Genomic DNA, 72089 nt, shown 5'->3' on the forward strand with positions numbered 1-72089 from the left:
TAGATAAACCATATCTGCAACTGAAATATTTTGGGTTGCAAGGATATATAATGATGATATTTCGCATTTTATCTGATCGTGGAGAGCTAGCTTACGTACGTTTAATTAGCAGCTAAATTGGTTGACAATGACAAACTAGTTGGGTTTGACCAACCACAACCAGAGTCGATTGGTCTATATGCACACACAGTACTCAGCTGGTCCAGCCCATCCAGACCTAAGCTCAGCCCTAAGCCCACTGATGTGGGCCCATCACTGGATTTCATTTTAGATAGGTATTGAGAATGTCATACATAATACCATATTACAATAACCTTATAAATGATGAGCATATATATGCATGTTTTTTCTACGATTATGCAAAAGAGACTTGTGAATTACTAGTTTACTAGGTTAGTGAATAGTGTGTTCCTCCTAAAATAAGGTTGAAAAAAAAGAGACCGACAGAGAAATCTTGATGCTGTCACTAAATCCTATTTAAAGTGTATTTCATGTGTAATATTTATAGGCATTAGGATTCACAAATCTAGATCCGGGTTATGTGTAGTAAGTTATCACCACGACCCATAGTGTATTAGTGTTTTTTCTTTTATTCAGTAACGACTTCAACACCGCGGCACCACATCATTGGTGCATCTCGTCACTAACTTTTCGCTTATGTTTATTCTTATAAGTCAAAATTTAAATTTTTTATCTTAAATTTAGAGTTGATTTTGAAGTTTTTTTTATCGTAGTTTACTTCCCAACCTTGATATTTTACATTGCTAAGAATACGTATATAAAAATTTTACTCACAAATCATTTTTCGTTTGTAAATATGTCGTTTTTATTAATTTTCAAATAAGGCAAAAGATGTGCACGTCGAGCTCGTGGCGATGAAAAAGTTGTCTCATAATTAGAACATTAGTGGTCATGTAGCTCTTGGATATTTGCTGGATAGCAAGCAGGGGGGCCTTGATCGTAGAAGCACAAAAATAGGAAATTAGTGCTTTTGCAGTGGTAAACTCATGCATAATTTACTAATTAGAACCAAAACTAGAACCAAGGGCATCTTAAGAAAAAAAAAACCTAAAATTAAGAGAGGGGGGAGGGGGGGGGGGGGTAGAGCCTACCTAGAGATCGAGTACGCAAGGGCATGTGGGGCCCGGCCGGTCAAAAGCCAGCCTTGTCTGAAAACAACAAGACAATGAAGCCATGCAGGTTTCAGTTTCACAGCAGCAAAACAAGATACAGAGAAGAGGCTACGAAGAGGTTATCAATCACCATGCATATATAAACCCTACTAAGCTATATAGAGATTCATGGCTTGTTTAGTTTGTAAAATTTTTTAAAAAAAAAATTCAGAGAAGGGATCAGATGAATTAGCCTGTCACATTTCTCAGGCTATTAGACAACGTATATTTTTAAAATGTTTATATATATAATTTGATAAATTTTCTCATATTTCTGGGTTAGACTAACAAGTTAATTCATCTTTTATATTATAAAATAAATATCATAAAAACAAGATGATCTTTTATATATAGTTAGATGCACGATAGATTGGCCATTGCAAAAGCTGAAACAACCGCCCTCTCATGCATGCATGCATCGATCGTCGTCTACCTCTGGCCTCTGCAGGCTGGCAAACACTACCCACTACTATACATTGTGTCATCGCCATGGCATCAACTCATCGATGTATGCTAGCTGGACCACTTCTGCAAAGGGTCGGTCGTTTCACGTCCGCTCGATCTTTTCGTTTCTGATTATGTTTATACGTTAAAATATAAATTTTTAACTTTATATTTAAAATTAATTTTAAAAACATGTATATAAAAATTTTATTTATAAATTATTTTTTATGTATGTACACGCAGTTTGGCTCGATTACCCACGTCGTGGGCAGCCAGCCGAGAACCGGTTCATCCAAACCCCCATCCATTTCTCTGGACTCTCTGGTCGAGTACTTGTATACTAGCACGATTCGCCATTAATTAGCTGGAAGAAAACTGATGGATGGATCGACGGCCATCCATCGCTACGTGCTCGATCGATTGATCGGTGGCGTTGTGCGGGGCCACTCCGGCCGGGGATATCGCGGAGGATGCGCGTGCTGCCCTAGTGGCTACCCCGTGGGCCCAGGGATGACCCTGCACCGGACCCACCTACGGCTGATCATATCAAAATCGGAAGATTTTATTTGGTTTGTTTTCACTCCAACAGATTTACGCAACTTGGATTCCTCTCTCTGAATCTGTTGCCATGGACAGCCAGAGGATTGAGAGCTCGCTCACAATCGTTTCGGTATTGAAATGAGTTTTAGTTCCATCATTTCTTTTATACCTCGAGATATCGGTATCTCGAGGTACCAAATTATTTTGATCGTAGGATCTAACAGTGCATATCCTACTTAGCTAGATCCAATAGTGAGAAATGATCTGGTATCTCGAGATAGCGGTCCCTCGAGGTACAGAAGGAAGGACGAGAGTAAAACTCTATTGAAATACTTCCTAGTGACATAGGGATCTAATGACATATGAGATTTACATGTTAATTAGCAGTGTTGTAAAAGTAGCACCATAGAGAGGATCTCAATCCATTGTCTCGTGAATCTTGATTAGAGGTTTGCCTCCTAAAATTTTCGTTGTTTCTCTCTGTTTTGCATAACAGGTCGAATATAATCTACTATTTAAGAAGCGGAGGCGGACACACAATCACCTTCTTTAGAGAACTAAGAACTACCGTCCTTAAAAAAATGGAGAACCTGTGGTTAATGAAAAACGATCAGATCCCGTGCTTTGTACCTAATGTGCACACTTAACTTATACTCAATCTCACATGTTGATCTGCTGCAATACACAACTAAAATTAAACATGACAAAATTTTATAGTTTATCTTTATCATAAACTTAAAAGCCCAACAAAATAGTACAAAGAAGTCTCACACCTACGTGAGGGTAACTGGGTAAGTATGCTAACTAGAAGGATGCCACTTAGAATTAAATGTCTAAGTGAAGGAGAGAAGTGAGAAGAAAAAGAGTTGAGTGGGCTACTAAATATTAGCCGGTTTCACTTGACCTGTAAGAAAATAAGATCCACCACCAACGCATGTGACAGTTTTTTCAATATGTGCTATTAAAAATATATTCTTAAAATATGTCTATTGTCTATTATACCAATAGCTAACTATTATACTGGTATAGTATACATCTAGCTAGTAGTTAACTATACTATTAAACTTGTTATAGGCAAACAAAGTAGAATGGTTACAAATCCAACCGACAGTACTATAGACACTATAGATGAGTTTCGGCTACCACCTTTCAGCACTATCTTTTCACTTTTACTTGCTTATAAGTTAAATTTAAATTTTTATCTTAAATTTAAGAATAGATTTTGAGGGTTTTTTATCGTATTTTATTTTTAACCTTAAATTTTATGTTACTAAGAACATGTATATAAAAATATTTATAAATTATTATTTATTTATAAATATATTGTATGACATCACACCCATCGTTCCTTTGGACAAACCGACTATAATCCGATGCCACCAAACATGTCAATGACCCTATCCCTAAAACCTGCGTTGTCGATTAGATCATTCGGCAACCCTCCAGATAAGCCCATTTAGGCCAAATTCATCTATCACCTCATAAACACAATATTGAAGCAGAGACACAAGTTAACAAATAAACAGAACAAGCAAGACCAAGACCAAGTGGCATCATAAATTCCGACCGTTTTTCTGGTAAATTAATTTTGACTACAATGTGATCAAATTTACTGTTTCAATTTTGAATTTGTGAAAAGGAACATTTGAAATGCTACTACATCTTGCAAATCGATTTTGAGTCGCGTCAAGACGTCAAAGTTCATCAGTAAAGTACTGATGAGGCTACATGTGCATCGGAATTAATGCCGATGATCCAATCGGTGATGACGTAACTTTACAGTTTTGTCGGGTCTTTCTAGTCACCATCTTGTTTCGGTGCCATGACCGGCTTGCAAAACCTGCAAAGGTAATTGATGGACTGATCGATTGATCGATTTTGTTTGTATGGATTTTCACACTGACGCTATTGATTTTAAGAAGCATGCGCAATGTTTACTAGTGTACTCCCTCTGTCAAAAAAAACTAATTCTTCGGTTTTTGTGCCCAGCGTTTGACCATCCGTCTTATTTGAAATTTTTTTAAAAAATTAGAAAAAAAATTAGTCACACGTAGAGTACTATTTATAATTTATCATCTAATAAAAAATATCAATCGCAAAATTTTTTTAAATAAGACAAAGAGTCAAAGATTATAGGTAAAAAGTAAATTGGTTTATTTTGGAACGGAGGGAGTATATTCATAGGGGAGGCTGTATTCATCTTTTGCTGAGTATTCAATCCGTTTCATATTATAAGAATCTTTAGTATTATCTAGATTTATTTATGTTAAATTATTAATATATATATATAATTATATATATAATATACATGGATGAATCTAGACAAATCAAAAAATTTATAATATCTAATTAAAAATAAAAAAATTTTATTTTTGTAACTATTTAATGTTATAATACTCACTCCGTTACAAAATAACTTTATTTTTTACTCATCACACACCTAATAATATAAAAGCTAAAAAACATGTATTTCACTTTATCAAATATCAATAGATTATCCCTTACTTTATGCATTTCTGATATATTTATTCCCGCATTCACAAACTCCAATGTAATGATTACTCAAAATATATTTATTTTGAGACAAACTGACTAAAAATAACCGTATTTTGAGACGAATGCAGTAGTATATTAACCACCACAAAGGATAAGATCTACTTCCAACAAAAATATGAGATGATAAATTTTTATATAAAAATATTTTAGAACAACACACTAAAAACTAATAAAATTACTCACCCTAAATTAAAAAAAAAATCGTTCTTGCATGCATTGGGCACCGAGATGCCTGAGCCGAACGACGACCAGGTCAGAGGGATATAATAGAGCCTCTCCATGGGGGCCCCGGACAGTTGTGACGTGTCACGCCTCAGCGCCGTCTGATCAGGTCACACGATCAACAGATGCATGCTCAGCCGTACGTACAAACAAACAAGCCAGAGAATATATGTACGGATCGTGCTGTCTCTTCAGCTGCCCGGATCGTTTTCTCATTTTCTCATCGATCGATGGACAAGCTAGCACAGCTAGTATTCGTACTACACCATTTTACTCCAAATAATCTACCCCAGTTAAGCTATATACTACAGTTGTATGAATTTTTTGTTGTCATGTAATAAGTGGAATTAATCTGGAGCGTTTGTACTTTTACCATTGGCTCGATCTATAATCTATTTTGCATAATGTCGTTCGAATGATATTCTGGTGCTACTTTTATATTTTTATAGTGGTTTGTAATAATAATTTAAACCAGTAACAATTTTGCTCGAATTAACTTAGCCCTTGCAAAAGATGAATTCATATGTATTCCAAGCATGTGAAATTTGGATCTCTGTTTGACCCAACCAAAATATAGACAAGGGTTATTTGGTTGGGCGGCCAGAAACTTATCTTAGCATTTGGCTATGTACATCCTTTTCGGATGTAGAGGCTAGGTGTTTAATCCATTATTAAAAAAATGATCTTAGTATGCCACAACTTAAGTTAGAAAGTTTGACGAGTTAGATGTACATTTGATTATCTATATACTTATCATTGAGGTAGCCTGGTTGACAAGAGTGAGAGATGTTGAGGAGAACTAATTAACATGGTGCAATATGGTACTAGAGACATCAAAGTCGATTATTAACTAGGAGTAATGCACAAGTATGTGAATACACACACACAACTCGGTCCCTACCATTATAGTTAAATGTCTAATGTCGTTGACTTTTTTATTCACGTTTAACTATTCGTCTTATTAAAAAATTTACATAATCATTAATTATTTTTATATCATTTTATTCATTGTTAAATATACTTTTATGCACATATATAATTTTACATATTTTACAAAAAGAATTAAACAAGACAAATAGTTAAACGTGTATAAAAAGTCAACGACGTCAAACATAGAATGACGGAGATAAAAAATGTCGTGATTTGCGAACCAACATGTGGGGGAAGATCGAGCATGTGGTATAATTAATTACTAACATAATTTGACAGCTCATATATATTTAAGCATTGGTTGCTTCTTTTTAAGGGGAGCTAAGCTGGGGCCAATCACCTATGGTTTTTCTACGTGGAATATATGTCTCTCGATCCATGCATGCACGCAGTTCTTCGTCCTAACTCCTAGGCACGCATGCATGCCATATTTTTAATCACTTCCATCACCTCACATCAAGATCCAACAAAGAGGAGGCAATCATGCATGAGACTGTATATAATAGCCATGGATCATATATGGATGGACCATTTAGGCATTTAATTAATTAATGTGCTCATAATTCAGCACAGGTGTAGCAAATGGTAATTATATATGTGTAACCACTTTTTACAAATTTACATGTTGCCTTTCTGAAAGCATGCCATGATTCGAGCAGCAGTACATGATTATGTGTGCATCTGATTTGATTCATTACCACTGTAGATTCCCTTATCGGTGGCATGCAGAAACATATACTCCCTCCATATTTTTTTATATGACGCCGTTGACTTTTAGGTCCACGTTTGACCATTCGTTTTATTAAAAAAATTATATAATTATTAAGTATTTTTTATAATATAATTTATTATTATAAAAACTTTAATTATGTATTATAATTTTGTATATTTAGATATAAATTTTGAATAAGACGAATGGTCAAACATGATTCTAAAAACCAATCGTGTCATACATAAAAATACGGAGAGAGTATTTGTGCCTGACGACGGCCTGGACCGCCTGGTTAGTGATGAGAAACAACTATCGGCGACGGGCCTATGACCATAACCGATGGCAACAATCTTTGATGGACCCTCACAAAAACCCGTGAGAGATATCCATTTATTCCTCTTTCCATTTCAAAATATAAGCATATATATGTTGTCACGCAATAAAATAGTTGTACACTATAGGGGTGATTTGGAAATAAAATATAATATGTCAATAAAACTTTTATAAACATGTTCTTAGTGATCTAAAACAAAGGTTGAAAAATAAACTACAATAAAAAACTCCAAAATCAACCCTAATTTAAGGTTGAAAATTTAATTTTAGTATATAAGTATAAGCAAAAATGAAAAGATGAGGTTGTATATTATTGAGATTTCGCACTTGAAAGTAGTGCTAGGGCGGTTGAGGGTATAATAATGGAGATTTTTGAATGATGTGTGGTAGATGGAAGAAATTTTGTACCGTACAAATGCTTATATTTTTTTATACAAATTAAGAATGATATAAGTGTTTATATTAAAAGTGGAGGGAGTAATTAATTTGCTATTTCTATCACATAGTTTTAAGTATAATCCTCTAGGCAGGCCCATTTCGAAAAGAAAATCCTCAGCTAGTGGTCAATATAATTAAAACATGTCACAAAATAAAAACACACTAAAATATTGCATGCTCGAGTAAGATTAATTTAAAAAATGAATACAAATATCGCACGCACAGGAAAACACAGACACAGAGAGAATCTGTCCGTGAGCTCCCTGCAAGTTACTGCCCAATACGCTCGTTCACCGGGGCCAACTTCTCCACGTTCTTGTTCTCTTGTGCTGTTGCCTCTTGTTCTCTAGCCAAAGCCCCATGCATGCATGCATCCGTCCTGCTCACCTGTATGTAGTACGCAGTACGTGCAGCAATTGCTGCAGGCATGCAGCTGCTGGGTACGTGCAGCAGCTCACTGCAGCCAATGCATTACCATCACACAGACACACACACATAGCCTTGTGCAATGCAATGCATATATAGTAGAGCCTGTTTAGTTCCTATTTTTTTTTAAAAAAACATCATATCGAATTTTTGAACACATAAATAAAGCATTAAACATAAATGAACCAAAAAACTAATTACATAGTTATGAAAGAAATCCTAAGACGAATCTTTTGAGCCTAATTAGCCCATGATTAGCCATAAGAGCTACAGTAACCAACATGTGCTAATGATAAATTAATTAGGCTCAAAAGATTCGTCTCGCGGTTTCTAGGCTAGCCATGAAATTCGTTTTTCATTCTTGTCCGAAAACCCCTTCCGACATCCGGTCAAACATTTGATGTGACATTTCTTCCAAAAATTTTCTCAATCTAGGGGGTGTTTGTTTAGCCCCTATCACATCGGATGTTTGGATACTTATTATAAATAGTAAACGTAGTCTATTAATAAAACCCATCCATAATCTTGAACTAATTCACGAGACGAATCTAATAAGCTTAATTAATCCATGATTAGCCTATGTGATGCTACAGTAAATATTTGCTAATTATGGATTAATTAGAATAAAAAAATTTGTCTCATGGATTAACTCTTATTTATAAAATTAGTTATTTTATTAGTCTATGTTTAATACTTCAAATTAATATCGAAAGATCTGATGTGACGTAGGGCTAAATTTTTTAGCCCCATCTAAACAACCCCTAAACACCACCTAGGATTCTGTGTTGGATATCCATATCTAACTGCAGATATATCCACAGTACAGGGTAGCCCTGTACATACAATCTATCACTGCATGCATGGATGCATACACACATACATACATCATCATATATATATATATAATTTATAGAAAATAATTTATGAATAAAACTTTTATGTACGTGATTATTGCAAGCTAAAAGCCAATGCTGAAAATCAACTATGATAAAAAAAATTTTAAAATCAATCTTAAATCTAAAGTTAAAAATTTAAATTTTGGCTTATAAGCATGCAAAAACCAAAAGATGTGTGGTACGTATATACACCAAGCCAACTCCATCAGAATGCAAGCATATATGCAAATGCAAGTGCACGGCAGATCGACGAGCTAGGCATGGTATCTGTAGCAGCGTACTGCGGCAAGTGCATGCATGCAGATGCAACGCGATGGTCATATTGTGCAGAGGCCAGTATACTCCTACTACTAGATAGCTACCAGGTCAGCATATGCATATGCGCTGCACGATGATGCACAGAGTACACTGACGATCGAGACGCAGGCCGTGTAACGCACTGACAAGATTCCATGGGCTAGCTGCTGATGCTGATGCTACTAGTACTATCCACAGTGAGGCTGGCATTTCATGTGGCAATCTACTGTCCATGCTGGCAGGCAGACTAGCTGCTGCTGCTCCGTACTCTTGCTTTGCCGCAGCTACCGGCTCGATCAGTGGTCTACTAATGCCAACAGACGTGGTTTTGTAGTCTTGTGTGAAATTATAGAGGCTTCAGGTTATTTTTTACATTTTACTAGCACTTTTAGAAAAGTTATTTTATTAATAGATTGGTTTTTTATAAAAAAACTTCAATCAAAAATGAATATTTTTCTCACGCTTCGGCGCCATGGTAAATAGAAGAAAGTTTGTGTACATAGGTTTCCAAATTTTCTGGGTCTCTTGTTGGGCTAGATCGACGTTATTGTTACTACTTCCATAGCACAAAGGCTTATGAAAGTTCCACGGGCACGCGCGTACGTATATCCCCATTGCATGCATACACAAACTAATCAGGTTATCAGGTTTTGTTGCATTTGCATGCCCAAAACGGTCAAAAGTAGTGCGAAAAATCCACTCGCGTCTGATCGTTGCTGCGTGATCTGCAGTCCTGCATTTCTGCACGAACGTAAGAGCAAGCATGTTGTTGTGCGATCTCGTGACCTGTACAGGCTTTACTGTATATATACATAGGACTTCTCATATACTTCCTCCGTATCTAAATATTTGACGTCGTTAATTTTTTAAAACCTAAATATTTGACGCCGTTGATTTTTTAAACAAGTTTGACCGTTTGTCTTATTCAAAAAATTAAGTAATTATTAATTTTTTTCCTATCATCTGATTCATTGTTAAATATACCTTTATGTATACGTATAGTTTTACATATTTCCCAAAAGTTTTTGAGTAAGACGAATGGGTAAACTGTAACAGCCCGCCCTCTAGAACCGCGTAGCCCAGCCCAACCAACGGACAGGCCCACCTACATATACTACCCAGCTTACACTTTTATCCTCGTTTCGTGTAAGAGGGTTAACCCAGGAGTGATATGGTTGGTACTAAACATGTGCACATAGCTCGCATGAGCCTCATATGTCATATTGCGCTAGGATGTCACACAAACATATTTAAAAAAGTCAACGATGTCAAATACTTAGGGACGGAGAGGGTATAAATATCCGTTTTAGATATAATCTAATATTTAAATCTTATTTAAAATATAGGTACTTCTAACGGTATTCGTAATAGTAATTCTCTTGTTGCCAAGTACTTTCCGTTTGAAATTCTAACTATTTTAATTATTCCCAAATATCCTCCAACCCTGTATATTATTTATTAAGGGACACCATAGTTTGTTTTTAACCTTAATTTATACTAAACATAATCAAGAATACTCATATTTAGGGCTAATATCTGCATCGATCACCTCCTGCAGCTCATCACTGCATACAAAGGGATATGCAGGGTTTACAATCCTGCGGGTAACCGCGGTAACTGAAGGGTCCGCGGGGGCACGGCTTCGGTAAGCCACGGTAACCATATTTAAATTTGAGAAGAATTTAAAAATTTTAAGGAAATTTAATGGAAAAAATATACTACTATGTTGTATAGGTTGATATAGTGTGTAGTTTTGTCAAAGAAATTCATGAAAAAAATGTATTTTTGGCATAATTAAAAATTAAAAACGAGAATTTCGGGAAACAAAATTAAAAAATAGCCTATTGCAAATAATATATATTTTATAGAAAGATGGTTAAGAATATTTTGTTGTTGAGTCATTATTAATTTGCACTAGAGACTATGGTACATAATATTGAAATACAAATATACAACGATAGATATATGGAAAAATATGTATGGAGAAAAATTACATGTGCATGTTAGTAATAATGGGTAGTAGGTGTAGTTGTGACGCAACAATCAAAATGAAGTTGTTATTAGTTGTTATTGGTGTGAATTATTTTGTAAAGGGTGACATAACGGTGTATGTTTCTATGTTGCAATATCAAGAATTTAGAAAAAGGTCATGTAAAAATTTTCTTGTTTTCCCAAAAACATGTTCTATTTTCCTATTTTTCCTATGTCACAACTCACAAATATAGTCACAAAATATTTTTCTATTTTTCATGTATTTTAAAGATTTTTTAATGTTATTTTTGCATTTGACATCATACCCGCGGCCTCCTCGTGTTAACCATAGTTTCGGCTGTAAAAACCGCACGAAAACCACGGTTTCCGTTGTTCTCATCCGTTGTTTCAACAAGTACTTACTGCGGTTACCGCGTGAAACTGCGCGGTAACCGTGCAAAACCGTGTGGCAAACGCGTTTATCGTGCAGTTTTGAATTCAACTTTTTTGTTTTTAAATTCGGTGCGATTTTTGCCGTTACCTTACGGAATCCACGGGAGCGCGGCGCCGCGTTTTCCGCGGGAGGAACGGTGAGGGGAACCCTGGGTATATGTATAGCGTTGCTGCAGGAAGCTAGCTTGTCTTTATGCATGGCACGAGGGCCGAGGCGAATACACGAATACGTGCATTGAGATCGATCCATCTGGCAGAAAAAATGTCTTCGGTATAAAAAAAGGGGTGAATTAAACAAAATCCGATCATATATACCTGCCATGCATGAAAAACATCAAAGAAAGTTAGGGAGAAAAAAAAAGATTTGCTAAATCACATTAATATTCGACAAAAAAAACAATAGTAAGATGTTGTAGATTCCTAACCTTTGGATTTGCTTTTTGTGATCGTGCTCCAACAACCCTAGCTCATCCTTTTCTTAAGTCGGCGACAATATTGATATTGATAGTAGAGTTTAGCTAGATTTTAGATTAAAAGTGGTGTAAGTGAGAGTGCGAGTAAGTGGGAGTTTTTTGGGCTTAGAGGGATGGCTGTGGTAGGCGAGGGATGACCGTAGAAGCCGATAGCCCGATGGTGGGCAAATCGAGAGACATCCCAACGGATTGGAGGCCGTTGGGATCTATGGACTTTGTTAAGTTCTTATCACATCGGATGTTTGGACGTTAATTAGGAGTATTAAATATTAATCGATAACAAAACTAATTGTATAAATAAAGGCTATTTCATTAGACAAATTTTTAAGCCTAATTAATCCACGGTCAGCAAATGTTTATTGTAGCATCACATTCGCTAATTTAGACTAATTAAACTCAATAGATTGTCTCGCGAAATAGTCGAGAATATGTGATGAATTTTATTAATAGTCTATATTTAATATTTCTAATTAGTATCCAAATATGCGATGTGGCATGGACTTAAAAAATTAGAGGATCCAAACAGCCCCTCAGTCGCGACACCGCGACCGAAGCCGTGGGATCTATAGTGGACGGTGAGCCGGTGTAAACGTCATGGGCATTGAAACCCTAACCAAGCAACGGTTACGAGAGAAAAAGTCACCGGAGATGAAGAAGCAAACAAGACTAGACAGTAGAGAGACTAGAGAGGAGGAACAGGCCTACTGAGGGCTGGGGTGTAGCTGTGTAGGATTGAGGAGGAGGTCAAAAGCAGCGGCATCTAGGGGTGTTTGTTTTAAGGGTTAAAAGTCTCTAGTTATATCGGATGTTTCGACACTTGTATAATAGTAAACATATGTTATTAATAAAACTCATCTATAATTTTGGACTAATTTACGAGACGAATCTAATGAGCATAATTAATCTATGATTAGCATATGTGATGTTACTGTAAACATTTGCTAATTATGGATTAATTAAGCTCAAAAAATTCGTCTCGTGGATTAGCTCTCATTTATGAAATTAGTTTTTTTATTAGTCTGTATTTAATACTTCAAATTAATGTTCAAACATCCGATATGACATGAGACTAAAAAATTTAACCCCATCTAAACGATTCGTAGCTTACTAGCTAGGCGATGAGGAAGATAGAGAAGTGACGAGATCTAGTGGCTGTAGCAAACAAATCTTAAAATGATCCATCGGTTAATTGAGAATATATTATGTATTGCTTGGAGGGGCTTTTCTAGGTGAATTATTCTCTTCGTATCGTAATATAATGTGTTTTGTCATTCAAATTTGTTCTAGGATATAAGAAATTTTGTCATCCCGAGATAATACTCTACTTTATTTTTAATCGGTCAATTTTTACACAACATTATTCTTTATCTACTACCATTTTATCCCACATTAATCAGTTCTTATTTCTCCATCTGCCATCCTTTTTTGACATAATTTGTACTGTTGACATGTTCTTAATCGTTTTTTAAAAAATATATATAATTCCTTATATCATGGGTGGCAGGGAGTAATACTAGTCTTCACCGATGAATAGATCCGTACATGCAAGACTTTGGAATCTCTTCTTCTCATATACATATATATTTACCTTTTTGCATTTTAATTTGCAGACAAAGTGGCAGTACAAGCTCTCATCAGTCAGCAACTGCACTGTTAATCCTACTACTACTACTGGACGAGGCCTTCCAAAAAAAATTTCGCCCAAAAACATCACATCAAATCTTTAGACACATAAATAGAGTATTAAACATAGATTAATTGAAAAACTAATTGCACAGTTATGTAAAAAATCGTGGGACGAATCTTTTGAGCCTAATTATTATATGATTAGCCATAGGTGCTACAGTAATCAATATGCGTTAATGACGGATTAATTAGGCTCAGAAGATTCGTCTTGCAGTTTCCACGTCACCCGTGAAATTCATTTTTTCATTTTTGTCCAAAAACCCCTTTCAACATCCGGTCAAACGTCTGATATAATACGTAAAAATTTTCATGACAAGTGTACCAATACAAGCTGCTGTTAGGTACAGCAGCAGCAGGGCTTGGAATCCCAAGGAGATGAAAGCTACTCCAACGACGAGATGGCCCCCTTGTTCTTCACATGAATTATTGATTGGCCTCTCTCCCCCCGCCCCCCTCTCTCTCTCTCTCTCTCTCTCTCTCTATATATATATATATATATATATATATATATATATATATCTCCTTGGTTATTTGGGCAAACGCATTTTCTGCAATTGCATTGTCTCTTTCTGACATGCATGTGCAAGCAAAGCAAAGCTAGCAGCAGCTCTTGTGATAGAAAAAAAATGGATCGATGGACATGGACGGCACGTACGGTTTGATGCATAATGCATGGGTGTAAGTGTAACGGAAGCGATTGAGAGAGAGGACGATAGATGACAGCCTCAGCTGATGGAGAGATGTCCTCAGATGGGGGAACTGTTGGCGAAAGTGTCGCATAGTATGATGTGTGTATTGCAAAGAAAAAGTTGGGAGAGGATGGATCTTTGGAAGATTCATAACATCGATCTCTTTTTTTTTGTACTGTTCTCATGCTTGCTTTTGATTGAATTCCTTGGGCGAAAACAAGTGGAGAAAATTACATTCCTTGAGGAAATCTTGTATGTATTCATTATCCATCGTTTAGTTTAACCATGAATTTGATTTGGATCTCGGGGCCTGTTTGGAGAGCTTAAGATTACAAGAAACAACCCGTGAGAAGCAGGGGCAAATCCAACATAGGGCGGCAGGGCTCGAGCCACCGCTACCCTCGTTAAAGTCATTGAAACCCCCACGAAGACCTCTCTAAAATTTTATGACAAAGATTAATAGAAAAGAGGGCTGAAACTCTATCTAAAGTATTCAGACCCTCTAATCTCGTTGACTAGATCCGCCACTGGTGAGAAGCTAGCTTATCAGAATTTAGAAAAGTTAGATTTTTCAGCTCCTGGCTTCTATAATTCCATAATTTTATATTCTCAGAAGTTAAGTATTGTTTAAGAGAGTTTTTGTACTTCTAGAGATCCCATGAGAATCTGCAGCTGTCAGAAACTCTCTTGGACATGCTCTTGGTTGTCCACGAGCATGTTCGATTAGTTTGCCGCTCTCTCATTGTCTGTTTGTTGGCACGCTTAATAGCTGCAACCAAAAAAGTATGTTTAATTAAAACATAAATTATAATTTTAGAGTTGATTTTATTATTTTTTCATTAAATTTTATTTTACAGCATGAGCTAGTGTTTAATTTGTTAAGCCTAGAAACATGCTCCTCCATCCCCTAAAAGATATTACTTTTAGCCAACCTCACATATACCTAACCAATACTACAGATACTAGCACGTCTTTCAGTTTTTAAATCCTAATGCATTTTCTCCTATTTTACCAACTCAAATGCAATAATTAGTTCAAAAATATTTTTTAGACAAATAAGATAAACTAAACATAGAGTATTTTTGAGACAGACAGTAGAGTTTTACCTAAAATTTAAATTTTCTTACTTCATTTATTCTTTGTGCAAAATTTAGCCAATCGGAGTCCTCGACAACCTGGAGGTTATATGAAAACTGGAATACCACCGCTACAGCAAAAAAATCATCATTCTATTTCAAATCGCATTGATAAGCTGGGAAGGTGGGGGTACCAGAATGCTCCAGTATGTTGCAATCAGAGCTCACAATGCTGCTAGAATTCTTCTTTTATTAACGATATCATGCAACGAGCACCTGGCATTATAACGTTATTTAATTGGTCACCTGCTTAAAAGATTCAGATATTGAAATAAGTTGTTAGAGAGTTTGGTTTTAAAATTTAAAAACAAAAAAGTCAAATATGAAAACATCATCCTATTTAGTATATTATCACTCTAACGAATTTCTGACTCAATGTATGTGGATTTCGGAGCAAGTGCTCCAACCTTTTGAATATTTTTTTAGTCTATGTCACTCATTTTATTTTTCATATGGTTTATTCAAAACGATCATTTATGTATTTTTTATGTATTTTGTAACCCTATGTTTTGTATTCATATTGAAATCCTGTTTTTTTTTTGGGCCATGTTTCACGTTTTTAGGAAACCCACATGGAGTGTCTAAGAAACCCTCAAAGTTTTATGGATTACAAAGGTTCAGTAGCATATTTATACCCATATTTAAATCTGGTCCAGATCCACATTCTGAATAAAATTAACCCTATCCTTGCGATTACCAGTGTCCTTGTAGATTTGTCCTCTCTGATATTTCCAACCTTGTCCATTTACTTATTATCCATGCACAACTCTTAGATCATTTAAATTAATGAAAAACACATAAGCAAATCTACTTGACCATATGCCTACGGACCTAAAGCTGGGGTCTTTGCAAATTTGTCTCCATTTTTCTATATTACAATATGCCGCCAGAATGATAGTTACAATATTATTTTTGTATTTTTTAATAGTAGTTTTGCAATAATATTTTAAACAGTGTTAGGTTTACATTTATCCCAAACTTAAAAATATTGACCCATAAGGCCATAAAACCTATTACTGCACCCCTTAACGGCTTAACCAACCAACCAAACTACATTGTTCACAACTGAACTGAGAACAACACTAAAGGCAGTATATCCTCCTTTTGCAGGTACCCATGATCCAGGGTTTTAGCCAACCGCTTAATTGCCTGCAATGCATGGCTTGCATAAAGGCAAACCCTTTCACCTGCTTTTATCCAAAAGGTGATAAGAACAATTTGATCAATTATAGTAGTGCTAAGGATGGTTATGGGTCGACCTACGGGTAATTTAGGGTTATCTCTAGTTCAACAAAATAAACTAAGTTTCACCTCAAAATAAAATTTAGCTTATTTAGTTGAACTAAAGTCGACTCCAAAATATCCGCGGGTCGACCAATAGTCATCCCTGTAGTGCTATACGGAGCAGCAGAACAAACATCAAAATAACTTTCAGCAGATGAAATTTTGCAGGGAAGCATGTGGCCCGTGCATCCTCCTCCACACACACTCTATTCTCCAAGATACGGCAGCATAATTAAGTGTCATCTTTATAGAGCTTAGGCCCTCATCCTACCCTTCTCCCTTTTGTTAATTACTAGTCTAGTACTACTACTCTGTTGTTCTTCTAAAGCTATTAGAGGGGGAAAAATAGGGCAGGGGGAGGCATGGTGTATTAACTCAATAATTGCATGGGGTTGCCCTGTTTATTCTTTATATGAAAGCAAAAAACATTCATGTATCTCCCTGTTAGCTTTGCAGAGAAGTTTGTCCTGTCATGCCAGAGTAATCAGAGTATATCCTCTTTTATATTTCAAAACTATACTTGAAATATTCTTGATATTCAAATTATGCAAAATGTATCAAATTCAACACAAATAATTCAAATTTATTCATAACGTATCACTTATGTTTCAAATAATTTAATTTTGTACGCATATTTACAAACGGACAAATCCTAGCCTAATTTCACATAATAAAGCAAGATCAAATAAGAAAGAGGCTTTTGTCATATTTTTTGGATATGTTAATACCGTCAGCAAGGATTAACATAATAGGGTCAGATGTCCGGTTTGTCTTTGAAAACGATGGTCAAATGAGCAAAATGAAAAAAGTAGGGTGATATTGTTAGTTAAGCTTCCAAACAAGACCAATAGATCAATGCCCCTTTTGTGATATGATTTTGGTTAAAAGCTAAAACTGTTAATTTCTTTCTTTTTAATTCCTACTCCCTCCCGACATATTTTTTTATTTTTTAAACCTTTTTAATAAATAATTTTATTATTGAACCTTAAGAGAAAAATATTTTTACAATATGAACCTTTTGCCCATGTCAGTATTGATGGTGTGGTAAAACAATGTTGTCACGTAAGCTGGTTGGCGTGGCAAGACAAGCTGTCACGCTTGACAAGACTGCCACGCCAACTACTCTGCGTGGCGGCGTTATTTTGCCACCACAATATTGGTGCCATGGTCAAAATGTTCATACAACGAAAATATTTTCTCCCAAGGTTTAGTAATAAAATTATTTATTAAAAATGTTTTAAAAATATCTATCCTAATTTTGACCATGTTTATAAAAAATATGTACAATATAAAATAAGCATAATTATATCCATTATGATATACTTTTATGGTTTACTTAATTTGCGTGGTAAATTTTAATACTCTTTCCTATATTTCACAAATAAAAGTTGTTCTATGTAAACTTGATCAAACTCAATATAGTTTGAATTAAGAAATGGTGATAAATATTGTATTTTAGGAGAGGAAGTAATTGTTCGAAAATATGTACAAAGTACAAAAAGAGCAGCAAATAGTTAGTATACAAATATAAGGCTCATTTGGAATACATGAATTTTTCTTAATTTTCCTGGATTAGGTTATTACACATATAAAAATCTCTGAAATTTCTCCATTCAAAAAAAAAAACACTACTCTATCCACCAGTAAAGTGAATCTGCACTGTCAAGTGTATGTATGATCCAACCCTGAAGTATCCAACAGAAAGAAAATGGATGTAACCTGATACATTCCGGTCAGATCAAGATCAACAACAACCTGCAGAGCAAAAATGCTCCCTTTTCACAGTTCGGTTTACAATGCAGAACAGGGAAACGGAGGCAGGAATCTTGGAATATCTTGGTGTTTGCATTTGCAATAATAATGCTTTGCTGTTGCTCCTAAAAATAAGATTAGATGGTGGGTTGGTTTGGTTTTTGTGCCTAAAAGGCCATCTCTCTTCAGCAATCAATCAGTCACACACATACAGAGACACACCAACAGAGATCAGAGACAGGAAAGTGAGGCCTTGTTTAGTTCCCAAATTTTTTTTTCAAAAACATCACATTGAATTTTTGGATATCTAAATAAAGCATTAAATATAGATGAATCAAAAAACCAATTACATAGTTACGGAAGAAATCTTGAGACGGATCTTTTAAGCCTAATTAGTCCATGATTAGCCATAAGTGCTACAGTAAACAACATGTGCTAATGACGGATTAAGTAGGCTCAAAAGATTCGTCTCGTGGTTTCCAGGCTAGCCGTGAAATTCATTTTTTCATTCGTGTCCGAAAACCCCTTCCGACATCCGGTCAAACATTTAACATGATACTTATTTCAAAAATTTTCTCAATCTAAACACCCCTGAGAAGAAAATGAAGAGATAGAGATAGTGGAGGATGTCAATGAGAAAAAAACAAAGATGCAGGGGTTACTACTCCAGACAGCAGCTTCATGCCTCACCTGAATGTCTCTCCCAGGACAAAAACATCTGTATGCGTCCAATTGCAGGCCTTGGTTATCGCGTGATTAAGTTGAGTGAAATCGGTAATGACAGCTCCCACTGCAGTACATCACCTGTAATTAACAATTTTGGGCTATGCTTGAAGTTGTTAAACCAGAATGGAATGTTTGGATCAGAGTATCAGTTTTATAGACAAGTATTATTCAGTAAAGAAAGATGCTGCTTTCACAGCCCCAGTTTTGTGATTTGGTTTCAGTATTTGGGCTGAACTTGTCTAAGTAAAATACGTCCTGAGCATTCTGAAGAGAAAAAAAATATCATTATATTGCCCCTAAAATGCAAAGACAACCTTGTTTCAAAGGTTAGATATCAGTATCAATAACTTTCCAAGGAAACAAATCCATTATCCATACATGCTTGTTTTGTAATATTTCTCCCCATATTTACAGCCATGACTATAAAAAGTACAGCTATATGATATATACACAAGATATCAAATACTTCGTCGGTACCAAAATATGGGTGCCTATGTAGTTCAACAAATATACTCTGAAACAGAGGAAACATATACATTTTATTGCTATTATTGTAGCCACAATTTTTCTGTTTTTGAGTGGATATGTGTGGACTGTTGAACACTGTATTCTTTTTTTTTGATGAAATATGAACGATGAAAAATTATCTAATATTTTTTATAGCTATTTAATAGTAAAAACGATAAAATTAACTAATATAAAATTAAAAATATGCTATACAAAGATGAAATAATAAATTTCTATATAAACCATTTTATAAAAATATATACTGTTTAACAATTCATGAAGCGTATATGCAAAAGCCGAGGATTAATCTTGCTAAGGGCTTATTCGGCTAAGTGGATTTCAAAAGGAATGTTGCATGAATTGAAGCCTTAGGATTTTTTTTTTCTTGTCAATACCATTCGTTTAACAAGAATGGACCCTAACCAATTCCTTACGACTGTGTTGTGGTGAGTTAGGGGTTGTTTAGATGGGGCTAAACTTTTTAGCCCTATGTCACATCGGATGTTTGAACACTAATTTGAAGTATTAAACATAGACTAATAAAAAACTAATTTTATAAATGAGTGGTAATCAGTGTGACGAATTTTTTAAGCCTAATTTATCCATAATTAGAGCATGTTTACTGTAGAATCACATAGGCTAATCATGGATTAATTAGGCTCAATAGATTCGTTTCGCGAATTAGTCCAAGATTATGGATGAGTTTTATTAATATTCTACGTTTACTATTTATAATAAGCATCTAAACATTCGATGGGGACTGAAAATAAGTTACTCGTCCCAAACATCACCTTAATTCCAAATGATTCTTAGTATAGGATGAGACCTCATGAAAAAAATTTCTTTGGACTGAAATTGACATGACACACTAATCCTTTACTTTTCTTATTACTATAATTTAATTATATGATCCTATAGACCGAATAAGCCTATAAGAAAACGGCCCACGTCCTACATGAAAATTGTTTATGTGTGGAAGGAAGTGTGTTGACATGGGCAAAATAAAGTAGAGCATGCAAAAGTTGCAGTGCTTCACTACTTCAGTTCATGCCAATGTTTTGGTAGCAGCTACTCTAGTCTACTAACTAAAAAAATTGAATGTGTGTTGCAGGTAAATGGCACATTTCAAGTACCAATACACCCCGCATTGGACGGAGGCTAGAGATCACAAGTTCACAACAGCCAAAATACCACCTTCTTTTATCTTATTATATAAAACTGAATCAGTTTGAAACCTGTTCCTTGTTACTAGGTGTAACAGTATATCACAATATTATATACCAGTCTGCCTTAATTTTTTTTCAGAAAAAAAAATTTGTAAGATTAATCCTCTGCTTATGAGTTAACGGCTCTAACAGTCGCCACCATTTCTGCACAAGACAGCAGCATAAAAAAAAGAGTGACACTGTGGAAGCCCTAGCTAAAAAGCCTACTTTCTGTAATGCAGCAAAGGCTTTTGCCCCTTGGGTCCATCTTGTCCCCCTCTCTCTCTCTCTTTCTCTCTCATCATGTGACCCATTAAACTAAGCATTTCCAGTTTATTTTTCCAATGTGAATTAGTATAAAATTGCACAACTGAATGTGTACACAGACGTGAGAATGTTCATTGATTTCTACTAGCGCTGCATAGAAAAGTTACAAAATGAGGAGATTTTCATTTGTATATGGTTGACATGTAGCCTAATCTTTTCTCTTCTGCTTATGTTTATAAGCTAAAATTAAACTTTTAATCTAAAATTTAAAGTTTTTTTTATCATATTTATTTTTCAATCTTTGTTTTTGATAACAAGAACACATATATAAAAGTTTTATTTATAAATTATTTTTATTTGTAAATATGTTATTTGGTTTTTTCCTTTAAAAAGTAAAACGATGGACTTTGGTGATGTATCTACTAGCAGCATGTACTTTGGGAATTGCAAATTAGAAACAGCTAACTTTGAATCATATGTACTTAATTTAAGTGTGTCCACCTACTGTTTTGTCAGTGTCTTGTTTGTCCAAATTGTTCACATGTAAACTGCTATGTTGCTTTTACCTCAGTTCTAGATACCATCATTTCATAATACTCAGTTCAATGAGAGAAGCTCACAAGAAAATTCATTTTCTTATTACATTTTTCAACATATGTGCCCATGTACAATGTGACCTGAAATGCTAATGCTAATGCTCATCCAGATGTCATCTGAAAGTTTTCGTATTAAAGGCTGCCAAGTGCCAATGACCATCCTATGTTCTGAATCTTGCCATGCATGAGTGGCTGTAGGAACAAACTGACATTCATGAAAACAGTTAGGTTTTGTTTAGTTTCCAAATTTTTTTCTAAAAACATCACATCAAATTTTTGGACACCTACATAAAGCATTAAACATAGATGAACCAAAAAACTAATTGTACAGTTACGGAAGAAATGTTGAGACGAATCTTTTAAGCCTAATTAGTCCATGATTAGCCATAAGTGCTACAGTAACCAACATGTGCTAATGGCAAATTAATTAAACTCAAAAAATTCGTCTCGCGGTTTCCAAGCTGGCCGTAAAATTCTTTTATTCATTTGTGTCCGAAAACCCCTTCCAACATTCGGTCAAACATTTGACGTGACACTTCTCCGAAAATTTTTCTCAATCTAAACACCCCCTTCTTAACTACTGTGTTTATCTCAAACCTGATCCTGATAAGATGCATAATTAATGGAGCCTGTCAGACAAACCCAATAGTCCAACAAAATGTACCTTTTATTCTCTTTTCCTCTGCTATATATTCTAATGCAACCACATGCTCCAAGCAAAGAGAAGGCCTTGCCTTGCTGCATCTCCTACTGCTGCTGCCACTACTAGTGCCACTCTCGCCTCCTTCCACCCTCCAACAGTCCACTAAATCATTCATCTTTTGAAGTTTTTTTTTACTTCTGCTCTCCTCCTTTGCTCCACTCTCAATGCAAAAGAGCACACTTGACTCTTGCCTCCTCAGCACCCAATCTCTCTTGCTCTAAGTCCCTCTCCTATCTGAAGTTCTCAAAGCCTCTCTTTCTCTCTCACTTTCTTGAAGACAATGCAGGCTCTGGTGAGCTGCAACAGGCCATTGGCCATGGTGGTGGTGTCTTCACTCCAGCTGCTACTCATTGCTGCATTGTTCCATCTGGGCTCTTGCAATGGAGGAGACAGGATCACAAGGCTACCAGGCCAGCCTGAGGTGAGCTTTGGGCAGTATGCTGGCTACATTGGGGTGGATGACAAGGGCAAGAGGGCTCTCTTCTACTACTTTGTGGAGGCTGAGCTTGATCCTGCCACAAAGCCCCTTGTTCTCTGGCTCAATGGAGGTGGGTCTTGGCATTCTTGGTTTCCTGAGTCTGAATGCATAGTTTGCTCTTCTTGAGTGCAGTTTCTTGATTTTTTTCTCCTGTTTCTTGCTTTACTGAACTTGTTTGCTAAATTTGTTCCTTTTGATTTGTTTTCCCTTGTAATCCTTGACCCAAAATTTTCCCCTTTTGTCTGTACATTTTGATGGTTTCTTGAAATTGCTCTGGTCCAATGTTTGTTGCAGGTCCTGGCTGTTCTTCACTTGGCGTTGGAGCTTTCTCAGAGAATGGCCCTTTCAGGCCTAGTGGGCAGGTCTTGGTGAAGAATGAGTACAGTTGGAACAAAGGTGTGTATGAGACTATGATTACTACCAGCCTACCTTTTCTTTGTGGCTTTGCATGCCAATTCCAATTCTTGAACCTTTTGCTGGATCAAGAAAGATGCACATGTTTAACTGTTCTAGTGGTGTTGTAATTGTTGTTACTCTGCAGAGGCCAATGTGATATACCTGGAGACACCAGCTGGTGTTGGGTACTCCTATTCTTCTGATGCTGCATACTACCAGGGTGTGGATGATAAGATGACAGGTATTCTGATTTTTTTTAACCTCAAGGCTTATGTTCTCTGTTTTTGTTTTCCTTGCCTCTGTTTCTGATCCTGTTATTTTTCAGTACTGCATCCCTGTGCAGAAATTATTGTAGAAAAATTAAGTCTCACACTCTCACTGCTCTATCAGTAGCTGTATTCCTTTTTCTTTGCATTTACTCAGTTTCTAAGAATGATATTGTTTGCTTTGCACTATGCAATAAAGCATTTTTAAGGGCTCAGGTTTGTGACTGCAAGTGATAAGAGTTCTGACTTTGCTTTTTCTGAATGAATGAAGCAATGGACAATATGGTGTTCTTGCAAAGGTGGCTTGAAAAGTTCCCACAGTACAAAGGCAGAGAACTGTACATTTCTGGAGAAAGTTATGCAGGCATGTATATACAGTTTCATTTTACCATCTTTTTTCTGCATTTCATTTATGATTCTTTAATACCCAACAAGACAGATATGGACTTACCATGATTATTTTTCTTGGCATATATCAGGGCATTACATTCCACAACTTGCTGAAGTCATGGTGGAATTTAACAAGAAGAACAAGATCTTCAACCTCAAAGGGATTGCTGTAAGCAAACTGAAACTCTAAGACAACAGAAACAAATTGCATTCATTGCTCAGTGATGCTGCCTTGCTTACTAATTTCAAATTCTCTTTTTGGACAGCTTGGTAATCCTGTTCTTGAGTTCACCACTGACTTCAACTCTAGGGCAGAGTACTTCTGGTCCCATGGGCTGATTTCAGACTCAACATACAGAATTTTCACCTCGGTTTGCAACTACTCCCGCTATGTCACCGAGTACTACGGTGGATCGCTTACCCCGCTTTGCACAAGGGTGATGAACCAAGTGACAAGGGAGACTAGCCGATTCGTCGACAAATACGACGTCACACTGGATGTCTGCTTGTCATCAGTCCTCTCACAGTCCAAGATCCTCACTCCTCATGTATGCTCAATTGATCATTCGTCACAACCTGATCAAATCTAGCTATTGGGTTAGCCATCAGTTATCTGAAACTACATGGATGTGTTGTTTTTGTTGTTGTTGTGCAGCAACAAGCGGGACAGCGGATCGACGTTTGCGTCGAGGACGAGACGGTGAACTACCTGAACAGGAAGGATGTGCAGGAAGCACTCCATGCTAAGCTCATTGGTGTAAAGAATTGGGCGGTTTGCAGCAGGTAGTTTACTGAAATAGAACTGTATATGTTTGCTTATTCAGATACTTTGTGCCATGTGTTTTGATACACCTAACCCATGGTAGTTCTTGTCTATTTGCTACAGTGTTCTCGAGTATGAGCTACTCAACCTGCAGATTCCAACCATTAACATAGTGGGATCACTTGTAAAGTCTGGCATCCGTGTGCTAGTTTACAGGTATAAAAAGGATACAGATTCAAAGCATATCTCTTTTCTCGTATGAATCGCAAAGTTTAGGAATCTCTTGATAAAAATTAAGGCTTGACTATATCCAAGTACAAGGTCTAAGCCTCTGTACAATGTTACCTTTAGCGTGGTATAAAATTGTCTGAACTTTGTATGTGGGACCTCTGAAATTTGTGGAGACAAAAAAGCTTCAAGAACCCCGGCATTAACACTATTGGGTTACTTGACATATACCACTTTTCATGTGAAAAAGGAAGAGAAAAAAAAGGGGAGAAAGCTAATCTATGGAGTTAGCCCTTTACATGAGGCTTAGAACATTGTACTTTGCATCTTCAGCATGATGCATATTTGTACCTGAACCTTTTCCTTTTTGAGGGTCCTCTCAACTTTGGGGATACATGATGTATAAAGCTCAAGCATGGGTGATGTAACAATGTAGCATAACAGCATTGTTTCCTCACAAATTTTTGCAGTGGTGATCAAGACTCGGTCATCCCGCTAACGGGGAGCAGGACGCTTGTGCAGAACTTGGCGCGCAATTTAGGCCTCAAGACGACGGTCCCATACCGAGTTTGGTTCGAGGGGCAACAGGTTGAGAGAGCTCAAACATATTCTACATCTTGTTTGCAAACAAAACACCAAGACTGTATCTCATCTACTGAAATGTGGTTTTCAACAATGCAAGGTTGGTGGATGGACTCAGGTTTATGGAGACATGCTGTCCTTTGCCACCATCAGAGGGGCTTCGCACGAGGCGCCGTTCTCGCAGCCCGAACGGTCTCTGGTGCTCTTCAGGGCCTTCCTCCAGGGAAGGCCTCTGCCAGAAACGTTCTCATGATACTGGAGAAGAAGCTGTTTGGCAATGCAATGCTTCTGCTGCTGCTGCTGCTGCTGGGAGAATTGATTAGAGTCCCTTCTGTTCCTGCTTCTGCAAGTGGTCTATTGCTTTAGTTCTGTAAGAAAGTGTTTGCTGCATTCGCCTCCTGCTGCTAGCTTAAGCTGTTTCAATGCCGCGATAAGGGCATCATTTGTTCGATCTCAAGGTTTTGTTCCCCTCTTTTTTTCTTCTGTATTAGTTCCAGGCTTGGCAATTGTCTAAAGTAAGTTGAAAGGAAAAATTTTGTGCCTGCTCTTTGCATTGTAAATGATCTATGGTTTCTGCATAAAATGCAGCTGTCCTGTGCATGTTCTTGCACATTCAGGGTGAGGAAAATAAAATCGAAACAACTTGAAGATGTGTACACAATCTGACTGAACTTTCTGAAATAGCTAGATCTCAATGATGACGGCGATGTTTGTGGCTTGCCTCGCGCAGAAAGCGTGTCTGATCTTTCAGCATGAACTCAAAACTTGTGCCTGTGACCTGTGTGTGTGACAATTGCAACACAACTATTCAGGCAAACTCCTGGATGCTGGGTGAGAGACACCATGAGAGCTCCCATCGATTCATGTGAGTTCAACGCATTCGAATGGAATTAAGTGGCTTCCAATGCATCTGTTCATTCATGCATGATCCCTAGGCTCCATTCCTCCTCTACCTCCTCTCCATACTGAAAGATCAATTGCTCACCATGGAAGTGCCCAAAGCAGTAAGAGAAATGATACTGGAACTGAACCGAAAGCAAGCATGTGGATCGATGAACCGATGCTACTCCGTCCATTCTATATTATAAGATTTTTTGGATTCGTCTAGATTCATCTATTTTTTTTTTGTCTAGATCAATCCATGTATCAGTGTATGTGTTATGTATACGTGTCTAGATTCATTACCACACGTATGAATCTAAGGAATGCCAAAAAGTCCTATGGAATGAAGCGAATACTGACTTTCTACACGTCCCGTTTATTCATGGCGACTAGATTGCGTCGGAGAAATGATGGCAAATGGCGATGAAGTGCATGTCGAGAGAGAGAAAGAAAAGAAGGAAGAAAGTATGGGCCATCAATTTTTCTCCAGGAGTAAAGGTAACTTCAGCAGAGACGGGCAATGATGGCACGGCACGGCATCGGCACGACGCCACCTACCACAAGCATCAGCATGGCGTGCCGCGGCGAGCTCTGCAGCTCGTCTCCGTGGCCGCCGGCGCTCCGATCCAGCGCAGCCGTCGCCGCCGTGCCGCGAGGGTGCGGTACGGCGCGAACGCGCGTCTTGGGCATGGGCTTTTCCCTGATTGGGCCGGTGGGCCGTGTTAGGATGGGCCGGATTGTTGTTCTGGACCAAATAGAGATATATTACTGTGGTGATGGGCCTTGTTAGGATGGGCCGCGCTCGGCATGATGGTTAGTTATCCAGCGTGATAGATTAGTATATAATTAATTAATTATTAATTATATTTTTTTTAAAAAATAGATTAATATGATTTTTAAAGTAATTTTTTATTTTTCCGAAAATACACCGTTTAGCAATTAATTTGGAAAGCATGTACATCTATATTATTATAAAAAGCGGTAATGATTCTGGCAACAAATTTCGTCCGTCATCCGTATATATGTATTCGTTTTCGTAACGTATTTGTATTCCGCTGAGGACTTAGCGCAGCGATCGGTGGGCCGTGGTGCGATCAATGGGCCACGGCCGCTACGTTGCCAGGTCGCGGGCTGTGCCCCCACACCATGGCGGCGGCCCGTGTGCCGCGCGCTCGCCTGAGTGGGTTGCACCCGCGCTGTTGCCTACTTGCCTCCAGGCTGTCCGAGTCACATCCATGCTGAGCGTCACGTAGGCCGTTCTAGCAAAACAACTATAAATTGCTTTATTTATATTTATATTTAGCATTCGGTAAACCTCAGCTGAAACATATATGTATATGTGAGGTTGATTCATATAACATGGTTTATATAATCTTAGTCCACCTAGACTCCCAGAGCGTGGCGCTCACACAGTCTAGCACAGCTTTGATGGACAAAATCACCATGAATATCCTTTAATACCGAAAAAATAGTTATAAATACAATGATTTATGATTTAAATCCGATGGACAAATTTTTTCATCATAAAAATCATAACCAATTGGCATAGACCGTGTTCTATTTCTATCATTGTTGTTTGCATAGGTTAGGATTAGCTAGACAATTTCACATTCACATCCCATTATTGTTGAATCATGTATAGTGAAAACATGCAATGATTAATTGCTCTTTATGGGATTGATTGTTTGTTAAATTGTACTAACATGATATATAGTTATCATATGGTTCACATAATTAATTAATTATTACTGCATTTCATATATGTTTTAGTGGTTTCTTTAATATATAATGATTCATTTTACCCGTAGCGAAGCACGGTATCTTGCTAGTGAAGAAAAATAAGTGAATCTTAGGTTAGGAAGGGGAGCCGAACGTGGCCTTATTGGTGTTGGATATTCTGGATTCGGAAAACTTTTCAATAAAACTTTTAACACTAAAATGTTTTGATTGTCGCAAGCATTTGCATATGCTTTACAAACAGTGACCATGTTTCCAAGACAATAAAAAAAAGATCCAAGGCCTACTATAACCCAAGCTTATACGTCGTCCAAAACTGAAATCTCGATCGAAGTACATATAGGTCAGAATATTAATATAGAATAATGATGAATGGAGGAAAAAAAAGACGGATGTAGCCAAGTGATTAGGCAGTGGATTGTACGAAGTGGGCTGCTAAGGTACTCTAGACAAAATATATTTTTTTATCAGGCTATTATTATGTTTGCTTCTCTTCGGTTGGATTTCTCGTTATTAAAGGAAATTGTGCTTCTTCTGTTCTACCATAAAACTGAGTAAATTTTTTTTTAAGTTTTAAGTCGAGAAACTTGGTTTCCATAGCTTTGTGGGAGAGATAGAGCCATTTGGAGCGGAGGGTAATCGGTTTATGATAAAGACTCCAATCCACACGCGGTGTGTGAACAAAGAAAGTTATGTACTATAGTCAGTAGATAGGTATGGATAGGGGTATATAATTTATATGATGAGCTACAGAAATAGTTATACAACCTATCTCTCGCAGCCCAATACCTTCCCAAGCTTGCGAACAACCCTTTGTTTTTGTGGGCTTTGAAGGCGAATTATCCTACTAGTTAACAAGGCTAATATAGCATCAACTTCGTCATCCTGGTATCTAAGTATAATGACGTAGGTGGATGAGGACGTCGAGGAGCCGAGATGCATGACATGAGATTGTGATCCTCTAACTTTCTTCTCTCAACCTGTGTTGTTGACATGTGAGCTCTCTATCAAGTGAGTCCATATGTTAATGATCTAAAGTTAGCGGGAAGTAAGTCTGAGGAACCGTGTCCCATGGCAGGTGGAGAAGGAGAGGACGACATCAATGAGGCTAAGTATTCCACTTTGTCACCTTGCCAAGTTGCTCCCCTCGTGGGAAGGAAGGTGTTGGGGTTCCTACTTCAGTTCTTCGTCCTCCCTGAGGACAACAAGCTCATATTAATTTGAGTTCTTATCCAACATCTTCACCCTACATGTGTCGCCTTTCTTCTCTGAACAGTGACATCGTCTTTTGTCATAGCAGTTGTCGCTGCAGGTGGCGGTGTTGCCATCCTAAGTAGATTTACCGTAACTCCCATAAACATATTTTCTCTCACAAAAAGTTTTGAATTTATGAGCATTCGACCTATTGGAGCTAATTCTTAAATCATTAATTTACGCTATGCATGATCACCTAATTTCTAATGCGAAATCGGTGATGATAATGAATGGTACTCAATGAAGACATATATGTTGTTTAGGTCGTGCGATGTGTGGATTACCGTGCAAGATGGGGGCGCCAATGAGCATGCTAGCCTCGATGAACACCGGTGACCTTGATGCCCTGCAATTAGTGATCTTCATCCCCTGCAATGAATGGCGGTGGAATTCGCTCTTCGATCCCCTTTCTACATGTCTTTAGGATTGGCAGAGTTAGGGTTCCTGCTCTGTACGTTAGTCGTCATGCTAGTGTGAGTAATGTTTCCTATATACATGCACAGAGGGGATCAAGAGAGACTCCAGAAACAACGCGTGAGAGGGGAATGTGCGCAACAGCCCCTAAAGAGTTGTTTACCATTGCTAGGAGTGCATGGGCGCATGGCCATGAGTGTGGACTGGATCCATCTGTCATCTCTTTGGTTCAGTGGCAAGAAATCCAACCAACATTACCGTCTCAAGATTCATGGTTTCGAGGTAGGGAGAAAAAAAAAATCCATGCATGCGGAAGAGGATAAATCAAACTCACCATCTTCACAGTAAGAATGCCTCTGCTATCCACGAAGCCAAACACGTTTTTTTTTGGATAATTACATATGAGTTATATATAAGTTATATTGTAATTATACTATAGTTATTAAATTATGCTATGGTTAGGTTTTAAACTTTTTCACCCAAAGAACGTACCGTCGAATGCTATATAGACAGAGCTAGATGGTCGTCATCAGTTCTAGCCGTCTTTAGCACACAAAACATCTTGAGCAATTGAGGATCAAAGATGGCATGTTCTCTGCCTCATTTTGTCACTATGAACATATTTAATCAGAGGAGTTTTAAAAAATAAAATATATTATCTTTGTTCTCTATTATAAGATTTTTTTTATTCTATTTAGATTCATATACATGCCAATAAAATACTACCACTGATTCGCCATGGGAATAAAGTGTTTTTTTATAAAAAAAATAGGAAAAAGTACATGGGCCATCGTCCACGCTGTCGCCCGCTTGGTTTTCCCGCGGGAGATTGCGACTTCGTTCATCGTCTCGATTTTGTCCAAGTCGTCTTTGGTTTCTCTCGTGCAAAGCCGCGTGTGTTGCGTTCTCCGGCAATGGGCTAGATAGACGGACGTGGCAAGGGGCACCGCCCTCGGCGTCATCTAGGGTAATAGTTAAGGCCATCCACAGCGCAAGCGATGCTTAAATGGACACCTAAGAGAAAATTCGTTTTTTTCTCTCACATCATAACCATACCGATATTTATGTTAAAAGGGCATTGCTTTCTCTAACATCGATGCTTGAGCACTACAATTATATGTATGTAACGGCAAACAAGCATGCACATATACGCAACGGCAAACAATCAAGCGGCCAGCTTGCTTCCTTGCATTGAAACACCAAGCAAGCTCTTACGTAAGGTGTTTAACCTTCTCTTTTTAAGTTTCTATTTTAGCACTCAAGATTGAAGATGTCCTGAGGCCCGTTCGGCCCTACAAGTTCTACAAATTAACTAAGTCACTCTTGTTTTCCGCGCGCACACTTCTCAAACTGCTAAACGGTGTGTTTTTTATAAAAATTTTCTATAGGAAAGTTTTTTAATAATCATATTAATCTATTTTGTATTTTTTAATAATTAATAATTAATTAATCATATACTAATCTATTACTACGTTTTCTGTGTCAGGGATAAGTTAACTTATCTATGTCATATCGAATGCGGCCCTAATACTTTGTAAGCAAATCTACGTGTATCATTGGTTTTGTTTTAACTAAATATTTAAAAGTTTTATGTTAAACATCTAATATTTATGACAGAATAAGGAATATAAATTAAAGGAGGTGATGAGTTTACCATGTACTACCGAGCTTGCTTGTCTTTTTGTCCCGGGTTAATCGCGTAGAAAGGTCGATGGTAACGCGTAGAATTTTCAGCATCACACGTCGCCTGAGACACGCGGGTGAGTGTTATACACAGCAGGGTGATTGATTAGTTTTTTTATAAAAAAGATAAAATACATATTTGTAAATAAAAAATAATTTATAAATAAAACTTTTATATATGCATTCTTATTGATCAAAAAGTTAAGGCCGAAAAATAAACTTTAGTAAAAAAACTCTAAAATTAGAAACATAAACTTTAGCTTTCATCGTTTCGCTTATTGAAAAAAAACAAAAACGTGTTTTTGAAAACGAAAAATAATTACATGTAAAGCTTTTATATATGTGTCTATATTGACTCAAAAACAAAATTTATAAAAAATCATGATAAAAATCACAAAATAAAGTCTAAAGTTAAGTTTTAAAATTAAAATTTTAGCTTATAAACAGTTAGAACTACGAAATGATAAAAGCCTTTGACTTATAAAACAAAAAGACACATGATTTGCCCCCACCCTTTGACTTATAAACAAAAAACACATGATTTGCCCCCACCCACCACCATCATGTAACCCATTAATTTGCTTGGAATTCCCCCCCCCCCCGCGCCTCAGGGTCACTGCAACGAGTGTTTTCCTGTTAGGGCACGTACGAAAGACTCTCATTGTTGTCTCTATCGTTGCATGCTTGCTGACATGGAAGAGGGAGATGATAGGAGAGAGAAAAATAATTGTTTTGTATGAGTCAGCAAAACATCGGCTCTTGGCGCATAAAATGAGGAGATAACCAGAACATCTGCTTTATACGTGTGCTGACTTTAATCAGAGACGCTAACTAGATGGAATGTGAACTAGAAATTAATTAGTACTACCTCCGTTTCATAATGTAAGATTTTCTAGCGTATCCTAAATTCATATAGATATCAATAAATCTAGACATATATATAAACAATATACATTGGTTAATAGATGAATCTAAGCATAGCTAAAACGCCTTACATTATGAAATGGAGGGAGTATGTAATTATGAAGAGTTGGCTTGAGAGACTATTCTTTTTATGAGAGGTTTTTTTTCCTGATGTAGCTTGAGATAGAGCCAAGAGTTCTACCATTGAACATGCCCTTGCAGTACGGATTGACCTCCAGTGAAAATAACTCATGCCATTTTTTAAAAAAAAACATGGAATAATAATAAGTGGTAAACTTTTTTAAAGAACAGAATTGATATTGTGTTAATAATTGATGGTATGACAGAAGAAAATACCTGGAATTAGGATGTTCGCCCTCACAGAAGTAGAACGAACAATTCAATTGAAAGAAAAAAAAAGAAACTTGACGTTATGCTCCAGTAGAAAAATAAAGAAAAGCGTAGGAGGAAAAAAAATCCGAACCACATAATTTTACACCACTTGAATGGAGATCTGTAAGTACATCTTGCAAAACACAAAACAAATTTTGTTCAAAAAAAAAATTGTCCAAACGCAGAACGAAACTGAAGAATTCAGGCCTTCTAAAACTTTACCCGTGAAAGCTCCACATTCCCCCAAGGGCTAGTTTGTAAAGACTAGAAGGGTTTTAACAAAGGCACAGTTACTAATTACACAAGTGAGCAGCAGATGGGTAATAAACCTGAAGAAAGCAAAGCAATTACCCAAAAAAGAGAGATGCAAGATATTGCGAAAACTATAGGGTGCAAAAAGAATATGTGGAGGGGCGTATATGTAAGATACCAGGGACTAGGGTGAATAATGTAGGTGGCCCAAAAGTTATATATAAATGGAGGAGAGATCGCGAGAGGTCATGTGCAAAGAAGAAAGGACCCATATATAAGAAATCAGGGGCGTATCTGTAAGGAAATTTCCGCAGACAGGGACCCGGGCAGAATTCGCAAAAAAATTTGGACCATTTCTCGATTTGTGCGTGTCATCCTTGCGCAGGGGCCATGCTAATCTTCTCTGTATCGTTCCAATTTTATCGGATGTCTCCGAAGAGACAACTAGATAGCAGCTTGCGTGTTTATAAGCTGGTCGCATCCTCTGTTCGCTTCCAAGGTGGTACTAAACGCCTCCGCACGAACCATCGGATCCCCATCCAATGGACCAGCGCCACCCGCGCGGTAGGTCGCACGTGTCCGGGACGCTTCCGACGCGGCCAGCCCAAATCAACGTACGGCCGGCCCATTAGGCCCATTTCGCTGTCCTCTTCCCGGCCCATATCACACGCATGCGGTAATTACTCGACTGTCCAAACTCCACGCCAAATGTACCGTATATTTATTTGTTCATCGCTCAACAATTTTTGTAGCTGTACGTGCATACCACTGCTTGGCTGAATTTCATCAGAAAATTCAGAACTGCACCATACATTAATACATAGTTATGAGCCAGCCATGAGAGCCAAAACATTGATGATATGACTGTTGATCGATTTACATTTCGGACCAATATCTACTGATTGGCTCCGATTTGGAATCCTGTCACTAGCAAATTAAACCTGCTCGCGTTACAGAGTTGTATGAACCGATAAATCTTGCCTGACGGTTTCAAAAATAAATACTGCCTTACGACTGGCATCATTTGAGCTTTCTGGGACGTAAAATTATGATGTGATTACTGTTCATTTGTAACAGCACACTGGGCTGCAGGATGGGAGCTTCGTTTCTGCAAATTGAATTAGCAAAGCAAAGCCTTTTTTTTATCAGGCTCTCAGTGTCACTCCGACGCCCAAGATATGGCAGAAAATCGTCTGAAACTTGGCAGGATGTACAATGATAGATTCACATCTCGATCCACATCGAGCAACTCGAACTGGCTGCATCTTAGCTGCCAAATTCTTCATGTTCTCTTCTTATCCTCTTCTTGAGGCTGACGTCTGAGTGAATGAATGTTGGATAGATACAGTTTCTCTCTTACCTCTCTGTTTTAATTCAGTTTCTTAAGTTTTAGTGAGTACTTACAAGATAGACAATCTGCTCCATTGCGGCATTGTCAAGATTGAATTTTTTGCATTTGCTTGTTTGCTATCCTCCAATTTATCTGGAAGATCAATGCTCAAGAACAGAGAGGAAAAAATATTTTTTTATTTGACATCGTTGACTTCTAAGTCCACGTTTCACTATCCGCCTTATTCAATAAATTTATATAATTATTAATTATTTTTTATGATTTAATTTATTGCTACGAGAAATTTAAGCATGATTTATAATTCTATATATTTGCATAAAATTTTAAATAAGACGAATGATTAAATATAGATAAAAAAATCATTAGCTTCAAATAAAAAAACGAAGATAGTATTACACATTGGTTGGTTCCCTATCCTGTCCTCGCCTGAAAGATTAAACCTAACCACTGTGCAAGAGAATTGCTCTAATCTCATGGATGTGCAAGAACCAGATCGAACAAGATATAATTGCTGTAGCCACACTTTATGAGTGAGATACTGCAGGTAACCATTCTCTGAGCATTGTCAATTCTGTCACTCAAGAAGTTTGCCTCCTTCATATTCAAAATCATGGCTCCGCCTGCAGAAATAGCTTGCCAGCTGTTGCTACTTACGTGTAACGTGCAAATGTCGAATTATTCTAAAACCTATGTTTCTGTTTTATATTATAAGATTTTCTAGTTTTATTTAAATTCATCAATTAATGAATGTATATAATATATATATATATATATATATATATATATATATATTCATTAACATCTATGTGACTCTAGGTAACGCTAGTAAGTCTTATATTGTGAAACAGAAGCTTACAATTGATTTGTTTCAACCAACATTAGTATATGCTTCTGTCTGTACGAAGCACATGTATTTAGTTTGTTTTTAGAAATTAAAAGATATGGTGCGATCGACGACATGTTCTACCTAATGTTGTCACCATACTATGAATCATTTTTTTTTTGAAAAATAGGAACTTTACATAAATTTGGTTAATTCTAATGAAAATCCCATAAAATATTCCAGCAGGCACGCACTTAATTTATGCACTGCAAAACGATGCTTCTTCAGCTCCTCCTCCTCGATTGAGAGAGAGTATACTGTAATAAACAACTAGTACCACTATACTTGCAAACACCTACTTTTAGGGCACATGTCCTCTGCAGTAAATGTAGAAAGCACAGTTTTGATAGTAATTTATGTCTTATGCCATAGTAATCTGCTTTAGCACAGTGTCTTGATGAGATCATTCCTAATCCAGAAACTATCAAGTAGTTTTCATACTTATTATATCATATAAACATCATGTGTAGAAACTATGTATTCAATGGATGTTGTCTTTAAATTAAATTCTCATCCAATCATCTCTCTTCTCTCTCCTTTTATCCACCTATCGTCTTGTTTTTTTTTCTTGGTTCTTGTATATAAGATGGTTTCTTGGATGAGAAATGGTTTCTTCATTTTTTTTTCTCTTCTCATTAACTCCCCTACTACATAAGATTTTTGCTTATGTGGCAATGTATTTAGTGGTATGGAAACTAGATGACATGGTGTTTAGGTATGCTGTTTAGCCAGTGTAGCCCTTTATATTAGGCCATCCGTTGAGGATCCGACGGCTAAAATGATAAATGAGCTCCTCTGCATTTTCTGCTTGAGTGCAAAGGATCTCATTCCCTATTTTCAGCCCGTGGGCTACGTGTATTCTAACGGGCCACCCAAACCTAAAATCTTGTTTTGTATGGACCATACTAGATAACTACTACACCTGTATACCTATTTTTTATTCCCTCCATTTAATGTTACAAGACAGGTAGTTTTATTTATATGATAAAAGATAAAGTATTATATGATTTTAATAGCTATTTAATGATATAAACGATAAAAACTAACTAATACAAAATTAAAAATCTACTTTAGAAAAGTTAAATGATGAACTAGTGCATAGAAACATTTTATAAAAAAACATATCATGTAACCATTTAGGAAGCGTGCATGCAAAAACTAAGAAATAATATGGAATAATCCAGGTAAACTAATTAACATAAACATATTATGGCCGTTTTTAGATTCATATGGATGTTAATAAATTTACATACATTTATAAAGAATATTCGCTCATCCATAAAAGAATCTACATAGATCAAAATGTTTTATAATATGAAATGGATGAAGTAATTTCTTTACCGTTATAAAATACAAAGGGAAAAAGCTAGGAATCAGTATACCGTCCCCAACATCAGGGTAGTATACCCCTCACGTGTGGCACCATAACGTGCGCAATTCCAGAAAGATAGCTACTACTTCCGGCCCATAATAACTTTATTTTTTGATTTTTATAAAAATTTAAAAATTTTGTATAAAAATTAAAAAATTAGTCACGCATAAAGTATTATTCATCATTTAGTAACTATAAAAATATTAATCACAAAAAACTTCAAATAAAACGAAAAGGCAAAGTATTATAACTAAAAACTGAAAAATAAACTTATTTTGGAATTATGGTAGTAATTAATACGACGCTAATTAATTATATTGGTGCTTAATCTAGTAGACAACAACTAGCTAGCTCAACATGGGACGAGCGATGGCTTCGCATGTCTTGTCATCCTTCTCTCGTGCGGCCCAAGTCTACCTACAGTATGTGATAAGAGTTTGCAGTTATTTGTCGATACTACCAAACTGACTTTGATATCTAGGTAAGTTAGTACGTCGTATCTAACACCATACACGACGATAATAATTAATACGGATAATTAGCATAATTGCTAATTTAGTTTGTGTTTAATTAAAGCATACCAATGAACATATCATATAGCATAGATTAATTAACTAATCAGTTCTTTTTTAAAAAAAAAATCATGATGCCAACCGGTATCCGGTAGTGGCAAAACGTGTATTGGCCTGGTGCAGATGGGGAATTGACCTGATACTGATAGATTCAGAAGGTAATTATGACGTACGAGTTGGTACTAACAGCTATCAGGTGATAACAATGAGGTGCTATCTTGCGCATCAATGGGCTGCATATACTGGACATACTGAACTGGAGGGACCGAAAACGGACTTTATCGGCCGCAAGGATAGGGATAAAAACCAAACTTCCAGCTGCTGGGCTGGGTGGAAAAAGAGAAACAGGCTATGCAAGATTTGGCCCGAAGTTTTGGGGAGGATTTTGAAAGGAATTTTAATTAAAATAATTACTAAAATAATTTTTGTATTATTAAAATTACTTATTTCTGTACTTCTATAAAGAGGTGGCGGTGGATCTGTCCCACCACCAACTCCCTCCTATTTTTTAAAGAAAAATAACTGAGACCAATATATCAAATCATTTTTATTAACTATATTTTAATAACACGCTAATGATATTTTTAATAAAATTCCATTGCAACGCATGGGCAATATGCTAGTTTCTCTGAAAAATCTACAACACCATAGAGTATAATTGAACATGTAGAATGTGCACTTTAATTAAAATAATTTTCTGATATGATTTTTTATTATTAAAATTACTCCTTTTGCTCTGAAAATCTAAGGCAAATTTAAAGAGTATAACTAAACATCGAGAAATTATAAAAATATCTTTGAAAAAATGTGAACACATGTTGATAATCTTTATTATTTTTCATTTTCCTTGCTTTTTAATCTGAGAGGGATCAGTGAGAGGGGGTGGGGGGGGGGGGGGGGTAGGGGATTATATAATAATGAAATTAATAATCATATTTATGTGCACGCACAGTTTTCAATTATTGTCGGTTTAGGCAAGGATATCAGTAGAAGAACAAGTACAAGGGATCAGATCGAACTAATAATGCAAGCATGAATAGGAGGCATTCTGCACCTAGGTTGTGATCGTTTGCTTTTTTTAATGGAAAAAACAAAACAACGGATTTGTAAACAAAAATTATTTGTGAATAAAATTTTTATGTACATGTTTTTAACAATCTAAAAGTAAAAGTAAAGACTATAAAATAAACTACCATGAAAATAGCATAAAATCAACTTCAAATTTAATATTAAAAATCTAAATTTTAACTTATAATTATCAGCAGAAGAAAAAGATGAGACCGTTAGGGTTTCCAACTTTTTTTCTTGTTAGAATTCATCTGATATAGTTATTTGACTTAACTATGCATCTCTCTTTGATTCAGATCCAGACACAACACAGACAGAAGCCCTTTACCACCAACCCCCAAATTAAGGAGAGTCATCAACTACTAATTAGAATCAACTAATCAATGTGGATCAAGCAGAGAACAAAAAGCAACTAAAGCACCATCAAATAATTAATGTACAGCACGCCGTATTCACTTTGTTTTTTTTTTTGTTTTTATAACCAGAGGGCCATAATCACTTTATTTGTTGGGAAAATATGCATGCATGCAGCGGAGACTTTGTTGTATCTCAAAAGAGATGACTATAGAAGCAAAGTATGAACACAATCCAAGATGGTGGGGTGTTAAACAAAGCAGAGGCCACTAAGTATGTTTAGTCAAATTTAACTTTGTTGGTAAGAAAGAACACATCTCCCTGGTTTAAACTAATGAGGCCAGTTGGGGGACACCAGGGATTGTCCATGGTTTGTCCCCCTTTTGCTAGCAAGCAGACACCGTGGATATATAAGGTGATTATATTTATTGCAGTAGATGATAACTGAGCTAGCTAGCCAGCACTAATCGATACATGCATGACTATTAATTGGCGCATTATATGTTGTAGCTAACCAATTGTGTGTGTGTGTATATATATATATATATATATATATATATATATCTTATAGCACACAAAAAATTTATTTTTAGAGATTTTTAAGTATTTGTTTGAGATTTTTAAAAGTGACTATGCAATATTAATTCAGAGAAGTCCAACTAACTAAAATATTAACAAAAAAACATTTAATTTGCACTGCAAAATGTAGATCTGCATCGTCTAGAAATTACTCATTCTAGTAAAACCTATTTGATATTAAATAAACTACTCAGTAAAACTTATAAAATTTTAACTACCAGTTTGTAAAATATAACAAGTTTACAGTATTATTGTTTTAAACTAAATATTTGAGAAATTATATTAACGGTTGGAATTTTAAAAATATGAATAAACGTTTCCTAAACGACAAATATTTCTTAATTTGGTTAGCATTGGATTAAAATCGACGCCAAATAGCTAAATTGTTAGGTATATATGCAAAATTTTCAACCAACCAACCTAGAACCGTTTCCATATATAGAAATGATATTGTTTCCAACCGTTTACGAATATTTTCATTCCTTATTGGTAACTGCACTTGGCATGCATGTCTTTCATTTCAGTACAGAAGCACTATGCACAGAGAGTTTTAGAAGCTCGGTAGTAAGCTAACTAAGGCCACTCATAGTGATTCAACGAAATAATTAGAATGATGTCTATATAATTAAATGAGTTGTTACAGAGGATAAGAGATGATGTGAACATATGTCAGGTGAATGAACAAAGAAATCATGTCTTACATGGGATATGTTTTCTAAGTAGCGTCCAAAACATAATGGGATATGAGTAACATTAAATTCAAACATGAATTATCGTTGTTTGTATTGCAAGAGTTGTGTCCACTATTATTTTTATGACTTAACACGGAGATATAGAAATCATGATTAACGTCTTGCATTAGAATCGCTCTAACAAGCTAGTGATGTCTATCTAGAAATTAATGTGACCAACAATGAAGGATCCAACCCATACCAGACAATGCCGACCTACAAATCATGCAGTTCTGAACTCATGATCTTGGATCATCTCCTTGGATGCTAGTGCACCACGTTAATTTACAGTGTGCATGCATGCTTTTAAGCAAGAAATGAAATTAAAAAAAAAAAGAAGAGGAGGAGCTGAGATTAGGTACTCATGTCAAGTACTAACTTTAGGGCATATGCAGCATGCAGTGTAGGGTTAACACACAGCACAAGAGGGGCCTCTTTTAGTTACTTGTCCCCTGCAGTGTCCTTTTGCTTGAAAGAAAGAGAGATTAGTTTATCTTGTTAATTACCATCCCTTTGTAACTTTTGTCTCCCCTCTGCCATTGTTTTGGGGATCATCCTTCTCAGTAGCTAGGGTTAAACAATTATACACTGTATCATGGTACTGAGGTAGCAATTAATAGCTAGCCAGGCTGCTAATTGCATGCATATACTAGCTAATGGGTAGTATCTATGTAGCTCTAAAAAGGAATTAAGAAGACCAAGTAGAAGAATTTACATATATATGGTCCATCTTTATGATATATACATGATGCATAGCTAGCAAGTGGCATATCCTTGATATGTATAGCCAACGAACGGGTCTTAGCTAGATAACTAAAGATTAATTATAGAGTAGGTCTGGATCAAGAGAAGTGCTTGTATATATACTCGCAAGATATAGCCAAGAGCCTAGACTTGTCATCTTGAACTTGAGTTTATACTGGCCCGTTTACCTTATAGATGATGGATGAACTGAGAGTTTATGACAATTATTCAAAGGCACATATGAATAAATTAAATAATAGAAATTCAAGAATGAATTATATTGGAGGCTCTTAAACTTATGATGTTATGTTATTTATGTTTCTAAATCTCTGAATCCACACCTAAGTTCTAGAACTTATTAAAATAATAAGGGATCGTTTGGTTGATGCCTAAGCTTGCCATAACTAATATTAGTTAATTTATAGTATTTTACAAAAGTATGGCTAAGAAATAGTTAGCCACAAGTGTGATAATGTTAGCTCTAATTCTGTGAGTATAATATGTAGGATTTAAGAGTAGAAAAGTGTGATATGACATAACTCTGTATCAAAACAAATACACGCTTAAGAAACTGTGGCATGACTAATTAAAATATGGTGTGGCAAAGTTAAGTAATGAACTAAACATCCCCTAAGTCATCTAGGTCTAAAACTGATATAATCTTTCATGTACCCACGTCACGCCATCATGAAACCATACATACCCCTTTGATTGAACCTACCGTTTAACAGTATCGGAAAACGCGCTTGTGAAAAAAAAGTAAAAATCTGGATTAGCTTAGCGGAACGCGGCATGAGAGAGTGAATTAATGGCAAGCATGTAAACATTTGAACGGTATGAGTGAGTTTTAGAGGCAAGTGATATACTTTCTCAAGCTAATACCACATCTGTTTCTAAATATTTGACGCCATTGATTTTTTATACGCATTTGAACATTCGTCTTTTTTTTAATATGTAAAGCTATATATATAAAAGTATATTTAACAATAAATTAAATAATATACAAATAATTAATAATTATGTAAATTTTTTGAATAAGACGAATGGTCAAACGTGTATAAAAAAGTAATAGTATTAAATATTTAGGGACGGATGGAGTATATGATATTGGATCTGTATTTTCAAAGTTTACAGCATGACAATTTTAAGAGCCACTAACTCGAGTTAAAAGATTGATTTAAAAATTTTCTCTAAAACACAACGATGAAGAATACTTCTTAAAACCATGCCATTTGGTAGGTTAGAAAGTATATCCACGGTAATTAATACTTCTTCTATCGAAAAAGGAACGAAGTTTTAGGTGGGTTTTTTTTCGTTTTAGGGGAATACTCCATCAGAACCGAAACTTTCTGATCATAATACTGTTGGTGCATGCTGCAATATATGTATCCACCTGCTGTGCACTTCTGCAGGTCGATATGATCTTTTGTCCACTGCAACATGCAAGACAGTTCATTAAAATTGTCCCAGGCTCTTAGCTTTGTGCACGAATGCATGCAGCCATCTTTTATAATTTTACTTTTTACATATCTCACTTGTATCAATATAGTTAGTAAAGGAAAACTATCACCCCCTTATGATTATCTTTATAAGCCAAAATTTAAATTTTTAATAATAAATTTAGAGTTGAGTTTGGAGGTTTTTTCACCGAAATTTATTTTTCAGTCCTAAATTTTAAACTTCTTAGAATACATATATAAAAAATTTTATTTATAAATTATTTTTTATTTACAAATATGTCATTTGACTTTTTACATGAAAAGCCAAACAATCACCTCTATAATACTCTTTGGTTTATTAAATTTTGAAATAATTGTTATACTTGTTTATTCAATTACAATGCATTTATTTTTTGCTTTCACATGCTAACCAGGATAATTGTTTGTTTTTTTCATAATTTAAAATAAAAAATAATTTCTGAATAATACTTAGATATATATATTTTTAGCAATCTAAAAATAATTAGAAAATAAATCAGTAAAAAACCTTAAAATCAGCTCTAAATTTAAGGTTAATAATTTAATTTCAGGTTACCAGAATAGCAGAAACCAAAAGACAACTATGATATCATATCGTTCCCCGTAATTTAAACGGTAGAGCTACGCTTACTATTTGACGTGCATGGAGTTAGGGGTTGGATCTACTGACTTTTTCTTAGCCACTTTGTCACATCATCGGATGTTGGTACGTTAATTAGGAGCATTAAATATACATTGATAATAAAACTAATTACATAAATAAAGACTATTTTATTAGACAAATTTTTTAAGCCTAATTAATCTATAATTAGCAAATGTTTAATGTAGCATCACATTCGCTAATCATAGACTAATTAGGCTCAATAGATTCGTCTTGCGAAATAGTCCAGAGTATGGGGTGGGTTTTATTAATAGTCTATATTTAATACTTTTAATTAGTATCGAAACATTCGATATTATATTCGATATTATAGTGACTTAAAAAACACCCCCTTAAAATACAGCGATTGCTAAAAGGACAAATTTATTTTATGACAAAACAAGAGAGGATATTTAATACATCGATTGTACAGTACGATGACCTGCATCTGCGTACGTACGCGACGCCAAGGCGTGCATTGCACGCACGAGTTGACAGGGCGAAATCAACCGTGGCCTGCACCTGCATCGAACGATTTCAGACGCCAACACGCTAGCTGCCTGTAGTAATGCTGCAGCGAAACCGTGCATGGGTGGCCGCGCGGCGGCGTCGTCGTCGTCTCCGACCACGGGAAGGGACAGGTGCATGCGTGCCGACGGCTGATGAGTACTGTAGCGTGAGCATCAGTGACTGCTCGATATCAGACGATCGATCCATCACCGGATGCATGCATGCATGCATGCTCTTCACTCTGCCCTGCCCTAGCAGCAGCTGTATATGTGAGCAATTTACTATCCCAATATAATATAAGGCACTGTTTAGTTTAAAATTTTTTTTCTAAAAACATTACATCGAATTTTTAAACATCTAAATAGAGCATTAAATATTTATGAACATTAAAACTAATTACACTGTTATGGGGGAAATCGTGAGACGATCTTTTGAGCCTAATTAGTACGTGATACAGTAACCTACATGTGCTAATGATGGATTAATTAGGCTCGAGTGATTCATCTCGCAGTTTCTTGGCAGAATCTGTAATTTATTTTGTAATTAAACTACGTTTAATACTTTAAATGTGTGTCCGTATATCCGCGATATGATGTTTTTGAAATAAAATTTTGCAAACTGAACAAGGTCTAAATACATTTCTACAGCCTCCATCCCAATATAATTACATTTATGGATTTCTGTGTCTAACATTTAACCATTCGTCTTATATGAAAAAACTATAAAAAAATTTAAAAAATAGTCACACATAAAGAATTATTTATGTTTTATCATCTATATTTTTGAAAATAAAACAGATGATCAAATGTGAGACATAAAGGGTGCAAAAATACACTTATTGTGGGACGGGGAGACAGTATGTAAGAGCAAGTTCAATAGTATAGCCAACTACTAGCTCTAATTCATCTATAGTCAATCTAATAGCTAATTCATATAATACTTACCTACAAAACATTAGTAATTGGTCCCACATGTCATACACACGCTCTGTCTTAGAATCTGTGTGCAGCTGGCTACAAATTAATAGCTCACCTCTCTTCTCTCTTTAAAATATGTTTATAGTTAGCTTATAGTCTGCTATTGTACCTGCTCTAAGGAAAATTAGCTATAAGAAAATAACTTAAATAAGGATATTAAATAAGTGATGAGAGGTACGTGGGGTAAATATATATATGGTCATATCTTGATATTGACGAACTCACGTAATGTTTCTCTCGTTGCTAGCTCGTAGAACAATTAGCCACAAATTACAAGTAAAATGTTATAAAATTTTTAAATCAAAAAGGTGTACATGATCTCTATTGCTCGATCAACGTCAACTTGAATTAATTATGATTGTCCAGTGTGATTTATGTTTCCTCTTCCATACAATATTCTGCCCATCGGAACATTATTTGGTGACACCCACAAATCACACCTGCTATGCTACATATTAGTCAATGAGTTTGCTTTGGTTAGCTTGTTTTTTTAAGTAGTTGGCGTATTAATTATATATAATATATATATACTACCTGATGTTTATATACTACATGATGTTTCCTAAAGTTATTGTCATCCCCGTGTCTCCGAAATGTCTGAATAACGTATAGTTTGTTTATATATACTATATAGTTTTGTGCGAATGGTACGTATGTACAACTGGCCATCGAGCAAATTAAGGTACCTGAAAAGGCATTAAGGAACATCCAGAGTGTACTTAATTTGTTATATACTATACTACTGTTATGTGTATGCAACTGTATGCAGCTGTGTATATATATTTATATATATTCTCTTGGTCTTGGCTCTTTTTTGTTCTTCCTTTTGACCAAAAGCTTATGCAGTATATATACAATAACTTATTTATATTGGTTTGCAATTTTATACTAGTTAGTATTTGTATATTCCCTTGGTTCTTTCCTTTCTTTTTGACCAAAAATATAGCAGCCTTTTAGTCTGTTACTGTTTATATAACTGATAATCTTCGTGATTATAGTACATAGTACGTACGTACCCACGTAGTATTATTAATCATTAATCCGTTGACATTATTGCAAATTTACACGCACACTGTATGCTATATATATGCACACAATTAATTACCCTTCTTTTTTCCTGTTGATAACATGAGAGTAAAATATTGAAACACACACACAGAGACGGTCGCATGCACTTTATCTCTGGGCCTCTAGCTCTTTGTAGAGTGAAACATGATACTCGTAACTTCGTAAGTGCTCAAGAACAGAAAAACTCGTGATTAACTATGCCATCCACGCATGACAAATCAACTTGAATCCCAAGGGAAAGAAACCCACAAGAATTTTTGATGCTAGTACTTAAACATACTTTAGGGCCGGCCTGTTTAATTCTCAAAAATTTTTTCTCAAAAACATTATATTAAATCTTTGGACGCACCTAAATAGTGCATTAAACATTTATGAAATAAAAACTAATTACACAGTTAGAGGGGAAATCGTGAGACGAATCTTTTGAGCCTACCCATATATGTTAATGACATATTAATTAGGCTTAAAATATTCGTCTTACGGTTTCAGACGAGCTATAAAATTTGTTTTTCCATTTGGGTCCGTAAACCCCTCCGAAAATCCTGTTAAACGACTGACGTGATACTTCTTCAAAATTTTTTGGAAACTAAATATGCCCATATATATAAATTAATAGAGAAAATAAAACAAGCATGACGTAAGATCGATGTCATGTTAGCTAGATTGATTACCCTAAAAAAATCCAATCAGTTAACGACTGCATTATGGATGCATCCATGCATCTCTGTCGATCAGGATATAGTTGCCTAGTTGGTCCAACTAACACGGATGATAGCATTGGAGACATTTGTACTCTCTCATCTTGCCTGTCCAATAATCTCAATCACACTTTCACACTTCACACTGATCATAAGAAATTCCAAACAAAGAGCTAAGGACAAAAACCTTAACTAGTACTACTAGCTTGCTATTTCCTACTTGCACTACAAAGTAAATGCACTGGTCAACGATGTAAAAACTGGTTGGACAATACAGATATATGTACATAATATATATGAACTATCAATTAATTAAAAATGCACAATTTGATGAAGTACTTTGTTGGTTAATGTGAAACGGTGGGCTGACCGGCCTACCTTTTTAATCCTAGTCAAATGATCCATGCCTCCAGTAAATCAATAACTAAGGCTCCGCTTGTCACCACTTTTTCTAAAGGGAAAATCGTATGTGAGGTTTAAAAAAGTTACAATTTCAATTATGAATTATAGTTGCCTTTTTAGTGATCATATAAATATATAAGGTTAGACAAGACAGTGATATAAACAACGCCCTGAGTTATTTTTATTATAAAAAATTTAAATCCGAAACAACATATACGTGACTCTAAATTATAGAATGCAATACCCCCTCCAGCCACTAATTAATTGTCCCAACGTTATAAATATAGACTAATGGATGGTGTATATTTTTCTAAAAATATGTCAATTCACGAATGATGAATCCATACATATAACAAACAAATTAGTGTGAAATTACGGAGTTGATCCCTGAAATGCCATTTTCCTAAGAGCCTATTCGTTTTGAAGGAAAACTATAGGAGATATCTATTCCTTTGGAATAAACACTGTTCATGCATTCATTTCATAGGATTCAAAGGAAAATTTGCCATAGAATTCCTGTACAAATCCTCCAAAATGTACTAATTCTATAGGAATAAGAACATCTACTCCATCCTCTTTATTTAACTCGTTGAAGGAAAAATTTCTATGTTTCAATCTATTATTTTGTATGTGCATTCCTACGTTATTTCTATATTTTTCCTATATCTACGGTTTGAAAATCTCGTGAACCAAACAAGCCTAAATAAAGGGAGCAGCATATGTACACAATATATATGAATTTTGGTGATACTATGACCCGAAATGAAATAAATAATGGGGGCACATAGAAACTTTGGCCATGTTTAGATGGCAAAAATTTTTGGAGTGAAGGTTACATCAGACGTTTGACTGAATGTCGGAAGGAGTTTTTGGACACGAATGAAAAAATGAATTTCACGACTGGCCTATAAACCGCGAGACGAATTTTTGAGCCTAATTAATCCGTCATTAACGCATGTTGGTTACTATAGCACTTATGACTAATCGCGTACTAATTAGGCTCAAAAGATTTATCTCACGATTTCTTACGTAACTGTGTAATTAGTTTTTCGTTTGATATCCAAATATTCGATGTGATGTTTTTAGATGAAAATTTTTAGGAACTAAACAGCCCCTTACATACAACACATCGTCAGCATAACTGGTAGTTGGTATGCACAGGGTTGAGAGGCAGCAGATGAGGTCCTCGTTTTTTATTTAAGAACCCCCACACTCACCACCATCCCCTTCACACAAACACTCATACAAACGAACTAGTCAGACTTCTACTAGCTAGCCACTCCTTCCCATCTCTCTCAGACATTTCACAAGAACCTGCAAGAAGAAGAAGGCTAGGAAGAAGAGAATTTGTCGAGATGATGATGATGATGCTCCGGCTCGCCGGTGAAGCTAGGTATTATGGTTGATTACACATGTGCTAATTATACAACGTGTGTAGCTCTGTCATGTTCTTCCTGTTCTCATACCGTGCATTTTGATTGATTGCAAATATGGCATGAACAGTTCAGTGTGCATGCATGCTAGCTGATCAATTCATCTTTTTGTGGGAGTGTGTTTCCCTTCTCTTGGCTAGCTAGCTTAATTTCTCGTATGCTGAAGTAATTAAGGTAGCTAGCTAGCTTCGGTCTGTGACGAACATTTGACTCTCTGTTGGGTGTCAGGAGGAGGACGGCCAAGGATGTGGCCACCGGAGCGGCCGGCGGCGAGCGGTGGCTGTCGGCGGCGGCGGCGGCCAAAGGGAGGTAACTAAGAGGGAACTGATAATTCGATACTGCATCTGTTACTGAAACTGTTTTTGCACATGCATGAAAGAGAAGGAAAGAGACCATGCAGAAACTAAACTTCGTAACTATCCTGCGAGGGATAAGACGGATCTCTATCTCCAGGGTGTCAGATTCAGATCGATTTACCCACTCGTTTTCCTTCTGCTAGTTTAATGCTGCTTTGTGATGTGGTGATGCTGTCATTAGTTGGTCGATCGATCATGTGATTAGCAGACAGGCTAGGCTGATGGGGTGTTGTGGGGGCCATGAGAGGAGTTGGAAGCTCAGCAGCTTCCAAGAACAGTAGTGGTACTTGCTGCTTATTGACTCATCAGTGTGCACTGCTGTTTCCAAAGAGCAAGCCGGCCAGGCCAGCCACAGTGCATTGCTGTCAGGGCATTTGCCAATGGCAGCTGGATTCCTGCTTGTTTCTTTGTTTTCTTTAATTTGGTTTTTGTTTTTGTTTCTGTCGAGTGTTCTTGCCTTCCCGGGATTTGCGACCTAACCCTGCGTTTTATTCGTCTGTGTCAGGCATCGAGAGTTTTCTTTTCGCTTCCTCGCCATGTTTCTTGACTTGTTGCTACTAAGGTTTTTTTAATTTATTTTTGTTTCTTCAGTCTGTTTGCTGAATATTTGTGTCCCATCCTTTTGATTCTATAATCAAATTTAAATTTTTAATATTAAATTTAAAGTTAATTTTAAGATTGCTAAGAATATATATATATATGTTTTATTTACAATTTATTTCTCTTGTAAATATACCGTTAAACGGTTTTTTCTATAGAAAAGCCAAACCTTTTTCCTCTGTTTTACATTCTCTCCAACTAAAATTTCAGTGTAGGATGACCTATTATTTTTATGTGCAAATTAAATAATTTACTTTGCATTTTTTGGCTAGCTGATTGTTTAGATACACATAATCGAACTCCACTTTAATCGTAACAATATCTGTTTTTCTTTCCTCCTCATGTTTTGCATTTTGTCCTACTGAAATTTTTAATGTGGAATATTTTCCAGTCAACCCCCCACAAATGCTGTGAACTTTACCTGGGGCCAATTTTCTGACACTAGTTCCAAATTAATTTTGTGAAGGCTGGAGGGGAAAATCGCAATAATCACCGGGGGAGCAAGCGGGCTGGGGAAGGCCACGGCCCACGAGTTCATCCGGGAGGGCGCCGGCGCCGTCATCATCGCCGACGTCAACTCCGGCACGGGCCTCAGGACGGCCGAGGAGCTCGGCCCGCGCGCGCAGTTCGTGCGGTGCGACGTCGCCGACGAGGGCAGCGTCGCGGCGGCCGTGGACGGCGCCGTGGCGAGGCACGGGCGGCTGGACGTCATGTTCAACAACGCCGGCGTGGCGGGCTCGCTGGCCGGCTCGACGGAGCTGGCGACGCTGGACCTGTCCGTGCTCGACGCCGTGATGGCCGTGAACGTGCGCGGGACGCTCGCCGGGATCAAGCACGCGTCGCGGGTGATGTGCCCCGCCGGCGCCGGCTCCATCCTCTGCATGGCGAGCATCAGCGGCCTCATGGGGGGCCTCGGCACGTACCCGTACTCGGTGTCCAAGTTCGCCATCGCCGGCGTCGTCAAGGCCGCCGCCGCCGAGCTGTCCCGCCACGGCGTCCGCGTCAACTGCGTCTCCCCCTTCGCCGTGCCGACGCCGATGGTGGTGGAGCAGTTCTCGCAGATGCTGCACCGCCGCGGCGGCGGCGCCGGCGCCGCCGACGAGGCGCAGGTGGCGGCGGTGGTCAGGGGGCTCGGCGAGCTGAGGGGCGCGGCGTGCGAGGCCGTGGACGTGGCCAGGGCGGCGGCGTACCTCGCCTCCGACGACGCCAAGTACGTCTCCGGCCACAACCTGGTGGTGGACGGCGGCTTCACCAGCTACAAGTACATGAACCTGCCACAGAAATGAGTATGTATGTTATGTTTCCACAGAAGATCCCGTGGGTGTAGAGAGAGGCTTTGCGAGTCCTGGAAAGACAGTGGATTCGGTAGAGAGAGGAGCGTGGATTCTCTGTGGCTCTCTTGTCTGCGTAGTGTGGTGAAATTCTGAATCGTCATGGAGATTCTAGGTGTCTGAAATTTGGTCAAAAAAGGAAAAAGGTTACGGAGCTTTGAAAGTCGAAGGTTCCTATCGTTTCTCTTATTGGGTGACAAAAACTGAGTGACTTATTATTAACAATCAAAAAATAATTTATTTGTAAAACATTTATCTACATGCACATAGCTTTTTAAAAACGAATGTTATAAAACAAAATAAAATGAGAAAAAATAAAACATGATTCATAAAGTTAAGTTTCAAATTTAGACACTTCCTCTGTTTTTTTAATTGCTACAATTGACTTTTGGATCTAACATTAATCATTCGTCTTATTAAAAATATTTAATTATTAATTATTTTTTATAATTTAATTTATTAATAAGGTAATTTTAATCATGATTTATTGAATAAGACGAAGCACAAGCATAAATTCAATAGTCAAAACCGGGGTAAAGTATTACTACCTCCGTCTCTAAATATTAGACGTCGTTGACTTTTTTATAAATGTTTGACTATTCGTCTTATTCAAAATTTTTTTAAAATATGTAAAGCTGCATATATGCATAAAAGTATATTTACCAATAAATGAAATGATATAAAAATAATTAATAAATATGTATTTTTTAAATAAGATAAATAGTCAAACGTTTATAAAAGAGTTAATAACGTCAAATATTCAGAGAGGGGAGTAGATTATAAGTACATAGTGGAAGGGAAACTATGGAACCTGGGATCAAAATTGGGCCACTAAACTGGGATTATTAGGGCGTGAAAAGGCCCGTTAGGATGCAAGCAGGTCGATCATTTACCACAGAAGAAATTTCAGGCCCATGGAATACTGAGATGGGCAGATAAATGCCCCGGATTCGGAGTTTTCACTTCACTAGTAATATTGCATATACAAGGCAAAATTTTCATTTGTGCAATAATGTTGGCTAAAAAATGATATCTGTGTTCAAATAAGTCTGTAAAACCACATGAGAAAAAGGCTATGTCAGTTCATTTTTGTTTTCCATGTAAAACAACAGTGAAAAAGTACAGCTCACTGTTTTTATTTGCATTTGAAAAAACATTAAATAATCTAAGTTCCAATCAATGTATATTATCAAAGCCTAACCCTTGATGGCTGTTCTTCTTTCAGATTATTCTCAAATTTTCCTCAGTTTTTTGCGCGTGTTTCCTGAACCGCTAATTGCGTGTGTGTGTTTTTTTTTTTGCGTATATACGTGTGTAAGTACAAATTTTAAATCAAATCAATACAGTTCAGGCCCTGTTTCTTTCAGCTTGGAATTATTATAATTCAGATTATTGGGAGTAAGCTGAAAGAAACAGATAACTTATTGAAGTAATTTATTATAATCTAGAATCCAGCTTATTATAATCTGATAAGCTCATTTATGTGAGTTTTTTCTAGCTTATTGGCTGAAAAATTACCTACCATACCATTCCACTCCCTCTTTAGACTTGCAAACCTAATAATCTATGCTCTAATAATCTAGAAAAGAAACAACTCACAGCTTATTCCGCTACAGATTATAACAATCTAACTTATAATAATCTAGATTATAATAATCTTAATCCGAAAGAAACAAGCCTCAGTGATGTGAAAAAGAGAAGCAGTTATCTATTATAGCAAACAACATTAATTCCTGGAAATGAGGTCAAAGGCCATATCAGATTACGTGCCATTTCCTTCTACCATATATACATACCAATCTAGCCCATTGAAGAGGACCTCCGGCATTAACACCAGGGGCTTACGACGCCTGATTTGGAGGTATATATAAAGAAAAGAAGAATTTAGAGTATTTACCATTAAATTTATTTGCTTTAAATTTTTTACGCCCAATCTGTATGTATCTATAATATATTATTAACACCGTTAATTAGTCTATTTGGTATCACTTTTCATTTTTTTTCTCTATTTAATACTTCGCCCGTTTTATAATATAAGATGTTTGATTTTTTTCTTCCAATATTTGATCATTTGTCTTATTCACAAAATTATATAAATATCATTTATTTTGTTTGTGACTTACTTTATTATCAAAAGATTTTTAAGCACGACTTATTATTTTTTATATTTGTAATAAAATTTTAAATAAGATGAATGGTCAAACGTTGAAACAAGAAAAATCAAACATCTTATATTATGAACCGGAGGTAGTATTTCTTATTTTCATTTATATAGTTTTTTTAGATTTATGGACATTTTCGCCCCCTGGTCCCAGCTGTCAGATCCAAATGAAAGGATCGATCGTTCTGTCCATGCACGAGGAGAGCCTTCGTTCTGTCCATGCACCGAATCATAGTCGTCGTCGTCGCGGCGTCTTCTCGTGCATCAACCCGTCGCCGCAACGTTCTTCGCCGCCGCCGCCCACGCCGGCGATCGAGCGATCCACACCGGCCCACAACTAGTGCTGCCATCATACGCATAAACATCTCCACCCGAATGCTCTGTGCTGCCATCGGCTAGTGCTACCATCTGATCTTCAAATGATTTTGGGAGCAATTGAACTAAAATAAATAAATAAATAGAAACAACAGCTTTGCCATCATCTTCTCTTTGGCCTGCAATGCGATGGAGCTCTGCTTCAAAACACATAAAGAGCAGTTTTGCCATGATCTCTTGGAAGTCTGAATTTTGCAGTGCACTGTGACTCTGAGAGCATCACTTCAGCTGCATAATTTTGATATTACGATATCATTTCCTTCCTGGCTATCCTCCTGACACTGCACAACAGATTAAAAAGGTAACATGTTGTCATTATTCATCGGCTTCTTCAGTAGGTACAATGCTTTTGAAGCTTTCAGCTTCACTATGGGACGGCGCTAAGCAGCGGGCTCCATGTAGCGCGCCCCAACGCGGGCGATACCGAAGAGCGTCGCGGCGATGGGGTCGCTGGCGCGGAGCGGCGCTTGGCGACGGGGCGGCGCTCTGCGGCGGGGCGGTGGGCGGTGGGGTGGCGGTCGACGGCGGGCCAGTGGGGCGGCGCTCTACGGCGGGGCGAGGGGCCGGTGGACCACTTGCCGGCATGGGCGGCAATGAAAAACGTCGTGGCGACGGGTTGATGGACGAGGAGACATGGTGACATCAGTCACACGAAACACAGTTGTGCGTTGGGTCCGGATCCTCTGCTGTAAAGATCTCTGCATTATAGCATAGAATTACCGTTCATGTGAGTTGTACAGTGAAAAGAATTTCATGAACAATGACGTAAATGCTGTAGCAACAGCGTTTTTGAGTACCATACAATAACAGTAGTAGTACTGTAGCAATAAGATCAGATCCAACTATTTCTAATCCAACGGTTAAAAACCAGTGCAAATTTACTGTACTGTTCACCTCTGCACCTCTGCAGTAGTACATGCTACTAAGGAGGATCTCTCGTGCTTTAGTTTGTATTGATTTTTCTATATTATTTCTCCGGTTTCGTGCGTACACTCCCAAAAGGTTAAACGAGATATATTTATGTAAAATTTTTTATATAAAAGTGCATTATCTTACCGTTCTAAAGTATAACTTTAACTTTACATTTAGTTAATTTCATTATTTATACCGTTAAATAATTATTAAAAATACATAATCTTAAAACGCAGCGGATCACACTGCGCTATTGCTGATGTGCTAATGCAATTTACTTACTCTCCCAAAATAAGTTCATTTTTTAGTTTTTATATAATATTTGATTCTTTGTCTTATTTGAATTTTTTTCTGATTAGTATTTTTATTGTTTTAGATGATAAAATATAAATAGTATTTTACGCTTGACTAATTTTTTAAAAAGTTTTTCTAGAAATTTTAAAACAAAATTTAAATAAAACGGATGATCGAATGCTGGTCACATAAATCAAAAAATAAAGTTTTTAGAAATATGAAACCCAACTATAGTTCATTAGCATCATCCATGTTGGGATCAATTTCCATGTTAGCATCATCTATGGTATCTGTCACGCCCTGAGTTTTACCTAAGCCAAGAATTAATTAAATAATGTATTAAAAATAATTTGTTAATTAAAGTTCAGGAGAAACTCAGTGTAATAAATTAATTTAATTAATTGGAAGCTTTTCGAAATGTTCTAAAATGTCCCAAAAGCTTTTTAAATGATTAACAGGATTTAAATTTGAATTGCAGTCAATAAAATTTACTCTACTAAACTTAATAAAAATCGGCAAAATTGGAGGCAATTTCTTTTTTTTCCCTGCTTCCTTTTTCTTTTCTTTTTCCCTTCTCCCTTTTTCCCTTTTTCTCTTTTCTTTTTCTCTTTTCCTTTTTTCCTCCCTGGCCGAACTCCTCCCTACCCTCTCTTCCCTGTGCGATCCTCCTCCTCCCCCTGGACGCACGCACATCTTCTCCCTGCCAGCCGTGAGCCCCAACTCCCTCTCCTCACGGTAAAACCAATTTCCAATAAATTAGGACTCCAATTTTTATCCCTTTGAAACCTTATCTATTTCTTTTTAATAGGGGATGGATAACTAGATTTATCTCTAGCTCCCCTATAAATACCCCCCACAACCTGGCCTCTTTCCCTCATCTCCCTCTCCCGTGCACCTCCAGTCGCCTCTTACGCCTCCGCTACAGCTGCGCAGCAAGCCGCTAGCAGTCCTGCTGCATCCCTGTTCGCAGCAGCGAAAGCCAATCTAATCTGTCGCCGATCTCCGCCGCCGCCGATCTACCTCATCGCCGGTAAGCCGTCGCCGTCCTCCCCCTCCCTCTCTTTTCCTCTCCGCCCGTAGACGCCGAGCCAGTGCCGCCGCCATGCCCTCGCGCGCTCTGGCCGTCGCCACCGTCCGTCCTGGCGCCATCCCCCTCGCCTCACCATCGCCGACGCGACCCCGCCGTTGTCGGAGCATCGTCGTGCTCGTGCGTTGCCGCCGTCGGGCACCGTCGCCGTGCTGCCGCCTCTCTCTCCCTCGGCTGTCGCCACCACCCGATCCCGCCGCTCGCTGCCGCTCCGAGCCACGCAACCCCGCCACCACCTTCGCCTCCGTGTTGCCGCGCCGCCGTGCCGACACCCTTGCCCGCACCGCCTCCCCTCCATGCGCCCGTTGTTCGCCGTCGCCATCGTGCGCCATTGCCGCCGTCGGCCATGCGCCTCCTCCCTTCCTCGGCCTCCACCTAACCGCGCCGCTCCTTAGCACCGCCCCTCCCCACGCCATGCGCGTGCGCCGCCGTTCACCGCCGACGCGCCGTCCCGGCGCGATCCCCTCCGCCTCGCCATCACCGACGTGTCGCTAGCGACGCCCGTGAATCCCCAATCTTGCCGCGCCGCCCGCCGTGCGCCGCGCCTAGCCACCGTCTCGGTCGTGCGTCGTTCGTCACTGGCGCCGCGTCGCCGGCTTTCGCCACCTCCCCATCGGCCGCCGCGTGTCGCCCCTCGGCTGGTCGCGCCGCCTCCGCCGTCCGCCGCCGACTGCCGACCACCGCTCCACCGTCGCGTCGGTCGCTCGCCTCGCTGCTGCGCCGTCGCCCTCCGCCCGCCGGTGAGCCTCTCCCTTTCTCTCTCCCTCCCTCTTTTTCACTTCGGCCGCCACCACTGGCCGGTGTGTCGCCGTCGCGCGCGCACGCTGTTTGCCGCCGCCGACGCACCTTCCCAGCGCCTTCTCCTTCGCCTCGCCGTTGCCGCTGTTCGCCGCCAGAGCGCGGCCGCCCGCCGTCGCGTCGCTGATCATCCGCGTCACCGCCGCATCACGCCCAAGCGTCGTCGTGTCGTCGCCGCGCCTTGCCGCCGGCCGTCCACCGCCGCCCCTCCCCGCCATTCGCGCCGCCTCCGCCATGCGCCGCCGCCCGGTCAGCCGCCGTCCTCCGCCGTGCGCCGCCGCCCGGTCAGCCGCCGTCCTCCGCCGTGCGCCGCCGCCCGGTCAGCCGCCGTCCTCCGCCGTGCGCCGCCGCCCGGTCAGCCGCCGTCCTCCGCCGCTCGCCGGACCGACTGCCGCCTCCCTCCTCCATCCGGCCAAAGCCGCCTCCCCCTCTTTCTTTTGGGGCCGCTGATAAGCGAGGTCCACTTGTCAGCCGGCACCCCCCTTCATCCCCTCTCTCCACCCGGTGCGGCCCGCTCCATCAGATCCCTTCATCTCTCTTTCTCTCTCCCCATGGGCCCCCTTGTCAGCCCCTCTTCCCCTCTTGTCTCACTGACCAGTGGGTCCCGTCCGTCAGCATTTCCTCTCTCCTCTCATGCTAACGTCAGCTCCTCCAATTAATTGCGCAATAAATCAATAAGTTTTTCCTGTTTAGTTTAAAAGCACAGTTAATCTTCTAAAATTCATAGCTAATTCATCTAGTCTCCGTTTAGGTCCATTCAAGTTTCATTAAATCAAGAAAAATGCCAAGAATCCATTAAAAATAGTTTCTTTCTCTGTTTCAGTAGTTTTATAGTCTGTTTTGCTTGTTTTACCTTATTTGTCGTAGGTTTTGACCCCGTCGCAGCGCCGTTCGTTCCCGAAGTTGTCGCAGAAGTTCCTCGTGGGTCTCAGCAAGGCAAGTGACACCCTTCTTTGATCATATTGAACCTATGATTATAAAATCCCCGGCTTTTACATTCAAACATGCATTGTAGTCAAATCTATTTATTGTATTTATCTATTGGGTTTTTACCTTTATATCCGTTGATTCCCACTTATTATTGTAATCCCAGGGTTAATTTTGACTAGAAATAGGTTTAGGCAATGCTTAGCCATGCTTAGTTCAACTAGCTCACCAATTATTATTTAATCATCTGTTACACTTTGATACACCTTTAATGGTTGTTATCATTATTCATTTCCCGATGTGGATTAAATACAACTAAAATATTTCTTATGGTGGGATGTGGGTGCATGGTTTTGAGAGTCGTGCCTATGACAGTTAAGGACCGGTTCTCGGGAAACCTTGAAAGTCTTACACGTACTGACCACAAGCCAAAGTGGGCAACGGTGACACTCGTAATCTAGCTTGTCCCTATTCGACGTACCAAGGCAAGTGTGACCGTGATGGAGTATGGACAGGCAATCGTGGTGTAACGAAAGCCTCTGCTGCTTTCGGATTCACCAAGACACAAGAGGGGACTGCCCGACTTGGTGTAAAGGAGGGGGTGAAACCTGAAGTGCGGTGCGATTATCTAGGGAGGGTTAGGTGAAAGGTCTTATCATGGTTTCCGTACTGAGGTATCGTGGTGATACGTTGGGGCATGGTAACATGCTCGGGAGCCATGTCTTGTGGGTAAAGTTGTACACCTCTGTAGAGTAAAACTATTCGAATAGCCGTGCCCGCGGTTATTGGGCGAACTGACAGATTCACTGGGATTAGTGAACCTTTTAAATAACTTGATTAATCTTGGAACTGGTTTGACCCTACGCAATGTGGTGTAACATTAGCAGTGGTTCGGGTCTGTCGCAACGTGGTTTAACGTTGGACAGAGGGTTGACCCTGTTGAAGTGTGGTGTAACGCTGGACAGTGGTTTGGGCCTGTTGCAACGTGGTGTAACGTTAGACAGTGGATGTTTATTTTTTAAATATTACTTTACTTTTATTTCAGTCTATTTTATTTATTGTTTTGCTAAATTACTGTAGCTTTTGTGCAATTTAACCTTAGCCTATCTTTGATACCCTATTGCATTCATTATTATTCCTCTCTTGGGTGTTACTTGTTGAGTACGGTGGTTTGTACTCAGCCTTGCTTAATTTTTCTCCACCAGAGCAAGTGCCAGAGCTTGAGTCAGAAGTCAGAAGAAGGTTGTTCCCAAGGTTGAAGTGAGGTCCAGTCCGCCGTCGAGAATGTCTGTGGTGTGGAGCTGTCATCGCCAGCTGAAGCTGAAGATTAGATGGTTTAGTTTGTTTTCCTTTTCCGCTACATTTCGATAGATAATTGTTTTTGTTTGTTTTTAAGTCGTGGAACTGTGTATTAATTTGTCATAGTGTGTACTTGGGCTGATTCCTGGACCGAGATTCAATGCATGCTATTGTTCAGAAATTTGGTGTAAATTTCTGGGCGTGACAGTATACTCCTCCAATTCCTCGTCACCCTTCTTATTCTTTTTCTACGAGTTTGCGAAGTGAATAAAAATGAGATATCAGTATCATCCATGTTGTAGCATTTTTAGATCAAAGAAGTTAATCTATGGAGTGCAACACTTAGCAGGGGTTGCCGCTAGAGCTTGACGCCGGAGCCAAGGGAGGGAGGGGGTGGCCGCTGGAGCAAAGGGAGGGAGGGCACGGCCGTCGGAGCCACGGCAGGGAGGGTGCGGCTGCTCGAGCTAGACGCCAAAGCCACGGGAGGGAGGGCACTGCCGCGGAAGCCGCGAGAGGAAGGGCATGGCTGCCGGACCCATGTGCCGCCTGTGACGGGTGACGAAGTAGGGGTGGCTCAGCGGATGTGGCATGTGTGTGCGTGAATCGTGACGAGGAGGCTGCCACCACCCGTGTCTCTGTATGCCTCTCGCCCTCTACCTGTCGTGAAGCCTAGCTATGGGGATTAGGGTGATAGCGTTTTCATAATATGGGTTAGTATTGGGCTTGAGTTGGGAGTTGGTGGGTCAAATTCGGTTCAACCGAATTTCAAATACGAAATATTCCGAATAAAATTTAGAAATATAGAAATCAGTTGAACAAGTGTAAAACCGTTTTCATTCCGTTTTCGTATCCCGAATTTTGTGTTTGGTTTTTTAAATTTTTAATATTCTGAATTTTAGTGAAAAATACGAATTCGATTGGGTCAAATGATGAAAACGATACAGTTCGGTTCGGTAAATTTCTGTACCGTTCTCATCCCTAGTTATCTTAATGTATATTGTATCTTAAGGTACTAAAGTTTTACATTTAATATTATAACACATCAAGATACTTATGTTAAAAAATCTCTTATCTTAAAATTATAGAACATATGAGTTATTTGAATGATACGTAACTATTTATTTTCCTAATGCATCTTCTAGTTTAAACTTTCCACTCCTATATGGCAAATACATTCGTCTAAAATTGATGATCGCTGCCTCTTTTCTTGCTCTTATCCATACGACATAGAATTTCATAATTAGCATGTAGAACATGTCAATTTTTGCTAACCTTTGTTTGAGTGCTTATTTTGTTTTTCTTCTTTTCATATTATAAGATTTTCTTATCTTGTCTAAATCCATGTGTGCTAATAAATATAGACACATAAATATAATATATATATATATATATATATTGATACATGCATGAATTTAGACAACTCATAAATTCTTATAATATCGAATGGAGAGAGTAGCATCAAGGAACTGTATTGCTATTTATTTTCCTGGTTTTTATCCCTAGAAATAAGGCAAGTAGTAATCTTCCCATTTTTCATTTCAGAGCCTCTAATGCACGCCTTCTGTATAAATTTTTTTACATGTTCTCTGCTGCAGTTTAATGAACGCTTCCATAGGTTGTATCTGTTAGTTAGTAATTACTATGTAGAATTGGTTAGGAGCAATGAAATAAAGGAGTTGATTTGTTTTTTGTCTTAATAAACAGGAAAGCTTAAGCAGTGTATATACACTTCACTCACCCCTTGGGTGCCTATTTATAGGCCACCATATAACAACTTGGATGGTAAGTTAGATTATTCTATAAGTAAGTAAATTGTTCTAAACCTTGTCTTTTTAAGCATCCAACATACATATGCATACTACATTTTTCTAAATTTTTCTATAGTTTTTTAGCTATTACTTGATCCTTGTTTCATGCTTAGCCATGCATGAGTTGGCTAGAAGTTTCAAGAAATAAACTAGCTTCTCAACCATACATGAGTGATATAGAGGCTTCAAGAGAGTTTTTCATGAGTTAGCTAGAACCTTCCGGAAATGATTTAGTCTTTTAGTCATTCATGAGTTATCAAGAAGATTCAAGAAAATAAATTAGCTTCAATAGTATGCTTCCAGAGGTCAATGTCACATCAATCAGGTACTTTCTTGTTTGCCTTCTTGGGATATATAAATATAGACTACTCCCTCCGTTCATAATAATATAACTTATTATTATTTTTGTTTTGAGTCAACCATAATAGTAAATAATATAACTAAGGTTGTGTATTCTCTACATATTATTCTTAAATTATTTCTCAGATTTTGCACGCATGTTTTCTGAATTGTTATATCTATGGAAAAACTTTTGTATAGAAATTTATTTCACTATTCTAGAGTTGATTTTTAACTTTGTATTACTTAATTTCATTGTTTATATATTATTAAAATAGTTTAAGTCAGCTGAACGAACTTCGGAACACAACCAAAATTCCCTAGTGAGATAGCACTGAATGTTGGCCCAACCCAAAAATAATACACACCCAGTGGTCATAGGCAAATTACTACCGGGCAGAATCTGGAGAAGAACAAAAACAGAATGGTTTTGCTTACTCACAAATCAGAGGGGATGCCGCTTACTACTCAAATCCTGGTTTTTGCAAGAGTTGCGTTCTTATATGCAAGAAGAAGACTTCGAAAGAACAAAGAAGTTTGGATCCGCAAAAGTATGCTTAGTCAGTTCCTTCGCTGAGATAGGTATCTCTGTGGATAGAGATAAAGATAGGGATCACTATAAATCGAAATATGGAAAAAGTGCACTTTTTGACTACTACTACTATTTCTTAGACTTTTTCAAGGAAACATCGTTTTTTCGATTTTTACTGAATTGGTCGGAGCATAGACGAGCGAGCAGAGCCCAGGAAAGAGGTCAGATCGTCATAGAGCAGTCGACTATAAGTATAAGACTGCTGGCCTGAGAGAAGATCCCTAGATCGATCCCCACTCGCACACATCCTTTCAGCTCCTGCGCCGCCGCTGGCTCCTTTCTTTCCCCATCGCCCACATGCTCCTGCGCCAACGCTGGCTTCTCTCTTTCCCCATCACCCACAAGATTAGAGCGAATATGTCAAAGGACTAGTACGGCGGCAACACCAATCGACGCATACTCAGCAGCAAAATGAAGCAGGTCGACTTTCCCGCCGACGAACTTTCTTCCCGGAAGTCGCTTCCCGGAAGTCGAATAAGGAGATGGGATGTTACACGGTAGATTAAATCAATCCCCTACCCCTCCCTCCTCTTCCTCATCTCGTCTGAAATCACTACCTCTCACCACGTTTATTTTGTTTTTGTTTCCTTTATATGATTTTGGGTTCTCGTGGTTTTCATTCTATCGTCCAAAATAAAGTTACTAATGGTAATAAAGGGGAAAGATAAAAAAATAGAAAGAAAAATAAAGAACTTCACTTATATTTGAGGTCTTAGAGTTTCGCTGCTTAGAGAATCAAGCTGCAACGGTGTAGCCTGCAGTGGGTGCCGCCTGACTGCCGCCCTTGCTACCCCTTGGCGTTGTCGCCCCACTGTCGTAGACTGGCCGAGTCCTAAGTTGTCGTAGGCCCAGTTCTGCCCCTGATTTTGACTACATAAGATCCGTAGTTTGACAACTAAAATTCTGTTACGAGTGGATACTTCGGCAAGAACATAATCGATTTTCTAGTTAAATATATTACAAGATGTTATGATATGATCCAATTTAGCTGTTTTATCAACATTTAATTTAGTAAAAGAAAAAGTTTGTTGTACCTGGAAACTATCTCTCTCATGTTTATCCCTTACCTTAGTATTTTGTGAAGAATTCTCAGAGCTAAAGATATATTAAATAAGCTTCACCTTTGCGATGTACTCTTATCTTGAAATACTTTGGTTGCTTTTGGCGGATTGCTTAAGCTTCGACTGTGTGATTTATGCTGGAAAATTTTGGTTACTTTTGGCGGATTGCTTACTACTAGGTGGGACCGTATATCAATCTGTGGAGGCACCATTTGTTAGTGATGAAAATATATAAAATCATAAATTTATATTTTCAAGTAAATATGAATTTGAATAATATAAGTGACATAATCACACATGCATGTGTAATTATTTACAAAATCCAGTTCTCATACATATATTTATGCATGGACCGTATGCTAGCTCGCAGAGACAGTTCCGCGGGAAGATGGCGACGACGACACAACAATCACATGTCAATAATCAGTACAAGAAAATGTGTTACATTGAAAACCAGTTCAACTGTAGCTGATGATATAGTATTGTAGTGTGACCATCAGGCTCTTCAACTAAACTCCCATAATGAAAGCTACAATACCTCCTACAGTGGAGCATAAATAATACTAAGGACAACATTCAGTTAAAAGCAATTAGGAAATAAAACAACACTTGCTCATATCGTGGTACATCCATACTCATTATTAGCCCAAAATTGGATTCACATGTGGCTTCAACCACACCATGTACAATTGACGTGGCATAAAAGGATACTCATAGCATTAGCATGTCTGCATCTCTCTAATAGTATATAGGTAATTCTGATCTGACAGCCCAATATCAGAGGACTTAGAAGGCGAAATGGCATATTTAAGTTTTCTCATATGGCTATTATAACATATTAATCAAAAAGTTATGCCAGATGAGTTTGTTTACCATTCCCAATAGTTGTCCTGCGAAGCAAGGTAGGCCGGGGCTCCTCTTCATCTTCCGGTCTATTATAGAACAAAATTTCCAATTACTTTAATCAGAAGGACTAGTAAACAGCTTGATAAAATATGAAATCACTTGCCCACTGTCATGATCAGAGAATGATAAAACATGAAAATATGTAGTGTTCCTGTCAATTAAAGTTGAGCAAATAAATTGCATAACACTAATGAATTATCAAGCAGGCCAAGGGAATTCAAAAGCTAAAATAATGCTAGCGAAAGTAGCAGGCATAGCCTTCTTTCTAACAATGGTACAGAAAGTGCCTCACTCCATGTTTTGGGTCAACAGAAATATATTACCAACAAATAAAGTACAAGAAAAGAGTTAACAGACAGCCTACATACTTGCTTTCCCAAAATCTTCAGTGGTAAAAGTTATATATTGTAGACAAAGTATCGGTAAGTGCATTCAAAAGTAAATAGTCAAAAGTGGAATGTATACTGAGCTTGCAAGTAAGTATTGTAACGAACCGTGATTTGATCCTCTTTTTCTTTCTTGTTGTATATGCACAGAACATAGACCATCTGCAAAATAGAAAAGTTACTACAGATATAAAGTAAATGACAATATTAATGGAATGAACACCAAAACAACAGGTCAAGAGTACAGCAAAATCCCTGAAAAGTTAGGTTTTTTTCTTAGAGCGATTTTATAGTTCTTGAGAAGATACCATGAGGTACCAAAATTTCAGTGTAAAATTTTGGTACCTCTCGGTACCTAGGTACTAGCAGATACCAAATTTTACACTAAAATTTTGATAACTCTTAGTACCTACTCAAGGAACGCAAAATCACTCTTTTTCTTAATCTAAAAGATAGTGAATTTATTGTATAAAAGATATTAAGAAATTTCCCATAAAGAAATTAAATGGTACGCCAGGTGCCCTCAACTAAAAACAGAACATGCATTTTATGCTATGATGCTAGATGAATTAAACATGAGAACAGAAAACTTACTTGCCCATGGTATGTTTTAAGACCTCTATCTTACACTCTGCAATCTCTAATACTGAATGTTGCGCACTTTCTCGGCCAAAGAAATGTGCCACGTGGCACACCCGAACGCTCGATGCTTCAGCCAGCGCATGAACGGTCGCCCACGCCCGCCCAGGCACGAAGGCCATGGTCGCCGGCTTCATCTTCGCCTGGACAAAGCATCGAGAAGAAAACGAAGCAATTAATTAGGGCTGGACGAAGCATCGAGAAGAAAACGAAGCAGTTAATTAGAGCTCAAGATGTTTCAGTGCTACAGTGCTAACTGCTGTAGCTTCTCTAATTACTTAATCTGATAAACCAGTTGTTTAGTGGTAACCATAAACTATACTCCCTCCGGTATTTTTTGTTTGACGCCGTTAACTTTTGATTTACCTTTGACCCATTCGTCTTATTTAAAAAATTTTATCGAAATATACAAAATTATATGTCATACTTAAAGTTACTTTAGTAATAAATCAAATCACAATAAAAAATCAATAATTATATAAATTTTTTGAATAAGACGAAAGGTCAAACGTAAATTAAAAAGTCAATTTCGTCAAAAAAAAATGTAAGGGAGTATATCTAAATAGTAGTTGTACAGTAAGCAACCTAGAACGCACGTATGGAGAGAATTTTGGAAAGAATCGCATGATTAGCATGATTAATTGGATCTGTTGTGCACACGGTCGCATGTTAATTATCTTTCTTCCCACAAAGGTAGTATTTGTTTCATTTTTTTAGAAAATGGAACTTCTAAATTTTACAACAATTTAACATTTATAAACTAATTCATGTAAAAATCGTGCACACGTAAATACATCCAACATTAAATTGCATATATTGATTGAAGCACTAAAAAACGCATGTGTGGTTCCAATAACTAAATAACTAAATTGACATATCTATAATTGTGTGCAGTGTTAACACTTACGATCGATTATAGTCGTCTGATTAGATCGTACAAACTTCAAATAAATGGGCCGGCCCACAAATCACCCTGCCAACGTGTTAGACAGGCCAAAACATGCGATTATTTGATAAAACAACCTCTATATTCCTACCAAATTACGAAACAATCTTGCAGCTGGCCATTATTTCAATTTTAGTGCCTCAATTTCCTGCATTCCAATAAATAGCAAAATAAATGACACATATTTTCATTTTTGCACCCAATAGTTACAATCATACTCTAAAGTACATAAAGTTTAGTTTAAAAAGGTTTCATAAAAAAATCCAGAGCAACATTAATTATGTATTTATGGTTACAGTCTCTACAAATCTAAACTGGTCCAACTATAAATTACGCGTGGCAAGACAACGCCACCTTTCTAGTTTCCATCTATTTGAAGCGACTTCACTGGCACCTGCTCATCCACAAATTCTGAATAATCAAATACAACAGCCACAATGCTCCTGTAGCAGAATATTGCAGATTTGCAGTTTAAACTCAGTGTACAAGTATGGCAATTTATTAGGCTAGAATCCTCTGAATAAGGCCTACTGTCAAAAGAATTGCGGTTATAAGAAACTTTTTACAAGAAACAGAATCTATGACCCATTCAGACAATCTTACTCCCAGCGAAATGCTTTGCATCCACAGAAGCAGTAAATTTACATCAAACACTGCAATAAATGATTCATAGCTAAAGAGAGCAAACTCAATCACTTACCAAGTACTCAATGCCACTAATTAGCACTTTGTAGCTACAAATTAGAAGCATTCAATGATCCAGATGGTGAACAGTTTCAACTCAGCTTTCACAGTTGAACAATTGGCATCGGTTTGCAACAATCATGCCAATAAAATAAGAGAGGCGCATCTCGGTCAAACCACTCGAAAATCCGAACTAAGGGCAGAAAGGTCCTAAAGCTTATCAATCGCATCATGCTGCAAACTGCAATGAATTCTCCACTCCAACCAATTGGACAAACCACACCACAAGTGAGGAAAATCCCGCGAAAAGTTCATGAAAAGCTCTTGCAAACAAAACAAAAAAAAAGGAGCAGCACGGGGTTTCTGCGAGACTGTGCGGCAAATGGATCGCATCGCGATCGACTACGGCAGCAGAATGAAAGAGCATAAGCAGCGGGATGCGTATACCATGTTGTCCTTGGGCTGCTTCTTGTAGCAGGCGAACAAGCTTGTTGTCGAGGACGAAGTAGCGCGTGCGGACGAACGACCTCCCGATCTTCCGCCGCCCGTACGTACCGCAGCATCCAACCCTCGTGCCGCGCCGCCGCCGCCGAGCCCCTCTGGAGCTCCCCGCCCTGCTCCATCGCCGCCGCGGAGGGCCTCGGGCGCGCCCCACCTCGGAGCTCCTCCTCGCCACCTCCCTCCTCCAGGCCGACGAGCTCATCATCGTCACCCTCGGAAATTTTGAATTCCACCCGCTGGAGGTCCCGTCTCCACGGCCACGTCAATGAGCCATCTCCCGCGGGCGAGGTGGAGCTGCAGGGGGAACGAGGAAACGGAGACCTAGGCAAGGAGTGGGACCGCGATTCACGCTTCCCCTGCGGTGGCCGGAGCCATCTAAATCGTTATTAAAAGAATATAAAAAAATTTGACAAAGATAGATTAATACTTCTTCTATATTTTCTATATGACGCCGTTGACTTTGACCGTCCGTTTTATTCAAAATTTATATCTAAATATGCAAAACTATAAAAACATACTTAAAGTTTTTATAATAACAAATCATATTATAACAAAATAATTAATAATTATATATTTTTTAATACGACGAAAGGTCAAACATGGACTTGCGTCATATAAGAAAATATGGAGGTAGTATGAGTTATATCACTACAAACATTTATATCTACTCCCTTCGTCCCAAAATAAATCAATTTTTCACTTTTTACCTACAATTTTTGACCCTTCGTTTTATTTAAATTTTTTTTACGATTGATATTTTTGTTTTTATTAGATGATAAATCATGAATATTACTTTCCATGTGATTAATTTTTTTCTAATTTTCTGAAAATTTTTCAATTAAGACGGATGGTCAAACGTTAGACACAGAAACCAGAGAATTAATTTTTTTAGATAGACGGAGTATATTGTAATAAAAAGCAATAAGGATTCTGCCAGCTTTTTTACGTCACCGCGTATCCGTCGTTCGGTTCCAAGTGGGCCGTCGTCTGTCCACACCGTGACCTTGAATTAAATTCACGCTTACCTAGGACTGGATAACGAGCCAGCTCGGCTCGGCTCGGTTCAGCTCGTTAAGATAACGAGCTGGCTTGGCTCGGCTCGTTATCATAACGAGCTAAAACCCAGCTCAGCTCGGCTCGTTATAAAGCTCGGTTGTTAGGCTCGTGAGCTATGCATAAAAAGTTAACCTAAATAATTTTTTAATAGGTTATACAAGCAAATTTTTATTTCAAACATGCAAATCATATGAAATTGTATTTAAATATTAAAGTTTGAACCAACAAATCACATGGTGAACTTATGAAGTACTAAACACATGTATTCCAAGGTGAAATCAATGAACACCAGTGAATCTTGTGTCTTTGGTCTAGCTTGTTAGGCTCACGAGCAGCTCATGAGCCAGCTCGAGCTTTCTCGTTATTTCTAACGAGCTAAAATGCTAGCTCGGCTCATTAGAAAAATAAAACGAGCCGAGTCGAGCCGAGCCGAGTTTATCACGAGTCGAGCAAGCTAACGAGCCACGAGCTTTCTGTCTACGCCTACGCTAACTGAAAACAGAATCCGTTTTGTAGCCGAGCGGCAAGAGGGGGCTGGGCGAGTCTGAGGTTGCGTTGCGTGTTTGATCCTGCAGTTGTGTATGATTTTGTATTTGTTTTTATTCCGCGGCGTGCATAGCTGCAGACTAGGCATCTTTTTTTTTCCCTAGCATGAATAGCTGCGAACTGATGCTAATTAAATAATTATTAAAATTATCAGATATATCACGATAATATATTGTAAATTTTAACACCAAAATTTTGTTACCTAAATAAATTCTCAAAATAAATCATTATTATAACTTTTAGGTAGATTATTTCTATTAATGTACAAATTTAATGAGCAAAAATATGTCCACATATAAATATTTTATTTATATAAAGTTTACAAACGGAAATATTGAGGTCCAATAATGATCGTTGATTACCGCTAAAATTTCACAGTTTGGTGATCGGTAAATTGTTTATGAAGCTAACCTAGATCAGGCAACATTCAAATAGAGGTGGATTTGTTTGTTAATCAGATAGGAGTACATCTTAATTAATATATATTATAGGTAGTCGTAATTATGTTAAGAATTCATATTTCTTCTCCACTGTTATAAAAAGAATAACAATTTCGCTAGAAAATTTTCATCCGTACTCTGCGAGCGTCGTCTATCATCCGCAAGCACAAGACTAATGAGTGGGCCATACGTGCATCCCGTGTCGTCTGTGTCGCCCATGTGGGCCGCACGCCGTCATTCGCCTCGCCCGAGTGGACCACGTGCGAGCTCAGGGCTAGCCTCGTCTGAGTGGGCCTATGCGCCGTCGTCCACGAGCGCGTAATCAGGTTGATGGTGAGACCATGAATTGGATGACGTGACAGAGCAAAAATATTATTAAATTTTATAACAATAGATATTTGTATTATTTTTATGATAGTAGAGATTTGGATTATACATCAATCAAAATAATCTATCCTAAAATCATAAATAATAATGATTTAATTTGAGAATTTATGTAGCTATAAAAATTCATCAATTTTTATAACAGTAGAGATTTATATATTTTTTTATAATAATAGAGATTTGAATTATAGAGCAATCAAAATAATCTACCGTAAAATCACAATATAATTTAATTTGAGAATTTATTTAGGTGTCAAAATTTGATGTTAAATTTACAATTTATTGTTTGATATATTTAATAATAAAAAGTATCAATCTCTTCTTTTTTTCTAACTCGGATGCTAGCAGGAGTGCTTGATCCTGGCACGTTAATTAAATAGAAGAAATTGGTAGATTAATCTCTTCTTTTTCTCCGCTCCGTAGACGTTACAACACGTTACAAGAAAACGTAGGCAGCTCGGTCAGTCCACGTTAAAAAAAAGAAAAGAAAAGAAGAGAGAGATATAGTCAGATCGATCCAGCGTCGTCCTGCTGCGTAGCCCCGGCGCCGCCGCAATCTCTGCCGTTGTTTTTCTTGCACCGTATACACGTATACGACTCAGATTCTTTCACCCCGCGGGAAGAAGGCTATTATAAGAAGTACGTACCTAATCTGCTTCTTTTTCATCAACAGAATCGCGTAGCCAAACTAATCTTCCGATACGTACAGCCAGCCAAGATCGATCGATCGACAAGATGGAGCTTAACGAGGAGGAGGTCGTGAACGCCGGCGAGGAGCCGCCGGCGCCGAAAGAGAGGGTCCGGGTGCCGCTGGAGAATATCGATTTATTTTTGGGGGCGGGAGAGGAGGCCTTTCCGCTGGAGTGTTAGTCGCCACGACGAGAATCGCGAAGACCTGCAAGGTGAGAGGAAGGAGAGGCTCGACATGATGGAGAGCCTCATGCTCCAGGTGGCCAAGTGGCATGAGGAGTCTGAGGATCTCGTCGAGCAGCATCAGACCATGCTCCTCCAGGAGTTCAACGAGAAGGGCTACGCTGAGGTTGAGTTCATCGAGCAGCATCAAACCATGATCCTCCAGGAGGAGGAGGAGAGCGCCGATTAGGTTGAACAGTCTTCCAACAAATAGATTAACAACACGTACGATACCATCTGTTAATTAAGATTATGAGGTGTTTTAGAGTTTTCCATCTTACCTCTTGAGAGATACGAGTAATACAGTCATATGTAATTCTAACCGTTGACTATTAGTTTTTCTTTTATTCAATAACAAATACTCTCTTCATATTTTTATATATGACACCGTTGACTTTTAGAATCACGTTTGACCATTCGTCTTATTCAATTGACTTTAATATCAATTGACTTTAAATGATATTACTAAGTAATATCAATTGACTTTAAATGATATAATAAATGGTTCTTACCCCATGAGAGGTAAGACTTAATATTAGTCATTTGATTTGCACTCAATAGACGGTCCAAAATAATATGCGTGTAACTTAAAAAATCCCTAAGATTATTGTGTAATTTTGTCGGCTATTTTGTTTTTTCTTAGTTAAGCCGCGCTAGTTGGAGGGAGGGATGGTGTTAGTTATCCGGCGTGAAAAATATAGTAGTAGATTAGTATGTGATTAATTAATTATTAATTATAAAATAATTGTAAATTAACTAATATTATTTTGTAAATAAACTTTTGTATAGAAATTTTTTTTGGAAAAATACACCATATAGCAGTTCGGGAAACGTGTGCGCGGAAACGATGGAATATTGGGTTAGTTAAGGGGTGGCGAAAACGTAGCCTTAGTTATTGTTTAATTACTGTCTTTCTAGCTGAGTTGAACTGGTCGAACAGCCAGGGCGTCCGAGTCGTGCAAAATCTGATCGTAGCGTGCATGTCGCAGGCCACTAAGGCCGCATTCTTTTTCGTTATATTTCGAGAGTATAAAAAAGAGCAGAAGAAATCAGAAAAGCCGGTAAGTTACACGGCACCAAAAACTCTCGTGTTTACGGTTAATCGTCCTCAATTGCCGATTGCCTCTCAAGTGCTCGTCCGGTGTTCTTCCACAGTTCCACTACTCGCATGGGAAAATTGCAGTTTTGACAACCCAAACAATGCGTTTCGTAATTATAGGACATCAAACGTTGTCTTCGTAAAAATAACACTCAAAACGATGGACACTTGATTCTCATGACATTAGGGGCTAATCTAATCTAAATACAACGTATTTGTCAATGTTTTGTGTACTATAATTACGAAACACATTGTTTGGATTGTAAAAACTGCAATTTTATCTAATCGTGTGGGTGTAGATCCTTGTTAGGGCTAACAAGTAGTGGTATCAGAGCCATGTCGGCTCCGACGGGTGCTGGCTTTCGCACACTGTCGAGACCTCATCACGAGCGCTCGTTCTCGACTCTTCCTAGCTCGCGGGCGATCGCATCACCGCGACAGCGGCGGGCGTCATGTCGGAGCTAGAGACAGCCTCCTACCCGATGATGTCGAAGACGAATTACATGGATTGGGCTCTCATGATGCGAATCATGCTCCAGGCGAGGAGACACTCGGCGCTCGAAGCAAATCCTTCGAGCTGTGCCGCCGGAGATGACCTCCACCGCCATCGCCGTCAAGGACTTAGCGAAGGAAGAGTGGGATGCCAACAAAACGATGCGGATCGGCATGGACCGTTTGTGCGCAAGGCAAAAGCGCAGCGAGTTCACGGGGAGTACGAGGAAATCCGCCGGCCACGACGCTGGGGATGGTGAGGCGACAACGCGGACGATGGCGAGACGATGGCACCGGGGACGGCGAGGCGACGATGGCAGCGGTGATGGCGCATCGACGGTGGTGGCGTGGTGTTTCACAGTGATGGCGTCAATCGTGTGATGCGCGATTTAGGCTAAGGGGAAAAGGGGTAATAACCAAGGTTAAAAAAAAGGAGAAAGAGATCCGATGAAATGGGACCGTCCAATATGATGCAGAAAATTTTAGCCGTTAGATTTATCCATCCAATAAGTAAATCTAATTTGTGCACTGTATGAAAATAAAATACGATAAAACAGAAAAAGTTAAAAGAGAGTAGCTTATTAGTGCTATATACTACATCAGTCCCATATTAAGTTCTTTTTTAATACAATGTTTTTACCCTTCGTCTTATTATAATTTATTTGTGATTAATATTTTTATTGTTACTGGATGGGAAACATGAATAGTATTCAATGTGTGACTAATTTTTTAAATTTTATATAATTTTTTTAAATAAGACGAATGGTGAAATTATTGGACACAAAAATAAAAAAATAAAATTATTATGGACCGAGAGGTTAGTCCAGGGTAAAACCGGCACACTACGCATCGGAAAATGAAGTGGCAGACACATCGGTCTAGCGCGCGCGGAACGCACGTGCCACTGCCAGCTGGGCCCACCCCACCGTGCCCCACGTGTCCGTGGCCGAGCGATCTCTCTGAGCTATGCAGCCGCGGGTAATTAATTTTAAATAGGAAATTCCAAATACGGGTGAGATTATCAAGGCAAATACAGATCGGGCGACGACGTACGCGGCTAATACGGATCGGGCGGCGACGGAAAAAAAAGTAGGCAAAATCATTGGAGTAATTTCTTTTATACTTACGAAATATCCGTGCGTTGCACCGGGTCATTCTAATTTTAATCGGATAAATTAAAATCAAATATTAAAATAAGTATAAAATAAATTGTGCGCTTATCAAAAATATAAACATACAATTGATTTGATAAACGTACATTGC

General features: G+C 38.0%; 2 protein-coding genes and 1 non-coding gene across 3 annotated transcripts; 2 read left to right on the forward strand and 1 right to left on the reverse strand.

Annotated features, from left to right (window-relative positions):
* The first annotated feature begins 22425 nt into the window (after nt 1-22425).
* Nucleotides 22426-26044, forward strand: LOC102722340 (serine carboxypeptidase-like 45). The gene is made up of 10 exons (XM_006662897.2): nt 22426-22962; nt 23187-23288; nt 23434-23529; nt 23826-23918; nt 24034-24113; nt 24211-24492; nt 24600-24727; nt 24831-24923; nt 25406-25523; nt 25618-26044. Exons 1-10 carry the CDS (start codon nt 22695-22697, stop codon nt 25768-25770), a joined length of 1413 nt encoding a protein of 470 aa, XP_006662960.1. The 5' UTR covers nt 22426-22694; the 3' UTR covers nt 25771-26044.
* Nucleotides 26045-33374: 7330 nt separating this feature from the next.
* LOC121055849 lies at nt 33375-33477 on the reverse strand. The gene has a single exon (XR_005812834.1). It is a non-coding gene; the product is annotated as a U6 spliceosomal RNA (small nuclear RNA).
* Nucleotides 33478-47724: 14247 nt separating this feature from the next.
* On the forward strand, nt 47725-50372 carry LOC102702613 (short-chain dehydrogenase reductase ATA1-like). The gene is made up of 3 exons (XM_040529096.1): nt 47725-47855; nt 48124-48204; nt 49318-50372. The coding sequence occupies exons 1-3, from the start codon at nt 47818-47820 to the stop codon at nt 50135-50137; spliced, it is 939 nt and encodes a 312-aa protein (XP_040385030.1). The 5' UTR covers nt 47725-47817; the 3' UTR covers nt 50138-50372.
* The last annotated feature ends 21717 nt before the right edge of the window (nt 50373-72089 follow it).

Source organism: Oryza brachyantha, chromosome 11 (assembly GCF_000231095.2).
Source record: "Oryza brachyantha chromosome 11, ObraRS2, whole genome shotgun sequence".
NCBI lineage: Eukaryota > Viridiplantae > Streptophyta > Magnoliopsida > Poales > Poaceae > Oryza > Oryza brachyantha.

Coding starts and splice junctions, on each gene's coding strand:
- LOC102722340 (XM_006662897.2), top strand. CDS start 22,695: ATGCAGGCTCTGGTGAGCTGCAACAGGCCATTGGCCATGGTGGTGGTG. Junction 23,530..23,825: donor TGTGGATGATAAGATGACAG/GTATTCTGATTT, acceptor GAATGAATGAAG/CAATGGACAATATGGTGTTC. Junction 24,493..24,599: donor CCAAGATCCTCACTCCTCAT/GTATGCTCAATT, acceptor GTTGTTGTGCAG/CAACAAGCGGGACAGCGGAT.
- LOC102702613 (XM_040529096.1), top strand. CDS start 47,818: ATGATGATGATGATGCTCCGGCTCGCCGGTGAAGCTAG. Junction 47,856..48,123: donor CGGCTCGCCGGTGAAGCTAG/GTATTATGGTTG, acceptor GTTGGGTGTCAG/GAGGAGGACGGCCAAGGATG. Junction 48,205..49,317: donor GCGGCGGCGGCCAAAGGGAG/GTAACTAAGAGG, acceptor AATTTTGTGAAG/GCTGGAGGGGAAAATCGCAA.